This window comes from Cricetulus griseus, chromosome 9 (assembly GCF_003668045.3).
Source record: "Cricetulus griseus strain 17A/GY chromosome 9, alternate assembly CriGri-PICRH-1.0, whole genome shotgun sequence".
NCBI lineage: Eukaryota > Metazoa > Chordata > Mammalia > Rodentia > Cricetidae > Cricetulus > Cricetulus griseus.
In genome coordinates this window covers 22,850,286-22,922,374 of record NC_048602.1, presented here as the reverse complement: position 1 = coordinate 22,922,374, position 72,089 = coordinate 22,850,286, and the positions used below count along the sequence as shown (strand labels likewise).

The 72,089-nt window shown below is 41.3% G+C and overlaps 2 protein-coding genes and 1 pseudogene across 2 annotated transcripts; all 3 read right to left on the bottom strand.

The window, feature by feature from the left end:
• Nucleotides 1-25,114: 25,114 nt before the first annotated feature.
• Nucleotides 25,115-25,842, bottom strand: LOC100766447 (annotated as a pseudogene).
• Nucleotides 25,843-28,139: 2,297 nt separating this feature from the next.
• LOC100767604 (killer cell immunoglobulin-like receptor 3DL1) lies at nt 28,140-35,853 on the bottom strand. The gene is made up of 7 exons (XM_035449172.1): nt 35,850-35,853; nt 35,151-35,435; nt 33,708-34,007; nt 31,514-31,813; nt 29,210-29,326; nt 28,386-28,432; nt 28,140-28,283 (listed from the first exon to the last, which is right to left on the bottom strand). The coding sequence occupies exons 1-7, from the start codon at nt 35,851-35,853 to the stop codon at nt 28,140-28,142; spliced, it is 1,197 nt and encodes a 398-aa protein (XP_035305063.1).
• Nucleotides 35,854-61,169: 25,316 nt separating this feature from the next.
• Nucleotides 61,170-66,468, bottom strand: LOC100767889 (leukocyte immunoglobulin-like receptor subfamily B member 4). Its single transcript, XM_035449203.1, has 9 exons — nt 66,435-66,468; nt 66,263-66,298; nt 65,780-66,064; nt 65,335-65,637; nt 64,261-64,296; nt 63,356-63,475; nt 62,677-62,729; nt 61,416-61,479; nt 61,170-61,249 (listed from the first exon to the last, which is right to left on the bottom strand). The coding sequence occupies exons 1-9, from the start codon at nt 66,466-66,468 to the stop codon at nt 61,170-61,172; spliced, it is 1,011 nt and encodes a 336-aa protein (XP_035305094.1).
• Nucleotides 66,469-72,089: the final 5,621 nt, after the last annotated feature.

The following is a 72,089-nucleotide window of genomic DNA, read 5'->3' as shown; positions in this document are numbered from 1 at the left end:
GCAAGACAAAACGGCAGCCCACAGACTGGGAAAAGATATTCACCAACCCCACATCTGACAGAGGGCTGATCTCCAAAACATACAAAGAACTCAAGAAGCTAGTCTCCAAAACACCAAACAATCCAATTAAAAAGTGGGGAACAGAACTAAATAGACAATTCTCAATAGAGGAATCTAAAATGGCTAAAAAACACATCAGAAAGTGTTCAACATCCTTAGCCATCAGGGAAATGGAAATCAAAACTACTCTGAGATACCATCTTACTCCTGTCAGAATGGCTAAAATCAAAAACACCAATGATAGTTCATGCTGGAGAGGATGTGGAGAAAGGGGAACACTTCTCCACTGCTGGTGGGAGTGCCAACTTGTACAGCCACTTTGGAAATCAGTATGGCGACTCCTCAAGAAAATGGGAATCAGTCTACCACAAGACGCCGCAATTCCACTCTTAGGCATATACCCAAAAGAAGCACATTCATACAGCAAGGACATCTGTTCAACCATGTTCATAGCAGCACTATTTGTAATAGCCAGAAACTGGAAGCCGCCTAGATGCCCCTCAACTGAAGAATGAATAGAGAAAATGTGGTACATTTACACAATGGACTACCACTCATCGGAAAAAAAAACAATGGAATCTTGAAATTCTCAGGCAAATGGAACTAGAAGAAACCATTCTGAGTGAGGTAACCCAATCACAATAAGACAAACGTTGTATGTACTCACTCATATGCAGATTTTAGACATAGAATAAAGGATTACCTGCCTACAATCCACACTGCCAGAGCAGCTAGTAAACAAGGAGAACTTTAAGAGAGACATATGCTCCCCTGGAGAAGGGGAAAGGGTCAAGATCCCCTGAGCAAATTGGTAGCACAGGAAGAGGGGAAGGGAACTAGGAGAATGAGAAGGGGAGAAGAGGAGGGATGCAGAGGACATGAGGGAGCAGAAAGGTTGAGTCAGGGGAAGAATAGAAGAAAACAAGAATGAAGATACCATAATAGAGGGAGACATTTTAGGTTTACAGAGAAATCAGGCACCAGGGAAATATCTGGAGATCTACAAAGATGACACCAGCTAACAATCTAAGCAACAGAGGAGAGGCTACCTTAAATGCCCTCCCCTGATAATGAGATTGATGACTGACTTCTATGCCACCTGATAGCCCTCATCCAGCAGCTGGTGGAAGTAGAAGCAGACACCCACAACTAATCATTGAACTGAATTGGAATCCAGATGCAGATGAGTGAAGAGCAAAGGGGTCCAGGCCAGACTGGTGAAGCCTACATAAACAGCTGACCTGAACATCAGGGAACTCTTGCTCACCAGACTGATAGCTGGGATATCAGAATGGGAATGATCCAGACCCCAAGAACACCGGTTTCAATGAGGAGACCTCAGAAATCTATGGGACCTCCTGTAGTAGTTCAGTACTTATCCCTAGCATAGGTGTGGACTTTGGGAGCCCATTCCATATAGAGGAATACTCCCTGAGCCAAGACACATGGGGGTGGGCTTAGTCCCTATCCTAAGGATATGATAGACTCTGATGACACTCTATGGAAGGCCTCACCCTTCCTGGGGAGCAGAAAGGATATGTGATAGGTAGAGTTTTAGTTGGGGGTGGTGGTAGGGGAGGAAGGGAGGGAGAGGGAACTGGGATTGACATGTCAAACAATCTTGTTTCTAATTCAAATAAAAAAAATCTCCAAAAAAAGAACTCAATGTTTTAAGGATGGGCTCCCTTGCTTAGCAGATGTACCCTGGACTAAGAAATCTGGAAAAAAACTCATTGTGGATAATCTATCTCCTTCCATTGGCCTGGCCATCTGACCACCCTATCTCTGTTCGTTCTCTGTACAGTAGAATCAGAGCTCACCTACTTAAGGTCAAGTCATGTACCAATACCCACCAAGGAATCCAGGACAGAGCCAGCCTCCCAAGGTAATATTACCACCCCATTATTCTACACCCTTCATTTCCAGTAGGACTCACCAGTCCACACAAGCTTTAGGAGTAAAGACAACATTTTGCTGCTTCATCTGACAGAATGTAAAGCCAAAATAAAACCTACAGGATGTAGCGAGAGGCTTGAAGCATCTACCTGACCACAGAATAGAAATTTCACCAGCAGAGCACATCCACCCTCACACACACAATTATTGGCTTTTTTTTTCCAGGCAGGGCTTCTATGTAGCCCTAGCTATCCTGGAATGAATTGTAGTCTTGGCTTTCAGTGAATTCACAGATCTACCTTAGAGTGCCTCCCAAGTTCTTGAAGTAAATCTTTGTTCCCCCATACAAGACCCCATAAATGACTCCTTATTTACTATGGCCTCAGAGGGGCACAGCTTTCTGGAAATTGTGCAGACTTCAGCTCTTCCGCCATGGCATTTACCGTGACTATGACTGAGTTGCATCCTGGGCCCAACACCTTTTATTCCAAGTAATCAAATTTGATCATTGTACTAAAGTTTTGCATGTTGGTCCTTTTTAAATCTGAGACACAATTCCTCCTTTGGTGTTCTGTGAAATATGTCCAATGAATAATATTCATGTCATGACAGTCATCCTAATATGTCAGTCAAAATGACTAAGCTAGTAATAATCCATGTCAAGTTATAATCACTCATTTTCTTACTTGATTAATTGTGTGTTTTTTAAATAATAAAATTCCACTTATTTTCAGAAATCAAAGAAATAAAGCAAGTATATATTTGCTTTAATTGAAATTTGTTTTAAGACTTAGCATTCACATTGTTTAAAAATTTTATTTTAAATTATGTGTGAATGTATGCCTGTAAGTGCTAGTGTCTAGTAAGGCCAGAAGAGGGCATTGATTGAATTCCCTGGAGCTGGAGTCTCAGGCAGTTGTGAGCCTCCCAGTGTGGGCATTGAAACTGAAATTGGATCCTCTGAAAGTTCAGAACACATTCTTAATCTCTGAAAGACCTCTAGCCCTGTACATTGACCACTCCTAGCCCCAAATCCCATATATATATATATATATATATATATATATATATTCTGTTGTATTGTTTCACTCCATTGTTGAGTCATTGACATAGAAATTTCTGAGGACATTTAATCTATACAATTTGGCAAGTTGTTTTGCATTTTTCAGCCCCTTTTCATTTTACAAGGCTAGTTCCTGATTTTATAGCACTTGCTCTTTATTTCAGTATGACAGATGAATTTAATAACAATTAACCTAGATGAGAAACATCAATATTCCCTTCTTAATTTAATTTTTTTATTTATTTTACACACAATCACAGTTTCCCCTCCCTCCTTTCCTCCTATTCCCCTCACCTCTCCCCACTCCATGACCCACCAACTCCACAGAAATTGTAAGGACGCCCATGGGAGTTAACAAAGCCTAGCACAACAATCTGAGGCAGGACCAATTCCCTCTTCCCTGCATCAAGGCTGAGCAAGGCATCCCACCATGTGGAATGGGCTCCAAAAATCCCACTCAGGTGCCTGGGATAGACACTGGGCCCACTTCCAGGGGACCCACAAACGTAACAAGCTACACAACTGTTTCCTACATGCAGAGGTCCCAGGTTGCTGCCATTCAGGCTCCCCAGCTGTTGGTCTGGCATACATGAGCTCCCATGAGCTTTGGTCAGCTGTCTGTGTGGATTTCCCTATCAGGATCTTGATCCCCTTGGCCATATAATCCCTCCTCCCTCTCTATGACTGGACTCCCTTCCCTCCCCTGCTCAGTTATTGTCATATTATAGTCCCCGCATTTATTCAGATCTATATATTTTATCTCCATTTCCCCAACAAGATGCATATTGCCGCTAGTCCTGTAGTCTATACTTAACCTCTGTATCTATGGGTTGTAGCTTTTTTAAAATAATTTTTTATTTAAAGTAAAAAAATATTATTTGTATACCAATCCCAATTCCCCCTCTATCCAATTCTCCCATGCCCCCCTTTAGCCCCCCCCATCCCACCACTATCCACTCCCCAGGAAGTATGAGGCCTCCTATGGAGGATCAACAAAGTCTGTCACATCATTTGGGGCAGGGTCTAGGCCCTCCCCCATGTATATAGGCTGAGAGAGCATCCCTCCATAGGGAATGGGATCCCAAGGTCCATTCGTACACTAGGGATAAATACTGGTTCTACTGCCAGAGGCCTCATACATTGCCCAGGCCTCCCAACTGACACCCACATTCAGGGATCCTGGTTCTATCCTATGCTGGTTCCCCAGCTGTCATAGTGGGGTCTGTGATCTCCCTCTTGCTCAGGTCAGCTGTTTCTGTGGGTAGAAAGGCAGGGTGTAGGGTTGTAGCTTTGTTATCATTGACTTAACCGCTAACATCAACATATAAGCAAATACATACCATATTGTCTTTCTGTGTCTGGGTTATTTCACTCAGAATGATTTTTTTCTAGTTCCATCCATTTACTTGTGAATTTTGTGACAGCTCCTGTTTTGGACTGATTAATAATTTACTGTGTATATATACAATATTTTCTTTATCCATTCTTCTGTTGAAGAACATCTATGTTGTTTCCAAAATCCAGCTATTATGAATAGAGCATCAGTGAACTTACCTGAGCCAGCATCTCTGTGGTAGGATGAAAAGTACTTGGGTATATGCCAAGTATCTTGTGGTGTATTGATTTGCATCCTCCTGAAGAACCAACATTCCGATTTCCTCAGTGGCTGTACAAGTTAGCACTCCCATCAGAAATAGATGAGTGTTTTCTTGGATTCACTGCCTCGCCAGCATGAGCTGTCACTTGCTTTATTGATCTTAGCCATTCAGATAGTTGTAATATGAAATCTTAAAGTAATTTGCTTTGCATATCACTAATGGCTATGTATTTGAAATAGTTCTATAAGTGATTTGCAGCTACTTCAGATATCTCTTTGGAGAATTCTCTGCTTATCATATCCGTGCCTCATCTTAAAATAGGGTTGTTTTCTTGGTATCTATTTTTTTCTGAGTTCTTTATAGATGTTGGATACTAGACCTTTATTTGATGTGGTGTTGGCAAATTCCCTTTCCCATTCTCTAGGCTGCTGCCTTTTCTGAATAACTGTATCCGAGTCTTGCTGAAGGTTCTGATTCACGAGATCCTACTAACCAATTGTTTCTCTTTGTGGATGTATTATTGATGTTCTGTTCAGAAAAGCATTTCCTATGCCAATGTGTCTAAATGTATTCTCCAGTTTCTATTCTGTCACCTTCAGTGTGTCTGTTCTTATTTTTGAGGTCTTTGACTCATTTGCCGTTGAGTTTTGTGCAAGGTGGTAAGTGTGGGTCCATTTACATACTTCTATATTCACTCATCCAGTTTGACAACGACCAGTTTTGGAGATGCTGCCTTGTTTCCAGAGTGTGTGTTGGACTTCCTAAGCAAATAAGTGATGTATATAGCTGCCTGGAGTTATGTATGGGTCTGCAAGTTGATTCAGTTGATGAATGTGTGTGTCTTTGTACCAATACCATGGTGTGCATATTACTAAAGCTCTGTAGTACAGTTTGAAAGCAGGCATGGTGACACTTCCAGCAGTTCTTTCATTGTTCAATGTTGTTTTAGCTATTCTGTTGTTTTGTATGTGTGTGTTTGTGTGTGTGTGTGTGTGTGTGTGTGTGTGTGTGTGTGTGTATGTGTGAGTGTGTGTGTGTGTGAGTGTGTGTGTGTTCACATTTGTGACTGAAACATTTCCTCTTGTGATCTGTATAGAATTGTGTTAGAATTTGAATGGTGACTGCATTAAGTCTCTGGATGACTTTTGTAGGGTGTCCACTTTTTTCTATTTTACTCCTACTGATCCATGAACATGTGTGATCTTTCCATCCTCTGATATTTCTTCAACAAAGTAGTGGTTTTAAAATCATACAAGTTTTTCAATTGCTTGGTTAGAGGTACTCGAAGACATTTGGTGTTACTTGGATATATTGTGAAACATGTAGTTTCCCCAAGCTCCTTTTCAATCCATTTTACATTTGTATTTGTGAATTTTTTGTCAGTTATCGTCATTTCCCTGTGTAATTTTTGGGTCAGTTATGTAACCCATCCTGTCATCTGCAAACATATAGTTATTGCTTTCTCACTTCATTTTGTATCACTTTTTGTTCTTCTTTGTCTTAATGGTCTAGGCAAGACTTTAAGCACTAAGTTGAACATGTATGTAGAGAGTGGAAAAGTTTGTCTTTTTCCCTGATTTTACTGGAATTGCTTTGCATTTCTCTCCATTTAAGTTGACCTTGTCTATGGGCTGTCTTTAGAATGCCTTTGTCATGTTAAGGTATGACTCTTAGATTCCCCCAAATCTCCAAGACTTTATTATAAAACTATGTTGGATTTTGCCAAGGGACTCTTCTGCATCTCATGAGATGATCCTGTGTCTTTTGTCTTTGTTTATATGTTGGACCAAATTTATCAACTTCCATACGTTTAGGCATCCTTTATGTCTGGATGGGAGTCTATATGATCATAGTGGATGAGCTTTCTGATATGTTCAGGATTAACTTTGCTTTATTTTGTATATATTTGCATCCCGTTTTAATAAAGTAATTTGGTCACCAATTTTATTCTTGTTGGAACATATTGTGGTTTGTGTATCAAGGTAACTGTGACCTAAGAAATTAACCGTTTGATATTCCCTTTGTTTATATTTTGTGAAATAATTTAAGAATATCGGAATTAATCCTTATTTGAGATTCAGGTAGAATGCTGTGCTAAATCCAAATGGTACTGGCCTTTTTTGCTGTTGTTGTTGGGAAATTCAAAATGACTGCTTCTACTCCACTAGGGGTATATATCTGTTTCAATTGTTTATCTAATCTTGATTTAACTTTAGTAAGTAGTATATATTGAGAAAATTACCCATGTCTTTTAGCTTTCCAATTTGGTGTAATACAAGTTTTGAATTATATCTTTTATTCACTGAATTCACTCAGTGTCTGTTATTATATTCCTGTGTTCATTTCTTTTCTTTTTTTCAAGACAGGGTTTCTCTGTTTATTGGCACTTGTTGTATAGACCAGGCTGGCCTAGAACTCACGAAGAACTTCCTACCTCTGCCTCCCAAGTGCTTGGATTGAAGGTGTGCACTATCACTGCCTGTCTTATGTGTTCATTTCTTACTTGTTAATTTTGATAATCTGTCTCTATGCTTTAGTTAATTTAGGTAAGGGTTTGTCGATTTTATTGTTTTTCTCCATGAACAAACTTCTTGTTTCATTGATTCTTTTTAATTATTTTATTTCTATTGTACTAAATTTAGTCATGAGTTTGATGATTTTTCCCCTCTACTCCTTCTTGATGAGATTTCTTCTTTTTGTTCTAGAGCCTTAGGTGTGCTGTTCAGTTTATTGTATTATGTATCTATAATATTTTTATTTAGGCATTACTGCTCTGAACATCTTCAATGTGCCCCATAGGTTTTGATATGTCAATTATGTATATCACTGTGATCTATAGTTGTGTTGTCTTTATCTCTATATCTATCTATCTATCTATCTATCTATCTATCTATCTATCTATCATCTATGTGTGCATCATCTATCTTTATATGTATATAACTATATTAATTGATTATCTTTTATCTATCATTTTCATTCTGCCAAACAACCAATCCATAATTCATTCACCTATGTATATGTGATTTATTAATCTATCTTTCAATCATGTATTCTGTCTTTCTTCTATCCATCATATATTTTCATTTAATTGATTGTCTGTCTCTCTGTCTTTTCTTTTAAATAGCTATAGCTATCATTTGTATGTCTATAGATCCATAAGACCTTTTTAAGAATAAGCGCAGTCTTGAGGGTCTCCCTTTCAGACCCTCAGCCTCTCCTTTACAGAAGCCCAACACTCATCATGAAACCCAGACAATAAGCCATGGGTTTAAGAGAGGCATCGAACTCCACATCTTGAGACCCAGTTTCAGTCACCTCTGCAGCATGCTGGGGGGAGATTAGGCTATCCTTGGTTGCCTCTAAAATCAGCTAGTTTTTTCGTAAAGAGTGGAAATTGCTTTTTTTGGAGCCCTGTCTTCCTTGGTAGCCCACAACCATTTTAGCAATCACCAGGATGTTGGTGTCCTCTGTGGCTATTATGCTGCTGGAGCCTGGCCCAGTTAGCTTCCTGTCTATGGGTGTTCACAACAACAGATATTTGTAGTAGAGTAGACTGACCTACAGGATGTATGAGGTCTTCGTTCCTGACCACACATTTCTATATTTGTTTCTCCAAAGACAAAAATCAAACTTCCTTCTTGAAATACTGAGTTTTTGGTTGCTCTTGAGTAGACTCTTAGAAGAGACCAGTAATTCTTCTACCTTTTATGAGGGTTTTTCCTCAAACAATTTATACTGGAGCTTAAAATCCTGCGTCTCTTTTTATCTTAAATTTCTTTTTATTTGTTCCTGGTAGGTTTTTGTTTGCAGCAAATGGCAGAATTAATGTATAAGGAATAGACTGGCCTCAAATATGAGTTCTGTCTCCTTTAGCCTGATCAAAGCTGGGAATACACAAGTACATTACCAGTCTTCTATTGAACCATTTTTATTTTTATTTTTAAAATATTTTTTTATTTCAGAAACACTCTTATTTACATATCAACCCCCCCAATCCTTACCCTCTCATCCTCCTATGCTCCCCACCAACCCCCCAACCCACCACCCACCCACTACCCAGGGATAGTGAGGTCCTCCACCGGGGACCATCAAAGTCTGTCACACCATTTGGGGGAGGACCCAGGCCCTCCTTGCTGTATCTGGGCTGCAATAGTATCCCTCCATAGGGAATGGGCTCCCAAAGTCCATTTATGCTCTAGCAATAAACATTGGCTACACTGTTAGAGGTCCATAGACTGTCTTGGCCTCCTATCTGGCACCCACATTCAGAGGACTTGGTTCAGTCCAATGCTGGTTCCCCAGCTTTATGACTAGGGTGTCTGCGTTCTCACCAAGTCAGGTCAACTCTTTCTGTGGTTTTCTCCAGCACCATCTTAGCTTCTTTGCTCATCCCTCCTCCCTCTCCACAACTGGATTCCAGGACTATGGCTCAGTGTTTAGCCAAGGGTGCCTGTTTCTGCTTCAAACAGCTACTGGATGAAGGCTCTAGGAATGGTAACCAAGGTAGACACCAATCTCATTATAGGGGAAGGGCATCAATGGCATCCTCTCCACCACTGCTTGGATTCTTAGTTGGGGTCATCCCTGTGGATCCCCTAACATTTCCCCTGTGCTAGACCTCTCTCCAAACCTGTGCTGTCTCCCTCTATCAAGGCATCTCCTTTCTTGCCCTCCTCTATTCCTCCCCTGTCTCAGTCCTCCTGTTCTCTTCCCCTCCCCTTCTCCCCCTTACCCCTTCCCACCACCCTCCTCTCTCCGCCCATGCTGCTAATTTTTTCAGGGGTTCTTGTCCCCCTTCCCTTCTATGTGGGATCATGCATTCTTCTCTTGGGGTCCTCCTGTTTCCTAGTTTCTCTGGTGTTGTGGATTGCAGGCTGGTAGCCCCTGCTCTATGTCTACTATCCATATCTGAGTGAGTGCATAACCGGCTTGCCTTTCTGTGACTGGGTTACCTCACTCAGGATGTTTTCTTCCAGTTGCATCCATTTGTCTGCAAATTTCAAGATTTAATTGTTTTTTTTCTTCTGAGTAATACTCCATTTTGTAAATGTAACAGTGACTTAGTGTATTCCGACCACGGCTAGGTAGTATCATATGTGAACTTCATAAGCAGTTGCAACTGCATCCCCAACAGATGTGCAAGCTCAAGGCAGGCAAAATTCCAGCATGGAGAATGGAGGTGCACATGAAACCCACCCATAGCCAAGGAGCTACAGGCAACTGAGAGTTTCTGGGAGACCGAGAGTTAGTTTTAGCAGTGCTGATACTAGTAAGTTGGCCATGCTCCAATGGAACACCACACATCCACAAATATATGAGCATCAGGAATGAACTTCGTGGATTTAAAAATGAGAACACAAAGTCACAAAGTAAGGTATTGGTCCAGGAGGATTTGGGAGAGGGGATGAATATGCTCAAAGCATATTACGTGTAATTCACAAAGAAATAACACAAACGAAATAAAAAGAAAATAAGAATCTAGATGAAAGATGACTGTGTCGTCTGAATTTTCTCACATGTAATTCCTGGAGTAAATATAAGACATGCCTCACTAAGGTCACACTTATCCTCAAAACCTATGACACACAACCTGTCCTGCTTGTAATATTCACTTGGGCAATGGTGACTCAGATCTTAAGAGAATAACCAACAAATGATTGGTCTAAATTGAGGCCCAAGCCACTAGAGGGCTCCCACGCCTGACAAAGCTTGGAAGGTAGGCTCTGGAAGCTGGACGGCTCAGAGACCTGGCATATAACTAAACATAGCAGACAAAAAATATCAATGAAACAATTCCTAATGATATTTTGCTTTACTCAGACCCTACCCCAATTATCATTAAAGTTTTCTTCCAGCAGCTGATGGGAACTGATACAGCCATACTTTATGTAGAGCTCAGGGAACCAGGCAGATGACGGGGAGGAAGGATTGGCACCAGGTGAACAGTCCACAGAATCAAATAAGCAGGGTTTATAGGGGCTCACAGAGACTCAAGTGACCACCAAGGAAACTGCATATATCTGAGCTAGTCCCTTTGGATAATGCTGTTGTTATTTAGCTTGGGGTTTTGTTACCCTTCTGACAGTGGGAGTAGATGCAAACAAATTCTTGATATAAGAATTTTGGCCTAGTCTTATTGTACCCTTTCTTTTTAAAAGTTTTTTTATCATTTTTAATTACTCATATTTACATATCCATCCTCCCCCATTCCCTTGCCCTCCCATCCTCCCATGTTCCCCACCCAACCAACTCCTACCCACCCCCCACTCTCTCCAGGGATAGTGGGGCTTTCTACCAAGGACCTTCAAAATCTATCATTGTTTGAGGGAGGGTCTAGGCCCTCCTTGCTGTATCTGGGCTGCAATAGTATCCCTCCATAGGGAATGGGCTCCCAAAGGCCATTTGTGCTCTAGGGATAAAGACTGGCTCTACTGTTAGAGGTCCCATAGACTGTCTGGAATTCCTAGCTGGCTCCCACATTCAGAGGGTTTGGTTTGGTCCAATGCTGTTTCCCCAGCTTTATGACTAGGGTCTCCATTCTATCAGTAGGTCAGGTTCTCTGTTTCTGCAGGTCTCTCCATCCCTGTCTTGGCTATGTTGCCCTGTATGTGGTCAATTTTAGAGGAGGTTCCATGTGGCGCTGAGAAGAAGGTATATTCTTTTGTGTTTGGATGGAATGTCCTATAGGTGTCTGTTAAGCCCAGTTGGGTAATAACATCTGTAAGTTCTTTTGTGTCTTTGTTAAGTTTCTGTCTGGCGGTCCTGTCTAGTGGTGAGAGCAGGGTGTGGAAGTCTCCTACCATAAGTGTGTGTGGTTTTATGTGTGGTTTGAGCTTTAGCAATGTTTCTTTTACAACTGTGGCTGCCTTCGTATTTGGGGCATAGATGCTCAGGATTGAGACTTCATCTTGAGGGACTTTTCCTGTGATGAGTATGAAATGCCCTTCTTCATCTCTTTTGATTGATTTTAGTTTGAAGTCTAATTTGTTAGATATTAGGATTGCTACACCAGCTTGTTTCTTTGGTCCATTTGATTGGAAAATCTTTTCCCAACCCTTTATTCTGAGGTACCGTCTGTCTTTGAAGTTGAGATATGCTTCTTGTATGCAACAGAAGGATGGATTCTGTCTTCGTATCCATTCTGTTAGCCTGTATCTTTTTATGGGCAGGTTAATACCATTGACATTGAGGGCTATTCATGTCCATTGATTGCTGGTTCTTGTTTGTTTTGGATTTGTTGGTGGTGGTGTCATTGTGTGTGGATTTCACCCTCCTGTTTCTTTTTGTGTTTGGTAAAGTTGGATTATCTATTGCCTATGTTTTTGTGAGTGCAGTTGTCTTCATTTGGTTGGAATTTTCCTTCTAGGACTTTCTGTAGTGTGGACAGGGGTGAGGTGTGTCCAGACTCCTATTGTACTTTTTCAAGTGTTTAGTGGACATCACTTGGAAGCCTGCCGTTCTCTGATAGGAAATAGAGCAGCAGTGGATTTTGAACAGGTGGCAATGCTAGTGTCTTGGGGGAGAATAGAAAGGGGAGGTTCCTGTCAGTACATATTGTATGAGAAAGAACTAAGTTAAAAGCAAAAATATACAAGATTTGCCACAAATGCAATTAATGGAGATGAAGATCCGTCCACAGTGCCCTGGGCTCCGTTACTATTCTTACTAGAAACTGCCTTCCGCTTTAGCCAGGTGCTCCTCTGATCTCAGCATATAAAGTTCGGGATGTGTAGCCCTTCATATCCCATGGGCTGTGGTGCAGAGAGGACGGGCAGGTACTGATGCAACCCCGTTATCATTTTGCAGCTTTTTAAACTTGGAAGATGGAAACACCACGAATCCTCAGTTTTAATCTCTTATAGCTTACTTGTAAATAATTGTTAGTTCATGTGACATTTGTGCATGAGTCTTTCATCCCATCAGCCTTATGCTATTGGCAGAACAGAGCAGGACACATGGTGGAGCTCATGTGATCAGTGTCTTAATCTGAGATTGATACCGGTGCTCACTTAATCTGCTTTGCAACTTCTACCTCTGCAACACCTTTTAACCAAGCAGTAAAACCTCCCAAAGGGACAAACTGAAATCAAGGCCATTGCCTTACAGATACACTTTCTCTATAACCTTCCCTTCTGCTATTCTTCCCTTTTCATCCCTCACCACCCCCTTTCCAGGAGGAACGGAGCTACTATGAGCACTTCACTTTTCCTTCGAAGGGAGGCAAGATTCCCAGCCTGTTTACTTGCAGGGCACATAGGCAAAGAAATTAGAGATGAACGATTCCTGCAGGTCCCATGCTTCCCTTACAAATCTTCTGATGTTACAGATTTTGTTTTTGTTTTTGTTTTTAAACAAGGCACAGTGACCTTTATTTTTTTCATTTTTTTTATCTGAATTAGAAACAAGATTGTTTCACATGTCAATTCTGCTTCTCTCTCTGTCCCCTCCTCCCCTGCCACCACCTACAACTAAAACCCTACCTATCCCATACCCTTTCTGCTCCCCCTGGATGGTGAGGCTTTCCATAGGGGGGTCATCAGAGTCTTTCATATCCTTTGGGATAGGGCCTAGGCCAACCCCCTTGTGTCTTGGCTCAGGGAGTATCCCTCTATGTGGAATGGGCTCCCAAAGTCCATTCCTATGCTAGGGATAAGTACTGATTTACAACAGGAGCCCCATGGATTTCCAAGGTCTCCTCACTGACACCCACATTCATGGGGTCTGGATCAGTTCCATGCTGGTTTCCCAGCTATCAGTCTGAGGAGCAAGAGCTCCCCCTTGTTCAGGTCAGCTGTTTCTGTGGCTTACACCACAGAAACCCACAGCTAAACACTGAACTGAGCTGGAATCCAGTTGCAGAGAAGGAGATGTTGCAGGTTTTGAGTAGCAGAGAGAAAATGATGCTAAAACTACAGAATTGTGATGCAACTGACACAACATGTTAACCCTCGAGTTTCTGGTATCTAAATTTCCATTATAAAGAAGAGGAATAATTTACTCAGTGGCTTTGGAGTGTGGCTATTCCCAAGAAGAGCAATATCTTTTTTTGAATTAATGTTTTAAGTTAAAAACAATCTTATTTTACATACTAATCCTGGTTCCCTCCCCTTCCTGTTTTCCCATCCCCTCCACAATCTCCCCACCCCACCCCACCCCCATTCCTTAGGGAGGGTGAGGCCTCCCATGGGGGATAATCAAGTCTGCCACATCATTTAGGGTAGGACCTAGGCCCTCCCTTGTGTATCTAGGGTGATAGAGTATCCATCCATAGGGGATGGGCTCCAAAAGCCCATTCATGCACTAGGGATAAATATTGCTTCCACAGCCAGCGGCCCCATAAACTGTTCAAAGCCCCCAATTGACACCCACTTTCAGGGGGTCTGGTTTGGTATTATGTAAGTTCCCTAGCTGTCAGTATGGAGTCTGTGAGCTCCCACTTGCTCAGGTCAGGTGTTTCTGTGGGTTTCCCAGCATAGTCTTGACCCCTTTGGTCATCACTCACCTCTCTCTACAACTGGATTCTAAGAGATTGGCTCAGTTCTTAGCTGTGAATCTCTGCTTCTGCTTCCATCGGCTACTGGACAAAGGCTCTATGATGGCACTTAAGGCAGTCATCAATCTCAATATAGGGAAAGGGCATTTAAGATAGCCTTTCCAATATTGTTTAGATTGTTAGTTGGGATCATCCTTGTGCATTCTTGGAAATTTCCTTAGTGCCAGGTTTCTTGTTAAGCCCGTAACTGCTCCCTCTATTAAGGTATCTCTTTTTTTCCTTTTCTGTTCTTCCCCCAACTCAACCTTCCGGATCCCTCATATTCGTCTCCCACTTACTCCTCTCCCCTCCTCTTTCTCCCTCCTCCCCCCTTCTCCCTCCATGCTCCAAATTTACTCAAGAGATCTTGTCTCTTTCCCCCTTTGGGGAGGTTCCGTGTATATCCTCCTTTTTCCTGGCATCTCTGGGGTTGTGGATTATAGTCTGGTTAGCTTTTTCTCTATGTTTAATAGGCACTTATGAGTGAGTGCTTTCCGTGTTTGTCTTTCTGTGTCTAGGTTACCTCACCCAGGATAATTTCTTCTAGTTCCATCCATTTGTAATGACAACATCGTGATGAATTCACTATTGAATGAGGCAGTAAAGGAGCAAGAGGTGGCCAGTGATGCTGTCTGTCTTCTTGAAGTCCTTTGAGTTTGGTCATTGACCAGTGCCTGCTTCATCCCTTAGTTCTGAACCTTTATTTGTGTAGGATGCCACTATGTGGTTTGCTTGGAGGAGGAGTGTCTGTCCGTGGATTATAAGCTGTGATGTGACAATAGCAATATTGTAGAGAGACGTGTATGAGTGAGAGATCAGAGGGGAAAGCTCCACCTCTGCTGTGCCCAAACTGATCCCAACAGTATTCCCAAACAGTCTGTCTTGACCTTTTTCTATAGCCACTTGTGTGGCCGGCTCAGCGCAATAAACATTGTTGGGGGAGGCTCCTTTTCTTCATTTTATGATCCAACTCCCATTCTCAAACCCCATCTCTTTTAAAATTGTTTTAAAAGAAACTATATTTATATCACTTTCCCTCTCCATTTCGTGTCTCCATACTCCCCAGGGTTTACTTCCTTCATCTTTCTGATATCGTCTTAAGTGATAGCTTCTTTTTCATTGATTATTTATGTTATGTGTGTGCATATTTATATACATATACGTGTATATACACACATGCATGTGCACTACTGAATCCATTGTTATTTTTGTGTATATAAATACATATATCTCACAAAAGGAATACAGAAATCCTTCTCTGTAGTTCTCTGTGATTCATTCTCTCTGTCATTAGTAGGTCAGACATGGTTTTAGGATTTCAATAGTCACTAGTGTGGTTGTTTCACAGGAATTGGCTCCCACAAACTCATCAGGAGTGGTACTATGAAGATGGAGGTCTCTATCCCACTTGGTCCTGCAGCCGTTTTCCCCCAAACAAACACACAAAGACATATTAAGTATAAAAATTTTGGCTGATGGCTAGGGCTTCTTATTGACTAGTTCTTTCTTAATTATTAACCAATTTCTATTAATCTAAGTATTCTCATGTGCTCTTGGATTACCCACTAATGCCCCGGCATGCTACTCCTTCTGCCTCAACATGATGTCTCTTTTCTGCCTTCCTCTCCCCAGCCTTCCCCTGGTCTCATAACCCGGCCTATGCTTTCTGCCTGGCTATTGGCCAATCAGTGTTTTATTCATCAACCAATAAGATAAACACACACACACACACACACACACACACACACACACATCCCCCATCAGCACTATTATGAGGTGTAGCTTTGTAGGAGTAGGTATGGCCTTACTGTAGGAAGTGTGACTCTGTGTGAGTAGGCTTTGATGTCTCATATATGTTCAAGCCACTTCCCTCCCTTGTAACAACTTTTCTGGTTCTTTCCCTCCCCTCATTTCTTCTTCCAAGTCATATGTCTTTCCCCTCTTTCCCCAACTCTTTCTGTTACTTTCCTTCCCCTCTCATGGTCAGTTTCCAAATTCATGACCTATAACTTCCTGATCTAATAGGGTTTTAAAAATCTATTATCTGCTTTTATTCTAAGTTCCTTTGTCTCTTTTTACACATCTCATTAATTGATCTCTCTTTTTTCCCCCCAAGACGGGGTTTCTCTGTGGCTTTGGGGGCTGTCCTGGAACTTGCTCTTGTAGACCAGGCTGGTCTCGAACTCACAGAGATCCACCTGCCTCTGCCTCCTGAGTCCTGGGATTAAGGCGTGCGCCACCACTGCCCAGCTAATTGATCTCTCTTTTAATAGGACAGAATGTTCCATTAATGTATTTGTTTTCCTTGAGCCAGTGTCTATGATGATCTATCTTTCATGTCCCTCTCAGCCTGTGTACAGCTCAGGTATGACCTGTCATCTGCCTCCATATCTTTCTTTGAAATATCAATATCTGATATTATCTCTGCATCTGTACTTTCCATTTAGGCTTAGGACTATTTGCAGTTCCACCCACCCAACACATTTCTTGCTAGTTATTTACTCAGCCCTTTCTATGTCTGATTCTCTATCTCTCAGCTCTGTTGGGTCCCAGCCCCCATGGGCTCTCTGTGAGTTTCTTGTCAGTTAATAACCACAGGTGCATCCTGTGTTCTAGACCTGGCTTTCAGCCCCAGCCTTGCCCCACTACACCTGGGAAAACACAAGCTCTTCTTCCATGAGCTCTTCCATCTGGAGTTTTCCCACTGTGCTGTAAGTGTATATAAGGCTGCTCTCTCTCTCTCTGGAAAATGGCAGACGAATAAATATGGAAAGATGCACATAGCACAAGTGGCCAGACATGTCTGCTTTTAACTAAATCTCCAGGCTTTCCCTTGGACGCCACAAATGGAGGTTCCATCGAGATTGAGAAAGACAGGGAGCCCTGAGAGATAGCCCTCAGAAGGCTGGCCCAAAATTAAGGTTTATGAGGGTGGATTGGTGCCTCAACTCCTCAGAGAGTTGGATTGAAATAGAGAAGCACTGTCTCAAAAAGAAACTGCATTAATGGAATTGTTATGAAAAGTAAAAGTAATAGAAAAACAGAAAATGAAAAGCAAAGTTTTAAAAAGAAACTAAAAAGTAAAAAATACACAGTTTTGAAAAAGAAAATGAAATGTAAAGTTTCAAAGAGAAAATGAAAAGCAAAAAATACACAGAGTCCGGATAATCTATGCTATTGCATACATTTGCTTTAAATTGTTCATTTGTAAGGAGAGAGTAAAAGCTGCTAACAGATACTTGATTATAAACGCTGCTGAATTAATCCAACTTATGTATTTTAAAAATGCTTTGACTTTTAAAATTAAATATAAGGGCAGGTTACTTAGGAAAAGAATTTCTGCTTTGGTTTGCACAGAAAATGAAAAGCTGTACATTCCTTTCAGACTAACATGGTTTGATGAAGCAAGACCCCCTGAAGTAAGGGCCACGTGATCCAACATTGAAGACACCTGGGACAATTCAGCCACACCAAAAAGTCAGGATTTCTGGGTTTTCTTAGGATCCCCACGGTATTTCAGCGTCCCCAATCAGCAGGAAGTAGTTTGGAAAGAACAATGCCTATATTCCCAAATATTGTTTATGAGTGTATATTTTCATTTAAATGTGGTTGGTTATAAATGGCAATGACTGGGAATATTTGCCAGATGTTAAAGAGAAGTGAGTTAACTTTGAGAGTAAAATGTACATAGTTAGAGATAAGAGACAGAGAATTATTAGCCTGATGATTGTATATTTACTTGGGTATATTTTAATAGCCAGGAGAGCTGAAGTAAAGCAAAAAGCAAGTACAGAAAATTTTACAGTTTAAAAGTTTTGGGAGGATCCTTTCCTTTTGCAGAAGCCACCACCACAGGTGTATCAGAGCTGCCCTGGGGCTTGGGGAAATGTAGGTGTGACCACGCATACATTCAGGACAATAGGAAATACCTGCCCCTGAACTGGTTAGTAATGTAATAGAGACCAGAGACCTACTGAGGAGTGGCTGGATGAAAAATAATACACAGGGCAGAGTGATTGGCATGAGTGTGGAGAGAGTTACTGAGTATCTGGATGGAGAGTCTTCACCTCCTTCATTTTAAACTGGGAATACAGAGAGGCAAAAAGCCAGTGGGAAACTTCTGCATTAGCTAAGAGGTTTGAAAGATTTAGTGGAATCACTCTCACAGGAGATAGGAAATTTGCAGGTTTCCTCAGATCAGAGAAATGTTCCTTTGTCTGTGAAAGCAACCGGCATGGGTCAGCCTAAGGAACAGACACTCTTGGATTTATGGCAGGCAGCCTCAGTAGGTCAGATGTCTCCAATGCAAGCTAATATTAGACAAGCAGTGGGTAGAAAGAGATGCCCAGGGATTTCAGACATTTCCTATAGAGGGGCATAGAGATACTCAGAGAAACATCAGCAAGATGCAGATGCCGGTGCCGTTTATCCTAAGGAACTAAGGACGGCTTATGTTCATGATAGATCAACAGTGGTTTTTCACCCAGACGCTGATCGGGAATATTGCTGTAGAAGCCTTACCCCATGGAATTTGGACGCAGATAGCTAAGGCCTACCAGTCATGGGGGAGACGATTTTTTATAGAGAGCAGGCAGGGACCTAGGGAATTATTTCAGAATTTGTCTCTAGTCCAATGCAGACGTTATCCAAAATTTAGAGACACAGGTGTTGAACCTTTGATTGTGAAACAGCTAGCTTATGAGAATGTTAATACAACATGCCAGGCTGCGCCAAGGCCTCACAAGAAGAAGGCTGACATAGATGAGTTTGTTAAGATTTGTTTGGATATCAAACTGACTTACACTCAGGGATTAGTCATGGCAGCTGCCTTGCAGGAACTTCAGTTAAAAATACGTTATGACTACAGACAAAGCAAGGAATAAAGAGGAAGAAAGGCACAGAGCCTTCTAGAGGTTGCTTTGGATGTAGTCCGGGAGGGCACCGGGTCAGACAGAGTCCCAACAGAAGAGGAAATAGGGAATCAGGCTTATGCCCGAGATTCAGGACAGAAAGGCTAGCCACGGATGATATACAGCTGCCCAGAGGGCAAAATGCAAGGAAGGACAAGGCCAAAACCTAAGAAACTTGCAGCCTGGCGAGCTCCTACCATGGCTGACACCCAGCAAAGTGTATAGAAAATACTATTACTACAGCTAATCAAAAACTGTTTTTAAGACCTTGTGGAAAAAGAAAGGCAACATAGAAAAATTTGCATTTGTTCTAATTTTGGATGTTCCTAATTCAAGGATTGGTTATAGCTGCCGTGTTACAAGAGATTTCAATGAAAGGAGTTTCATTTCAACAAACTGATCATAGCCTAGACCAAAGAAGTGATGAGAGATGTGTGCGTGCTCTGTGTGTATTGTGTGGCCTCACTGCTATGTATGGAATGTGATTATGAATGCCTGAATGTTGACAAAAGGAATTGCTTAGTTGCCTTGGATAAGACTAAAGGGATACTTAAATTGCTTCGGATAGAGTTAAAAGGCTACCAAAATTGCTTTAAACATAGTTAAAAAGAGCATCCAATCAATCAGTTTCCAGCTCATAGACTGTTACAATGTATTCTAATGCATCCTTTTATATTCCCCAAAATTGCAAAAAGCAGTTCTATAAAAAATGCTATGTTAGTTTTTACTGATGGTTCTTCTAATAAAAGAACAGCTTATGTTATTGATGGAAAAAAATATGTAGTCACTATGTCTTTAAGGCTCTTTAGGTGATAGAGACAGTTCTGTGCATAGGAACCCGTAATGAGCAGCTTAAAATATTATTTGAACAAATGCAAAATGTTATTCACCTAAGAAAATTGCCATGTTTCATGGATCACATTGGAAGCCCATTCAGGCCTTTCCTTGCCTACTGACTAAAGGGACCAAGTCAACGGGCTGATTGGCAAAGTGGTCCATTTGTCTCAGATAGAGAATACTCTGTGGTCTCATAACTTTCATCACCAAAACAACAAAAGTTTAAGAAAACAATTTAACTTAACTAGAGAAACTTCTCGCCAAATCGTCAAACAATGCAAAGTGTGCCCACAGTATCTACCTGTGCATAATTTAGGAGTGAACCCTTGAAACCTACTTCCTAATCAGTTATAGCCGATGGATGTTACTCATATTACAGAATCTGGCAAGTTAAAGTATGTGCACCAGGCACTTGATAGGTATTCAGGTTTCTAAACATATTGTTGAAAATGTCTTGTTTACATGGGAGTTACAAAAATGCTAAAAACAGACAATGGGTCTGGATAGTCTAGTAAGGCATTTCAGCTATTTTGTACTCAGTAGAAAATTGATCACAGGGCAGATGTTCCTTGTAATCCTAGGGGAGCCTGCTCATAGCTCCTTGAAAATGTAACTTCATAAGTTAAAAAAAGGGGGGATTGTTACGATAAATCTTTCCGCCAAAAGCCGCCTGAGCCCCATCGCCACGTGTGAGCTTTATGCTAGCCGCCCGCCCGAGTTAGGCCCAAATTAATACACAGAGTCTTGTATTAGGTTCAAAGCTGCTTGGCCAATGACTAGGATTCTCATCTGCTAGCTCAGTCTTAAATATCATGAATCTATATATTTTATAAGACTTATCTTATCGGACACCTTAATGGCGTCCCTCCTTGCCGGTGGATCACATCTTGCTGCTGGAGCAGGAGCGGAGGGGAAAAGAGGGCCCTTCCTGTTTCTCCTTCACTTAAATATGAGTCTCCTTGCTATGTCACTTCCTGCCTGGATCACCACTTCTCTACTACATTTCCCAGAATCCTCTTTGACTCCTAGTCCTGCCTAACTTGCCGTTACATTGGCCAAACAGTATTTTATTTAACAATCAATAAGATAAACATACATAGTACATTCCCCATCAGGGGATAATGTCCCCCGTCTCCACATAATACATTAGACAGTGGAGAAGACTCCAACCTGCTCTAATTTGGGGTCGAGGGCACGTTTGTGTCTTCTTGATGGCTGCTAGAACTTTTGGTCAGATGCATGGAGCAGAGAAAAACTGGACCTGAGACCGTGGAAGCCTGCCCAAGCCAGTTCGAGTGAGACCCGATGAACCAGTGTTCCTGACTCTTAATGTCATCGAATCTACAGCTTTGAGAAAAAGGAAGCTGTGGGTTCCAGAGTTCCAGTTTCTCAACAGGCGGGTCATCTTACAAGTTGATGGACAAAAAAAAAAAGAGAGACTTTGGCATACTGTTTGGGTGATTGCCGCTATTGCTGTTGCTGCTACAGCAGCCACTGTATCTGGGATTGCCATGTCACAGTCTGTAATTATAGCAAGCACAGTGGATACACTGCCAGGGGAAGTAACAGAGGCTCTTAGCACTCAGAGCTCCATAAATAGCTCAGTCCAGGTAGGAAGTTTAAATCTTAATAAGTTATACCCATCAATTGGCAATCAAATTATTAGGATAAATGAGACCCAGGTTTCTCCGTCCTCTGGAGAGGTCCTCCTTAGGGTATTGCAGATGGCAGGCCTATTAGTCAAAGTATGGGCTGGGTCCTTATCTCTTGGCCTTGTTATCATATTCTTCATTTGGCTAAGGCGCCTCAGCGCTCAATAAGCCTAGGTTCAATTTGTCACTTGATGACCCCAGAGAATCCTTCAGCTCAACTGTAGGTTGAGCCTGCAGAAAAATTAGGCAGCCAATGACGGGTGAGACCAAGGGGATACCAGCCAATCTAAGACAGACCTCGGGACTCCTGCCTACCCATTCAATTTCAGCACTTAAACTCAGTTCAGACACATGACATATTTGGCTTTTCTGTCAGGCTTCTTATAGAAAAAGAAGGCAAATAAAGTTCTAAAATGTCGAGGTCTCTGAATGTTTGTGGAAGTTCTTCATTCTGTCTGATTCATACCAAGCTCACTGAGTTGCATCCTTTTGTTTAAAAAAACTTACTTTACATTCCAATCTCAGTTCCCTCTTGCTCATGTCCTCCCATGCCTCCCACTAAGCCCCAACCCACCCTCATCCACTCCCCAGGGAGGGTGAGACCTTTTACCGGGAATCATCAAATCTGTCACATCATTTTGGGCAGGGTCTAGGCCCTGTCCCATGTATCTAGGCTGAGAGAGTATCCCTTCATAGGGAATGGGCTCCCAAAGTCCATTCATGCACTAGGGATAAATACTGGATCCACTGCCAGAGGCCCCATAGACTGCCCAGGCCCCCCCAACTGACAACTACCTTCAGGGGGCCTGGTTCAGGTCTATTATGGTTACCCTTCTGTGAGCTCCCATTTACTCAGGTCAGCTGTTTCTGTGGGTTTCCTCAGCATGGTCTTGACCCCTTTGCTCATCACTCTTCCCTTTCTACAACTGGATTCCAGTTCAGCTCAGTGCTTAGCTGTGAATCTCTTCTTCTTTCACAAGCTCCTGGGTGAAGGCTCTAGGATGGCATTTAAGGTAATCATCAATCTCATTATACAGGAAGGGTATTTAAGGTAGCTTCTCCACTATTAATTAGATTCTTAGTTGGGGTTCATCCTTGTGGATCATTGGACATTTCCCTAGTGCCAGATTTCTCTTTAAACCTATAATGGCTTCCTGTAATGAGGTTCCTCTTTTTTTGCTTTCGTCTATCCTTTCCTAGACTCAATCTTCCTGATCCCTCATATTCTCCTCCCAGTCCCCTTCTCCCCTCCTCTTTATTCTGCCTCCCTCTCTTACCCCTGTGCTCACAATTTGCTCAGCACATCTTGTAGCCTTCTGATTCTTGGGAGGGTCCATGTATGTCTTTCTTAGGGTCCTTCTTGTTTCTTAGCTTCTCTGGGGTTGTGGATTATAGACAGGCAATCCTTTTATCTACGTCTAATATCCACTTCTGAATGAGCACATACCACGTCTATCTTTCTGTGACTGGGTTACCTCACTCAGGATGGTTTCTCCTAATTCTATCCATTTGCCTACAAATTTCAAGATTTCATTGTTTTTTTCTGCTGCTGAGTACTCCATTGTGTAAATGTACCACATTTTCTTTATCCATTCTTTGGTTGTGAGGCATCTAGGTTGCTTCTAGGCTCTGGCTATTGCAAACAATGCTGCCATGAACATAGTTGAACAGATGTCCTTGTTGTATGAATGTGCATCCTTTGGGTATGTGCCTAAGAGTGGAATTGCCGGATCTTGTGGTAGACTGATTCCCATTTTCCTGAGGAACCACCATACTGATTTCCACAGTGGCTGTACAAGTTGGCACTCCCACCAGCAGTGGAGGGGTGTTCCACTTTCTCCACATCCTCTCCAGCATAAACTGTCATTCGTGTTTTTGATTTTAGCCATTCTGACAGGAGTAAGATGGTATCTCAGAGTTGTTTTGATTTGCATTTCCCTGATGGCTAAGGATGTTGAACCCTTTCTTATGTGTCTTTCAGCCATTTTAGATTCCTTTAGTAAGAATTCTCAATTTAGTTATACACCCCAGTTTTTAATGGAATCATTTGATGTTTTGGTGGCTAGCTTCTTGAGATATTTGTATTTTGAAAATCAACCCTCTGTCAGATATGGGGATGGTGAAGAGCCTTTCCCATTCTGTGGGCTGCTGTTTTGTCTTGTTGGCTGTGTTGTTGTGGCTGTGTTTGGGTCCCACTCGCACAACTGGGACCCTTGCATGGTTACAGAAAAAGGCTGGTTCAGGAGCCATATCCTCCACCACGAGGTGTCCTCAGTAAAATCTCTCACATATTTTCTGGGGAGTTTACTCTATACTACGTTTCCATTTCACCTCCCCCAAATGCTCCAAATTCTACTTGTTTTTCATGTACTCTCTGCCTTCATCACATTCCCACCCTTTCCCTTCTGTTCAAATTCTCACCTTCCCCCACCCTCCAGTATACTCTATTCTATTTGCCCTTTCTAGGGAGATCCATGCATTCCCTCTAAAACCCTCCTTGTTTCTTAGCCTCTCTGGCTGTCTGGATTGTAGCATGATTATCATTTACTTAACAGCTAATATCCACTTGGGAGTACACACCTTGTTTGTCTGTCTGTGTCTGTATACCCTCTCTCAGGATGATATTTTTTCTAGTTCTGTCTCTTTAACTGCCAATTTCATGATGCCATGTTTTACTACTTAATAATTCTCTATTGAATAAATATACAACATTCTCTTAATCCATTCTTCAGTTTAGGGACATGTAGGTAGTTTATCATTTTTGGCTCTTTTGAATAAAGCCACTATGAACATAGTCAAGCAATTATCCTTTTGGTAGGATGGAATGTCCTTTGAGTATATGCCCAAAAGTGGGATATATATATATATATATATATATATATATATATATATATATATATATATCTGTATATCTATATTTCTATTGCTATATCTGTGTCTTGAGATAGATTGACTCTAAATTTTCTGAGGAACCACCATATTAATTTCCTGGCTGTACACATTTTCATGCCCATAAACAATGGAAGAGTGTTCTCCTTGCTCCACATTCTTGCCAGCCTTGAGCTGTCACTTATGTTACTGATCTTAGCTATTCTTTTTTTTTTCTGTTTTTAAAATCGTTTTACTCTGTTCACAAGTCACATTTAAATGGGCAGAACTTCTTCCATTACAGACAGACTTGGCGTGCAAAGAAAAACAAATGTAGAGCTGCGACCACAATGACACAACAGTGGCTGCATAGCCCCACGGTTTGCAGGTGGGTAGGAACAAAGGCTGTTGTTGAAAGCTGGGTTGGCTGAAACCACGAATGCTTGTAAGTGCCAGTGAAGCTACTGTCGATAGAATCCCAAGACCCTTTCACAGAGGAAATGATGTAAGTTACTGGGCAAGTTTTACACATCTCATTCAACTGTGATGAGCGGTTGCTGAAACACAATGCAGGAGAAACAGTCTGATAAATCTTACAGCCAGGGAATTCGTATGCCAAAATAAACAGCCACACATACCGAACCTACACACTGGGTTAACACGGAGCTGGTGCTGGGTCTGAGGGAGCAAAGGGGCCGCTACTCGAACAGCAGGTCCCGGCCCTTCTCCTCAGCCAGCAGGCTGGCAGGCTCCATCACTTCTCCAGCTGCTCCCCGGTACTCCAACTCCTTCTCGAATTTTTCCTTGATAATCTTTTCCTTCTCCCGTATTTTCTTTAACCTACAGAATTCTTCTCTCTCTCTCTCATCCAGCTCTGTGACAATATAGGCAAGGGTGCGTTCAATCCGGGGAATGATACCATGTCCAATGGCATTTACACGCCTGTTCGTTGTCTTAATGGCTTCATCCAGAGTAACAAAGGAAGTCTGCAGTGATGATAGTTCCACTGCTTTGGCATAATTTCTCTTCAGTCTGGCCAGCTGTTTCTCACCTCTGGCTAAACCAGTCAATTCATAGATGTCCTTCATGGTAATGTTCAAACACTGGTAGGGTAACACCTGCTACATTATCTATCTTTGCTCGGATCTTCACTCGTGCTTTATTTACATTTTGGATAACTGTGGTGCTGAAGTCGCCTGCTGTGAACTTGGCCTCAGCCAATGAGAAGGCGGCTTCTCTCATCATTTTACCCACCAGCATTTTAGCCTCTATTATCTTCTTCAGGATCTGTCGAAAGCGAAGAGTTAAGGCATCAGATTTTTTTCTTGAGGAGGTTTTAACCAGTCTGTGCTCCTTTCAACCCAGCTTTCATGATGGTCTGTACCATTCGCGACGGGAAGATTTCAGTCCTGTCTTTGCCCGACATCCTGACGGTGACTGTCCGGCTCGGGCCCCCAGCCGGGCAATTGTGACTGCAACACCGCCAGAACTCGATCTTAGCTATTCTTACAAGAATAAGTTTGAATCTCAATGTAGCTTTCATTTTCATTTCCCTGATTCCTAAGGATGTCGAACATTTAAGTGTTCCTCAGCCAACTGAGATTCTCTCTTGAGAATCCTCTGTTTAGATCTGCAACCCAATTTTAATTGGAAATCCACTTCTTTTAAATTTTCCAATTTGTGAAGTACAGGTTTTTAAAGTATGTCCTTGTGATTCTCTGGGTTGACTCAACGTCTGTTGTCATACCCCTGTATACATTCCAATTTTGCTAATTTAGATGTTCTTTCTCTGCATCTTAGTTAATTTGTGTAAGTGTCAATCTTGCTAATTTTCTCAAAGAACCAACTCTTTGTTTCATGGATTCTTCATATTTATTTATTTTTTATTGTATTAATTTCAGCCCTGAGTTTGATTATTTCGTGCCACTGGTCCTTTTAGGTGTGTGGTTGCTTGTTTTTATTTTTTTCTAGAGCTTTCCTGTGTGCTGCTAAGTTCCTTGTATATTACCTTGAAAATATACTTAGGTACTTAGTGCTATGATCTTGCCTCTTAGACCAGCTTTCAGTATGTCACACAAATTTGGGTTGTCTATTATATACATCACTGCCATATTTTATCTATCTGCCATATAATGTTTGTCATCAATCAATATTTATAACATTTTTCTATCTACTCTTATGTCTTGTATTTGCTTCCGTTCCTGCCTCTAGTTTCCCTCCTTGACTTCCCTTGTTGGACTGTGACCTCAGACATATAAGGCATATAATCCTAAGAACCCATGATCTTCAATTATCTTTTGGTCATGGGGTTTTATCACAGCATTGGAAACGGTATCTAAGATTGTTAGTCTGGACATAGGTAATGTGACTTTTTCTCAGAAGATCTGAGCAAACATCTGTTGATCCCAGAAAGGTTGTTAATGACAGATGTAGTAAGTGATCTATTATCATCTACTTTTACTGACCTGGTGAGTTCATTATAATTACTTCAGGACCATGGATGGGGGGATAACTATGGAGACATGGATGACTCAAGGCTGCACCACAAAAAACCACATTTTCAAGGGTGAGGACTCATGAAAGCTTCATCCCTGGAGATGCCTACATATCTTCCAGGCACTCTTGGGTAATAGGAGGCTCTCCCCTCCTCAGCAATTGTTATTGTTCATATAAACTTAGGGAACATGCTTTTGAATCTGCGACTCTTGTATATTTTATGGTCTTCCTAAGACTTCCTGAGGTTTTTTTTTTTTTTTTTTTTTTCTGGGTCTTAATGAGTCTTCTTCCAAAAGGCAATGTTTCAATTCAGAGGAACTAAGTTTCAATAGCACAGCAATGGAAAGATGTGAGAAGGCCTGGGTGTCTTACTTCAACATCTTAAAAAATGTTTTAATTGAGGGGATGTCTACATTGAAATATTAAAGACATATGTACATGCTCCTGATGAGAGAAGTCTTTAACAAAGAACATCGGGAGTACACAGAACAGCATATGTTGAGGACCACTGTTAAGAATAGGCATCTTGGCCGGGTGTTGGTGGCGCACGCCTTTAATCCCAGCACTCGGGAGGCAGAGGCAGGCGGATCTCTGTGAGTTCGAGGCTAGCCTGGTCTCCAGAGCGAGTGCCAGGATAGGCTCCAAGGCCACACAGAGAAACCCTGTGTCGAAAAACCAAAAAAAAAAAAAAAAAAAAAAAAAGAACAAGCATCTTGAAGGATAGCAGCAGTAGTGGAAGAAAGTCAACGAAGGGTAATTTGGTAAGAATATTATCCAAATACTTATATTATACATATAAGAAAACATCATGAGACCCATTAGTTTATATAATATTATAATATATTCATCATATATCATGAAAAATAGTGAGCGTCATGTTGATATGGAACTGTGAAATACTCAACATGGTCACAGCCTCAACTAGGTCTAGTTATTTGGTAAAGGTTGGGCAGAGTGAAATGAAATTGAGACCCATGGACTAACAGAAATAGTTTGATTTCTGTCCAGTGGGCAGCGAGGACCATATGATTTGCATGTATAAGAAAGGCACTTTCACACTCATGCTGGAATAATGAAACATGTTCACAAAGTTAGAGTCCTCTGTCTTCATCGTCCACCTGTTGTTTCACTGCACCTATCAAGCTCTTCTGGAGAAAGGGCTGTGGTCTCCTGAGAAGACTTCCTCAGATCACCGAGAACTCATGGAAAATCTTTCATCACGGTGTATCATCTCCTGATTTCCAGGTACGCACTGGGGTATGTGGGAAATTCCTTGGGAAACTGTGAAACTTGGGTGGTCAATTTTTGTTTGAAGGTAATCTGATCAAATTCGGTGTATGCCACTTCCTGCATTTCTTGCCTTTCAGGGTCCTAGAAAGAGGTAAATGTTAAATGATGTTGTATACACATATTCTTTTAGATTATTAGGGAGTATAAGGCTGTATAGCAGAGGGCAGACTTAGGAAGGCTTACTTCTCTGTTCAGTGTTGTTCTCACTTCAGACTCTTGGTCCATGTTGGCTACAGTTTTTAGAGAACAGAAATAATTAAACAGACAATAAAGACTTCTGCGTTCTCATTTCAAATACCTAGTGAGAGGTATATTAAAACCCAAGATTACTAGATTTTCACAAAGCCGAGTCAGATGTTCTGCTTCTCTATCAAAGTTCCATCCCACCCATGTTTACTGGGATAATTCTCTTGAGCATTATCTCTCTCTTCCTCTATCCCTCTTTCCTTCATCTCTTCTGTAAAAACATCTCCTAGAAGGACCCTCAAAGAGACAAACTTTGTCCCCTGGAGAAGGGGAAAGGGTCACAATCCTCTGAGCAAATGGAGAGCATGGGAAGAGGGGGGAGGGAGCTACGAGAATGAGAAGGGAAGAAGAGGAAGGATGCAGAGGTCATGAGGGAGCAGAAAGGTTGAGTCAGGTGTGGATTAGAAGAAAGGACATGTGATAGGTAGGGTTTTAGTTGGGGGGGTGGTAGGGGAGGAGGGGAGGGAGAAGGGAACTGGGATTGTCATGTAATTCAATCTTGTTTGTAACTCAAATAAAACAAAATTAAAAAAAATCATCTCCTAGATATTCATGCGCGTTACTGATGTGAAGATGCTGAATGCTCAGTCAGGAATTTCTCAGTTGTCTGTGAGTTGAGGGGGAAGAACAAAGGCTCTGTTGCTCTCTAGAGAGCCCTTCCTCAGTTTCTCTGTCTTGGCCCAAGCATAGTTTTGTAAATGAAGAGCACACACCCGAATTTCTCTGGTCTTGGATTCTCACAGTACACAGATGATACTCACTGGCTTGTTCCTGAGATTTATTCTTTTTTGCGGAGCAATAAGAATACAGGATGATGAGGAACACAAGGATCATGGTCACTGACAGACCAGCCAAAATATGCAGGTTCTTGTGGTTACCTGGAGGAAGATGGAAATCCAATACAAGGTCCATCTTGGGTCCCTATTTTGGTAGATGGCCTAATTTTCATTTATTAGTTCATGATTCATATAGCTTTTTTTTCAGGACAGGAATCTTCATGGAGAATATACTACTATTATTTTGCTAAATGGATGGCATTAAACTGACTCCTAATGACTTATCATTATAACCATATATTAGTGCATTTCTCACCTCTTAGGAGATGAGCTTATACTTATGATAGATGGTAATTAATACAGATAGCAACAACTGGCTAAGGTGCTCAGAATAAGAGATTATTTAATTCTTGTCCATACATTAGACCTTTACATCACATCTTCTCCATATGCTCAGGGATCATCATGAAAGAGTTGGAAGAAGAAATTTCAAAAAGAGGCTGTGGATATCTACAGGAAAAGTGTCTCTGGACACGGTAGGGTATTTGTGTATATGAAATTCACCATAATTTGTGAGCATATGCCCATGACCAGTGTAAGCTCAAGCAGGACAAAATACAAGCATGGAAAGTAGAGGTGAACGTGAAGTCCTATACTTAGCCAAGGTGCTATATGCAATTGAAAACTAATTGGAGGAATGTTGGTTTTAGGAATGTTGTTACATAGTTGACTATGCTTCAGCAGAAGGCACACGAGGTGCAAATTATGTGAACGGTATCTCAATCTGAGACTGATACAAATTAATCTGTTTGGCAACTTCTATAACACCCTTGAACTAATCATCTAGTTCTCTTGTAGGGAAAACGTGAAGTCAATTTTATTCTGTCAGAAGTAGTATTTTTTTAAAAATAAAATCTTCTTTTCTGCTCACTTGCTTCCCCTTTCAGTCCCCAGCATCTGCTCCCCAAGAGAAACAAAGCTAGAATGAGCACTTCTTTGATCCTGGGAAGGTAATAAAATTTAATTTCCTTTTCACTTGCAGGAGGTCTCAGGTACAGGAATTGGAGATGAATAGTCCTTTCACTTTCTGTGAAGCAGCATCTAATGTTGCAGAGAGGGGAGATTTTAAGATATTAAGACTACTGAGCCAAGATGGAGCTGAGACAAAAAATGAACAGAAGAGTTTGGTTTCTAAGTTTCCATCGTAGAGAAGATGTATCAATTACTCACTAGTTTTGGAATCTGGTTCTGTGCATGAGTGCAATTTCTTGTTGCATTTACTAGAGAGGGGGACAGGAAAAGGAGAAAGTTCATCAAGAAGGTGTCTACCTTCCCCTTATGGAAAGTTCTTTGGGTCTGGGCAGCGACCAGCACCCACTCCACCTCTTAGCGCTTAGCCTTTAGAGCTATAGGATGCCATTATGTGGTTTGCTTCTAGGTGTTCACTCTTTCCTTGGATTTTAAGTCGTTAGTCTTCAATATGACTATTGTAGGAGATCTATGTGAGGGAGAGGTCAGGAGGGCTGCTACATCTCTGCTCAGTCCAAACTAATTTGAACCTCATTCTTAATGAGTTTGTCCTGAGCTGTTTTTATATCTTCCTGGGTACATCAGTATCCAATATGGGTATGAAGTTACATAAGAAGTGTTTGGGAGTCTCCTTGTCTATCATTTTGTAATCTCATACCAGGTCTCAAATTCCATGTATTTTGCAAAGGAGTTTTAATTGAAATATATTTTCCCTTCTTGTCTCTAGTACCTTCCATTTACCCTTCCTCCAAGCTACCCCACACCACTTTTACATTGACAGTCTTCCTTTTCTCTGATAATTATTGCTACACACACACACACACACACACACACACACACACACACACACACACACACTTGGGAAGAGACAACAGAACACACAACAGGCCTTCTCTGTAGCTCTTCATGATACTCTGTCATCAGTGTTGTTGGGAGCCAAAGATCTCAGGGCTTGGTATGAGACCCTAGACCATGCTTGTCCAGCCAATAGTTAACCTTTACATAGCAGCTCCTTAGAACCTCAGCTCAAGAAAAGAAACAACTTGACCCAGTCCTCCACCCATAGGCTCAGTGACCTAGGCAACCCTTCCTGGACATCTTACTCATGAACCCTGCCAAACATCCTCTTTGTGGCTTCCTAATATCCTGCCTATACTAGCACCTGGTGCACCACTCCCTATCATCAGTGTGATGGCCCTCAGATAAGCATTTAAGATTTTGTTTGTCACTAGACATGAGACATATATGAGTCTTTCTTACCTGTGACAGGAATGTACAGTGGATCACTGGGGTATGACCACACATGGGAGGAGTTCCTGAAAGAGCCATAGCACCTATAGGTCACTTCCTGGATCTCAGGATTGACAAGGAAGTTGGCTTGGAATGTCCCATTGTGAATCTGCATGGCAGGCAGCCCATGACCCTGAGGTACCCCTTCCATGGACAGATGGAACATGTCAAACTGATGGTCAGAGATGCACGCCAAGGTCATGTTCTTTCCTGACATCACAACAGGGCCCTGTTGTGTCAAACCTGACAGAGAAGGTTTCTTGTATAATCCTGAAAGAAAAGAGACAGAGAGTCAGTTTATTATCAGTGTTCATTCAATCTTTAGTATTCTCTCTTCCTGCTTCTGTTTTTTTTTTGTGAAATCTCTCTGCCCTTTTCATTCCCCCTCTCTTTATTTTCCCATTTCTCCCCTTGTCTGTTTCTTTCTCCCATTCTATGTTATCATGTTTAGTCTGTGACCTCATTCTGCACTCAAATACTTTACTTTTATTGCTTTTTTTTGACATTTTCTGCCTGTATTTGCATTTGTTCAGTCCATCTGCCTTTTACAGTATTTTTTAACATACATTCATTTTATCTAGCAATTGACTTTATTATGAGATATTCGTGTGCATATATAATGTATTTTTATACTTATTTTGAAAATATTTCTTAGTTTCTGAAATAAAAATATATTTATATCATTTTATAGTTTTTATTTTTTATTTTTTGGTTTTTTGAGACAGGGTTTCTCTGTGGCTTTGGAGGCTGTCCTGGAACTCGCTCTTGTAGGCCAGGCTGGTCTTGAACTCACAAAGATCCACCTGCCTCTGCCTCCCGAGTGCTGGGATTAAAGTTGTGTGCCACCACCGTCTGGCCAGTTTTTAACTGTTTTTTAAAATTGCTGTTGTATACATACTTATGTATGTATAATATTGATCATATTAGTGCTATTTTTCTCTATTCCCCCTCTACGTCCACTGATCCCATTCATCTTCCTAATGGGGCTTCTTTTTACTTTCAACTTTTTCCAAATGTTTTGCAAGTCAATGGGTTCCATTAGCATTACTCATGGTTCTGTTTTAATTAGCATACAAAATAACAGACTTCAGCATGACATTCTCATATACCTCCTTTTGTTCATTTTCTTCCCGCTTCTCTGTCATGTATGGGTTTTTCTGGTCCTTTCCCTTCCTTCTTTCCTCTCCCATGTCATATTAATTTCATTTCTTCCCATCCCTCTGTATTATTTTTTTCTTCCTCTCATGGTCACGTTCCAATTTCGTGACCCATAACTTTGCCTTCCTACATATTTTAAAAATCTAGAATCTGCTATCATTCCATCTTTGGGTTGTCTGTCTTGTCTCTGTTTTACATATTTGTGTCAATTAATCTCGGTTTTCAAAGCACAGATTATTCTGTGAATGTGATTGTTTCTCTTGAGCAGTACCCATGGTTACCTTTCCTCTCTTGTTCCTCTTCCCGTGTGTACTGCTCAAGTGTGGTTCATCATCTGCCTCCCAAGTGCTTACTACAGAATTTGGTTTTGGCTGCTACCTCTTTAAGAAGTATACCAAGAGAGTCAGGCATATCGCATATCTGACAAGCTTTGTCTTGAAATATTTAACATCTGTCATTATTTCTCCATCTCTACTTTCAAATTTTCCATTCAGCCTTCTGTCTTTTCACAGCTTTTCTCCTTCCTCACATGTCATGTTTACTAATTTTTAGCCCTTCCTGGCTGCCACCTGTGTGAAGGCTTAAGGGCTCATCAATAACCAGTCCAACTGAGCACATGGACTCAGGTCAGACACATGATGTGTCTGGCTCTATTAGTAGAATTAAGATGGATGTGGAAGCCAAAAACTAATTCTAAAATGAGGGTTTGGGTGTTAGGAGAAAGACTTCATTCTGCCTGATTCATATCAAGTTCACTGAATTGTCATTTTCTGCTTCTCTCTACCCATGAATCCTTTGCAACTCCCTGTATCTGTATTTTGCAGTATGACCTATGGTCTGTTCTTGTTTCTATGTTTTCATTGTTTATGTCAGTAAAATACTCACAAAGGATGCCTTTGTTTAAGTTTCCCACACTAATCTTCCTCATGATCTCCTAGGACTTTCAGTTTACAGAATAAGTGCTTTGTATCACAAAATGAATGAAGAGCAGATAGCATCCTCTTACCTGTGATTTTTATGTCAACGGGGTCACTGGAATGGGACCACTCATATGGGTTATGGTTGTAGGAACCATAACATGTGTAAGTCCCAGCATGATCAGGTGTCACAGGACCTATTGAGAAGTTGGCATGGGAACCCCCAAGATGGGATTCTGCAGAATGCTTAAGCTTAATTATTTCCTCTCTTTTTGAACTCAAAATGAAGGTGTCAAACAAAATCTCTGATCGACACTCCAGTGTCACCTTCTCTCCCGAATTCAGCAGGGGTGTTTGTAGAGCCAAGAGGAAAGGCTTCCTGTAGATTCCTGAGAATAAAAAAAATGTATGAACCGGATCCCACTCTGTGTTCTTGAAAACCTATGATTCTCCCTCAAGTAGCCTGTTATTCCTGTTAGTGCCCCAGTGCATTTTTTTTGTGTCTATTTCAACTTTGTACACAGACTCTGAAATCTTTCTGTGTTGATTTAGCACATATTTGGTTCTAGAATTAGCACAATATTTTGCCACTGGCTTGTGCTGAGAACATGTCTTTTGAAACCTTTTTCCATAGACTCTATAGGTGTGGGGAGTCCAGGAAACAAGGCCAGTTTCACACTAGGCTACTTTATTTGCCCTTTTAATGCTACTTTCAATAAATTATAATCCTTGGCAGAGTAATGGAATTGGTATTGAGGGGTATTGAGGGTATTTCACTTGGAAACTCTTTTGGCCCTCTCTATGATTCAAACTTCTTGTAACACACTCCTGATCCAGAATCATGAGCGTTGTTTCCTCCCAGGCAGGCTGACTTTACTGTTCTCAGTGCATCCCATCCCTGGTTCTTAATTTGCCCTTGACTTGGGTTTTGGTATTAGTTTCCAATCACTACCACAGCAAATTACTAAGAATACAATTTTTAAAGAGAACACAAGTGTTCTGAAGATCAGAACCCTGAAAAGCTCAAACAGCCTAAATTCCATATCTTCAGGGAATGGTCACTATTGAAAGTACCAGGGAAATATCCATTTATTTCTGTCTTCCAGCTACTAGAGGACTCAGGCATTCATTGACACTTAGAGTCTTCCTACACTGTCAGAGTTATCAACAGGGTGTTTCTTTCATAATGCTTTGCTCTGCCCACTATTCAATTTGTCCTTATTTTGCAATATCAGCCCTTGTAGTTCTTAGGTTCCAGGACAATTCAGGATATTCTTCTACCCTGATGTCAGCTTGTTAAGATCTGTATTCTATCTTCAAGCCCATTTTTCCCCTTGACTCATTTAACACTCAGGAAGACTTAGTGACTAGAAAGTGCACGTCCTAGTGTATTATATTATGCCCAGAACATTATCTATTTCTCTGTTTTGAATATTCCTTTATTAATACAAGCCTCTCAATAACACTACTTAAGATAATAACAGGGCTGGGAGATTTGGGGGAATGAAGTCACTTCAAACATCATCTCTGACCTGAAATTATGATCTCCAGAGGGTCACTGTATTCTGAAATTTCATTAAGGGATTGATCATTAAAACCATAGCATCTGTAGATCCCTGCATATGCTGATGTCACGGGACCCAAGACAAGGCTCCTCTGGAATATTCTTTCATTGACCAGAGAGTTAGGATCTCCACACTCTTTGTGCACCTTGAACATGTTCAACGCTCTATGAGAGTCACATTGAAGTTCCACATGCAGTCCCAGTTGTACAACATGGCTTGGCCAGGCAGAGAGTGAAGGCTTGTTATGACTTCCTGCAGAGAGATGCAGAGAATAAAAAATAATGATGCTCCTTTCACCCTAAGATGTGATCCTTCTATTTTTACTTTTGGAATCCTTTGTGTAACCATTTCCTCTGAATCAAAACATTTCTCTCTAGAAGTCCAAAGCACTATCCATTGCACCACAGAGCCAGGTGAAACATCCCTTGCTTCTGTAAGTAATCCCTCAATAACACTGCTACTAGTAACCTCAGTAAACCCATGTATTAACCAAGTTTTGCTTTGGTGCAGTCACTGTTTGGTCTATTTTGGGTTTCCTTTATGAGTTGAGCACATTTGCTATGTGTTGTATCTCCCAGGGAAGGACTCAAACACAATAGGGTCATTTTGAAATAATTTTTTGAAAGCCTGTGGTTGTTTGAATGGGTATGTTCATCATAGACTCACGCATGGTATATAAGGAATGGCACTAACAGGAGATATGGGCTTCTTCGTGCATGTGTAACGCTAGAAATTATGTCACTGTAGAATCAGGCTTTGAGGTCTCCTATGCTCAAGCTATGTCCAGTGTGAAGCACAGTCTCGTTTTGCTGCCAGTGGATCAAGATGCGGAACTGTCAGTTCCTTCTGCAGCACCATTTCTTCCCGCACATTGCCAGACTTCCTACTGTGATGATAACAGACTTAAACTCTGTACTGTAAGTCAGGCCCAATGAAATGTTTTCCTTTATAAGAATTGTCATGGTCATGCTATTACTTCACAGCCAAAGAAACCCTACTAAGACAAAGACTATAGGTATGATCAAATTACCACACGCACATATATCTTTCATGCTAAGAAATGCTAGTGGGAGAATTTTGAGTACTGAATAACAAAGTAAATTTGGTGTATCCATTCTAATGTTTTACATAATACACTTCTGTGGTGATGAGATAGAAAATAACCCCAAAGAGAATGGCACTGTTAGCAGGAGTAGACTTGTTGTAGTAGGTGTGTTTTTGTTAGAGGATGTGTGTCACTGTGGAGGCAGGCTTTGAGGTCTCACATATGCTCCAGGTACCTTCCAGTGTCTCAGACAACGTCCTGTTGTCTGCAAGATGTGGTACTTACAAATACCTCTCCAGCACCACATCCGTCCTCATGCTGCCAAGTCCCACCATAATGATAATGGATGGAACCTCTGAAGTGTTAGCAAGTTCAGCTAAATTTAGCAATTGAATGTTTTCCTTTATAAGAGTTGCTGTGATCATGTTATCTCTTCACTGCAATAGAAACCAGCCAACTTCTAATGAAAATTAATCTCCTTTGATGCATATACATTTAATACCAATCAATGGAAAATACACCCAGATAACATTTCAGTTTTTAATATATTTGATCCAATCACAAGGGCAACCACAGTTTTAAGAGAAACATCACTAAAGTTAAACTCCACATGGACTCCCACACATTAATAGTGGGAAACTTGAAAACCCCTTTTAACAATCGACAGGTCATCCTGACAAAAACTAAACAGAGAAATACTGGGGCTGCCATAGATGGTGAGCCAAATGTTCCTAACAGATATGTACAAACATTTTACCCAAACAGAAGAGAATATGTATCCTTTTCAGCACCTAATGGCTCTTTTTCCAGGATTGACTACATAACCAGCAACAAAGCAAGTCTCAATAGGTAGAAGAAAATTGAAATAATCTGTATATTATATCAGACCATCACATATTGGAGCAGGAATTCCAGAACGGAAACAATAGAAAGTCTACAAACTCTTGAAAACTGAAGAAATTTCTATTGAATGAAAACTGGGTCAACATATAAATTATAACCAAATTAAAGACTTTCTAGAGTTCAATGAAAATTAATGTACATCATACCCTAACTTATGGGACACAATGAGAACATTGCCAAGAGAAATGTTCATAGCACTAAGTGCCTACATAAATGAATTGGATTGATCTCATATTAACAACTTAACAGCACACCTGAAAACTCCAGAAGAAAAAGAAGCATACTCACACAGGAGGAGGAGATGCTAGCAAATAATAAATTGAGGGCTGAAATCAATAGTATAGAAACAAAGAAAACAAAACAGTGAATCAACGAAAACTTGAGTTGGATCTTTGAGAAAATCAACATGATAGACAAACTTTTATCCAAACTACTAAAAGGCAGAGAGAATATCCAAATTAACAAAATCAGAAATTAGAGACCAGAAAATGGAAAGATTTCCCATGCTCTTTGATAGGTAGGATCAACACAATAAAAATGGTAATTTTGCCTAAAGCAATCTACAGATCCAATGCAATTCCCATCAAAATACTGGTACAATTTTCACTGACCTTGAAAGAACAATGATCAACAATATATGGATAAACAAAAGACCCAGGATAGCCAAAAAGCCCTGTACAATAAAAGAACATCTGGAGGCATCACCATCCCTGACTTTAAGCTCCATTCTAGAGCCATAGTTCTGAAAACAGCTGGGTATTGGCACAGAATAGATAGGTAGACCAATGGAATTGAATTGAAAACCCTGATATTAAACTACACACCTATGAACACCTGATTTTTGACATAGAAGGTAAAATTATACAATGGAAAAGAGAAAGCACCATCAACTAATGGTGTTGGCATAACTGGATGCTGACATGTAGAAGATTGCAGAAAGATCCATATCTATCATCATGCATAAAACTTAAGTGCAAGCCGGGTGTTGTTGGCACATGCCTTTAATCCCAGCACTCGGGAGGCAGAGGTACTCGGATCTCTGTGAGTTTGAGGCCAGCCTAGTCTCCAGAGCGAGTGCCAGGATAGGCGCCAAAGCTAAACAGAGAAACCCTGTCTCGAAAAACCAAAAAAAAAAATCCTGCAAATGGGTCTAAAACCTCAATATAAATGTAGCCACACTGAACCTCTTAGAAGAGAAAGTGGTAGGTACCCTCAAACAGATTGGTATAGGAGAAAACTTATTGAACATAACACCTGTAGCACTGACACTGAGATTGACAATTAATGTGGATCGAAATGCAATCATTTCTCTATACTTTCTAGAACTAGTTTGAAAACAGATGGTTAATTAGGAAGTACTCATGTGCTGGAGCCTGTATAGCCAGGCAGGAGAGGGAGAAAGAGAGCCGAATGCATGGGTCCCTGATATTTAAAGCCTTGCTACGTCACTCTGACCATGCCCAAGTGTGAGTGGTCATCATTTCCCCTTACAGACATTTAATGAATGAGACCACCTGAAACTGATAAGCTTCTGTAAGGCTAAGGAAACACTCAGCAAGACAAAACGGGCAGCCCACAGAATGGGAAAAGATCTTCACCAACCCCATATCTGACAGAGGGCTGATCTCCACAATATACAAAGAACTCAAGAAGCTAGTCAGTAAAACACCAAACAATCCAATTACAAAGTGGGATAAAAAACTGGAGAATTCTCAGTAGAGGAATCTAAAATGGCTGAAAGACACATAAGAATGTGCTCAACATTCTTAGCCATCAGGGAAATGCAAATCAAAACAACTCTGAGATACCATCTTACACCTGTCAGAATGGCTAAAATCAAAATCATCAGTGACAGTTTGTGCTGGAGATGATGTGGAGAAAGCAGAACGCTCTTCCATTGCTGGTGGGGTGCAAACTTTTGTGGCCACTTTGGAAATCAGTATGGCAGTTTCTCAGGAAAATGGGAATCAATCTACCTAAGGATCCAGCAATTCCACTCTTAGGCATATACCCAAAGGATGCACATTCATACACAAGGACATCTGTACAACTGTCTTCATAGCAGCATTATTTTTAATAGCCAGAACCTGGAAGCAACCTAGTTGACCCTCAACCAAAGACTGGATCAAGAAAATGTGGTAAATTTACACATTGGAATACTATTCAGTGGAAAAAAACAACGAAATCCTGAAATTTTCAGGCAAATGGATGGAATTTGAAGAAACTATATTTTGTGAGGCAATCAAGACACAGAAAGTCAAATGTAGTATGTAATCACTCGTAAGTGGATATTAGACATAGAGAAATTTGTAACCAGCTTACAATCCAAAACCCCAGAGAAGCTGGGGAACAAGGAGGACCCTAAGAGAGACAGACATACATGGTGCCCTGGAGAAGGGGAAAAGGACAAGATTTCATGAGTATATAGGGAGCACTCAAGGAGCGGGGAGGGACGTAGAAGAGAGAAGAGGGAAGAACATGGAAAGAGAACATGAGGGATCAGGATGATCATGTCGGGGGAAGGATAGAGAAGGTGAGCAAGAAAAGAGATACTTTATGACAGGGAGCCATTTTAGGTTTAAAGATGAATCTGACAAAATGTAAATATCCTGGGTTCCACAAAGATGATGCCAACTAGGAATGGAAACAACAGTGCTGAGTCTAACTTTAATGCCCTTCCCCTATATTGAGTTTGATGACTTCCTCAAATGTCATCCAAGAGCCTTCATCCAGTAGCTGATGGAAGCAGAAGCAGAGATTCACAGCCAAGCAATGAGACAAAGTCCTGGAATCCAGGTTCACAGAGGGAGGAGTGACGTGCAAAAGGGTCAAGTCCCTACTGGGGAAACCCACAGAAACAGCTGACCTGAGCTGACATGGGCATCCACAGTCCCCAGTGTGACTTCGGGTGTTCCAGCATAGGACAGAAACAGGCTCCCTGAACGTGGTTGTCATTTGGGAGGCCTGGGCAGTCTATGCGGCCTCTGGAAGTGAAACTTGTATTTATCCCTAGTGCATGATGATGGCGGAAGCACTTCTGTGTATGTTTATCTTATTGATTGTTAAATAAAATACTGTTTGCTGTTTGAGGCAGCAAGTTAGATGGGACTAGGAGTCAAAGAGGATTCTGGGAAATGTAGTAGAGAAGTGGTGATCCAGGCAGGAAGTGACATAGCAAGGAGACTCATATTTAAAGAAGGAGAAACAGAAAGCGTCTGTCTTTTCCCCTCCGCTCCTGCTCCAGCAGCACAATGTGATTCACCAACACGGAGGGACACCAATAAAGCGTCCGATAAGGTAAGTCTTATAAAATATATAGATTTATGATAATTGAGACTGAGCTAACAGATGAGAATCCTAGTCATTGGCCAAGCAGCTTTGCACCTAATACAAGTTTCTGTGTATTCATTTGGGCCTAACTCAGGCGGGCGGCTGGCATAAAGCTCACACGTGGCGGTGGGGCTCAGGCGACATTTGGCAAAAAGATTTATCGCAACAGCATGATGTTTCATGGAGGACCTAAGTCCTGCCCCACATGATTTGTCAGACATTGACGATCCCTTATGGGAGGCCTCACCCACCCTGGGCAGTGGATGGTGGGTGGGATGGGTTTGGGGGTCTTAGGTAGACAGGGGGAAAGGGAATGTGGATTGTTGTATAAAATAAGATTGTTTCTAATTTGTATAAAATTATTTTTAAGAAAAGAAAGAAAAATAGCTCTGATGTAAGCATATACTTAAAACATTAAAACAACAACAACAAAAAAGAAACTCTGGGTAGAAATGCTATGAATTTTTTTAAATGAATCACCAAACAACATAAAATTTTGGAAACCACCTCCCATAGACAAGCAATAGACCTACGGAATTGGAAAAATATATGGTCTCGCTTGTCAATGCAGGTCAATTCTCTTGCTGACAAGCCTGGCACTCTGGAATCCATTGCCTGGATCCACATATATAGAGCAGAAAACTGACTCCAGCAGGTTGTTGTATAACCTCCACACTTGTGTCATACTATTTACACACACACACACACACACACACACACACACACACACACACACACACACACACGGTACACACTTAAGAAATAAATGTAAAAATTTTAAAAGTTAAGGTATTTCAACAGTATACTTGATAAAATAAGAGAATGGGTGAGCTTAGGTCATTATACAATCTTACAGGTAAATAAAAAAACTGAATGAAAACACAAAGAAAAGAATGATAAGATATTTTGATACCATCAAAATAGTTAATTATAAGTAATAAAATTTCAAGAAAGTGTAAAGGAATATTGGAATCACTTGGGATGATGGGGGTGGCATCTAGAATGAGTTCAATGAGAGGGATGAATATTATTAAATGTACTGTATGAGAATCTCAAGGAAATTGCAAAATATTTACCAAGAGACATACAAGCAGAGATAGCAAAATTAAGCAGAAAATGCCTGATTTAGAGATAAAACTACCCAACACTTTGAAACATGGAGACAATGACAATCTTCGGGTCAAAGATGGTCAAATTAGAAATTTAAACTAAATAATCAAGATCACAAAACATGTAGTTATCACAAGAGACACTGGTATAAGAAAGAGAAAAGAAGCAAAGATCACATGAGAAATTTCTTGTAGAGCTAACGGCAGACTTCTGAGCAAAGGCGTACAGGACACAAGGCACCAGGATGATCAGATAAGTGGAAAAAGTAAAATCCTGTTTGTAAATGTCAACAACTCTGCTTTTCAGAAATGAATCATACGAAGATTTTCTCAGAAAGATGGTAGCAGACAATGTCCATTATAATATTAAGCACGGAAAATGCTGTGGAGTTTCTGAAGTTGAAAGAATAGGCTGCTAATGAGTTATATGAAAACATATTCACATGGAAAAAGTAGAATTATCTGGCTAAAAGTAACCCATAATAAGTTGTTACAGTGTACTCACAGTACACAAATAGTATCTGTAGCACAGGTGTGTGAAAACAAATACAATCTCCTAAAAGATTTGTCAAGTGACACAGAGATGAAAAAAGTCATAAATTGTAACACTGAAATTTCAGTATGTGTGGAGGTGTTCAGGTGAGTGTGTATCAAAAGGGAAGATACATTTTAATTAAAAAATTAAGAATGGACTTTGTGAGCCCATTCCAGGTGGAGGGATGCTCTCTCAGCATAGACACCAGGGGGAGGGCCTAGACCCTGCCCAGGATGATATGACAGAATTTGGGGATGCCCCATGGAGGGCCTCACCCTCGTTGGGGAGCAGAGGGTGGATGGGGTTGGGGGGTGGGGGCACTAGGAGAGGGAGAGGGAGAAGGGATTGACACATGAAGTAGGCTTGTTTCTAATTTGAAATAATAAAAAATAATAAAAAATGGAAAATCCACCATGTGTTGTGGCCCATACTTAATCACAGCATGGGAGACACAGAGGATATTCATGTCTCCACGGAGAAATCTGTGTTGAACAACCTAAAAACAAATGTTTATCAAATCAAAGTTGATACCTGTCCCAGCCAAGTGCAGTGTCTTGGACAATCTGATACAGTTGTGTTAGGCTGGTTTTCAGGGTCCTAACTTTGCAATTCAGAAAACTCACTGAGATGTCACTCACAGAAGCCAACAGCTGAAATTCAGTGATGCCTTATCTCCCATTACAATGAAACTTATGTACTGGGATGGGTAGTAACTCAAGATTTTAAGGATGGACTCACCTGCTTGTGCCAAAGACCCCAGGAATAGGAAGAAGCCTGGAAAGAAAAAAAAATGGATGATTTATCTCCTTCCAATCACCAGGCCAACTGACACCCAGGTCTCTGTTGGGCCTCTGTACTGTAGAATCAGAGCATGTGTAGTTACGATGAACTCACCCACTAATATCCATCAGGAAAGTAGTGTATCTGCTGTGGACAGATCCAGCCTCTCACAACAGTTTCCCACCCTGTTATTCCACACCCTTCATTCCCAGCAGGACTCACCAGTGCACATTAGGTTCAGGAGCAGAGAGAGCATGGTGTTGCTTTGACTGGCAAGATACAGAACAAGAACAAAACTTGTAGGATGTTGTGAGAGTCTCAAAGTGTCTGCCTGACCACAGCACGGAAAGCTTACCGACAGACAACATCCGCCCTCACCCCCAAGATTGTTAATTTTTTGAGAGAGGGTTTCTCTGTAGTTCTGCCTATACTGGAATGCACTTTGTAGACCAGGTTGGCTTTGAATTCAAAGACCACTAACATCTGCTTGTCAAGTGCTTGCATTAAAGGTGTGTTTTCCAATACCAGGCTTAAGAGAACTCCCCCTTTTTACCATGGCCTCGGAGGACCATTGTTTCTTGGAAATTGTTCACCCCAGGTCTTCAGCAACAGCATTACCCAAGTCTACAACTATGTTGTGTCCTGGATCCATTTCCTTTATTCAACATGATCAAATTTGATTATTGTAATAAAACTTGGGATTTGTTTTGTTGCCTCTTAAATCTGAGACTCCGTGCTTCCTCTGGTATTCCATGAACATGTCCAGTGAGTATTAATCATGTTATAAGATCCACCCTAATGTGTCAGTCAAAACTGCTATGCTGCTATTAATTCAGTGTCAGGCTATACTTATTTGATTTCTTAACTATGTACTTTATAATTATGCAATACTACTTCTTTTAATTAATAAAACATACAAAGCAAGGATGTTTCACTTTAATTGTGTTCAATTATGTGTGAGCATGTGCATGTTATTTCTGGTTCATGGAAGGACAGAAGAGGGCATTGATCAGATGCCCTGGAACTCGGGTCTCAGGCAGTTGTGAGCCTCCTCAGGGGGGCACTGAGAATTGAATTTGAGTCCTCTGCAAGGACAGAACTCACTGTTAAGCTCTGAGTGATCTCTCCAGGCCTTTACACTTACCATTCCTTGCCAAGAATCCCAGGTATATATTAATTATGGTGTGTTGCTTCACTTCATTTTGGGTGGTTGACGGAAATATGATAATGTTTAATAGGGACAGTTGGACAAGTTGTTTGTGCATACTTTCAGAAATTTTTACTTTACAAGGATCTTTCCTGAGTCTACAGCATTTGATCTTTATTTCACTATGATTCTCAAAAATGAACCTAGATAAGAAATGCCAATATTCTTATTTTCAAATAAAGTGCATACTTAATTAATCTTTTGAAGCCTCGAGTAATATCAACACGGATGGTTGTTGGTGGCACACACCTTTAATCCCAGCACTTGGGAGGCAGAGGCAGGTGGGTCTCTGTGAGTTTGGGACCACAGCAAGTGCCAGGATAGGCTCCAAAGCTACACAGAGAAACCCTGTCTCAAAAAAAAAAATACAAAAAGGGAGAAATAGCTACATGATGGCAAAATTGCCTTACTCGCTCTTTTATTTTGAAAATTTACTTTTCATTTTACATACCAATCCCAGGTCCTCCTCTTTCCCCTTCTCCTGACTCCATCTGACTTGTTAACGCCCCCCCCATCCACTCCTCAGAGTGGGTAAGGCCTTTCTTGGGGAGTCAACACAATCTGGCATACTAAGTTTAGACAAGACCGAGACACGCCTCCCCTGTATCAAGGCTGAGAAAGGCATCCCATAAAGGGAATGGACTTTACAAAGTCAGCTTGTATGCCAAGGATGGGCCCTTTACTCTAATATTCTTATGATGTATTTCTAGCAGATTCTGTCAGAGCCGAAGTAGCTGCAAGACATGGAAAAGAATTGGGAACATTTAAAATGGAACTGACTGTTGGCCACACAATGCCCGTGTTGCCTTTACAGAATTTTCATTCACCATGAAACCCAGACAGTATCTTATGGGTTGAATAGGGGCAGCCAGTCCCCACCACTCCAGACACCGTTACAGGCACATTAGCAGAACAGGGAGATTAGATTATCCTTGCGGCCACTAAAATAACCTATCTTCCTGATAAGGGACAGTTTAGTTTCTGTGGGAGCCATTTCTTCCTTGATAACCCACTTTCATTGAGGATTCACTGAGACACAGGAAGGTAATATCCTTGGCGCCAGATGCTGATTTAGCCGCAGCCGGGTCAGCTTCCTGTGTGTGCATTGAAAGCAACAGGTACTTGTGAGACATTGGGAGCTATAGAATGTGTGAAGTCTCAGTTCCTGCCACATACTTCTATATTTGTTTCTTCAAACGCAAAATAAACAGCTCTTTTTTTTTTGAAATACTTAGTTGGTCTTATGTGGACACTTAGATGAAACCAAAAGCAACCCTCTGTTTAAATTTCAAATGTAAAAGGAGGGCTTTCCTAAAAATGTTTAGTGGTGCTAAAATTCTTGTATGTTTTTTCACTTTCACTATCTTATTTGTTTCCTGCCAGCCTTTATTACACTGCTCAGGGTATGCCAGAATTCACACATGAAGAACAGAAGGGTCTTAAACGAGTTGCTTCTCCTCCATCCTGCCCTGTGCTAGTAATACATGTGAGCACTACCACACTTGTCTAAACTTTTTAATCTTTATTTTTTTAGTGGATAAATGCTTTGTTTTATAGTTTCAGCACTGTGGATGAAATACAGGGACAGCCACTGAGAGACAGTTGTTCAGTTTGGATCCACAATTAAAAATCAGATATCAAAGAATGCATGTCTAAGGTCAGCTTGTTCTCTTCACTCTTAAATATTTACGAGCATCCTTTTAGGGAATCATGCCACTCTCTAAATATTGGGAAACCCTCTTGACATCATTATACCAAACAGGAATTTTCCCCTGAAATGCCCATAGGCCAACTCTCTGTGATTTAGAGAAACTGTCTGACTCTGTCTTGAAGTGATTCTAGTTTCTGGCAATTTGACATGTAAAAACCAAGATAACATTACCATTTACAACTACCCAGTATATTTAGAAACAAGTGTCACCACTGAATCAGTGTCACCTTTCTTGAGATAAACCTGAAGGACTTTTCTCATCAGCACCCCATGGAAACAGTTGAATGTTTGTGTTTGTTGATTTACTAGATAATCACAGATGCTCTGTATTCATCAGCGTAACAGCCATGTCATGTTCAGAGACCAGCATCTCACCGAACTCTTTACCATCAGCTAGCTCTTATGGTCTTTTCACTGGTCCTCTTTTGTGATGTTCTCTGAGGCTTGAAAGGAATTAATATAGAGGTTCCAAGTTGGCTTTTCCCCCACATAGTATTTCAGATCACTTGGCTGAAGTGTCTGAGAAACAACTGAATTTGTCTTGGGAGAGTTAGGTCACAACTCCTGGTTATCTGTATACTTCTAGTTGTTTCTTCTGGTGTCCTATTACTTGGATTTGTTACTCAGCGTTCTTTACTCTCTACGCCCCATATGCTCCCTTTATCTCTGTATCACACCTGTCTCTGTAAGTTTCATGGATCATCATAAAAGATAGACATTAGTTCTTTCTCTTTGACACACACACAAGCACACAAACACACATACACACAGTGTGACACATAGGCTTAAATATGCCAGAAAGCTCTATTTCAGGTAAGCTAAAATTAATAAATAGTTAAAAATATAGGATCATAATTTTTAATCTTGCTTCCACATATAGGAAAAATGCAGTTTTTACTTTCTGAATCTGGATGTTTATGATAAACATGACCTCTAGTGGCATCAATTTTCCTGTGGAGGTTCTTAAATAGAACATTTCAGTATGATGGTGTCTTGGGAGAATAACGGTTCTTGTGGCCACTAACAACTAGGAAACCATGAATGTTATCCATCATGTTTTTTCTTTTGAGTCATACAGATGTGTAATCTGTTTTTCCTCCTAGAAGTCTGAGAATTCAATGAGACTAATAGTCTTGTAATCTTTGCTACTTGAAGGGTCAGTTCATATCAACCTACAAGGGGGACCATAGTTAGCTAATAGTCTATATGATCCCTGTGTTATCTGAAAGGCCAGGCCATATACAGCTCCTACAATAACGACCACAGATACTTAATAGTCTTGCTTGCATTTACATTATCTGTGTAGCCAGTCTCTCCATCAGGCTCCAAGAACCAGAACCAGAGTTCACTACTAGCCCAAATTACTAAACTATTTGTCTGACTAAGAACATACAAGATCCTTCCATAGGCACTTAAACCAATGGTGGTAGCCTGTTTTCTTAGAAGAAATGATATGTACTTTGTGTTGGGTTTTGATGCCATTATATTTCCTTTTGAATTATGGATTTTATTATATCAGGATAATTTTTCTTCTTAAAGTGTACTGTGCTTCAATATACTTAAAATAAACTGCTTGTTGTCAGACTCCAGAAGTTTGTATCAGCCGGATGAACTAAGTCGTGATGGTCTGTATTTCTTTATTGCCTCTCGAGTTTTATTTCTCTGCCACATTTAGCAATTGCAAGGAATCCCACAGCTGGCAACCAGTGGGAAGCGCTAAGTCCTCATGGAAGGTTAGAACACCTTTCTTTAAATATAAATTAGGGATTTATGAATTACTGATCTCTGGTTCAAGGTTTTTTGACTGTACGTGAGAGAACAGATTAATCACAGTTTCTAATCAATTATATGAGACAAATGTTTGCTAAGATACAAAGTAAAAGCAACAAAATACTGAGTACAACAGCTTTGCAACTTTATTCCCATAAAAATTAGTGTATATGGAGTTATAAAGTACAAAGAAAATCTCTGCCAATTCTTTTGGAAGATGAAGTACAGTAATATTTTTCTTGTACCCTCTCAGGAATAATAAATGCAAAGGAAAAAAAAGAGAGAAGAAGGGAGGACGAGGAAGGTGGAGTGGGAGTAAATTTCCCATTGGATTCATCTTGTCAGGCCTCAGCAGGTGTCTCCACATTCCCTATTTGCATTAGGAGTCTCTTTTCTTTCTGCTTCTGTATTTGCAAATATGAACAAGAAACTTAGCTAGACAGCAACAAATAATGAGAACAAGTCGGTTTTCCAGAAATAAAAAATAACTGAATATAATGATACCCCCAATTTCTTTACTCTCAAACAATTAGGTATTCATCACATGGTCATTGTGAGATTTCTGATTAATTTGTAAAAACATTCTGTCCAGTGTTTAGAGGAACTATCCCACGGACCACTGTTGATACAGATTTTTTTTTAAAATTTATTTATTAGTTCTAGTTAGGGAACAAGCTTGTTTCATATGTAAGTCCCTTCTCCCTCTCCCTCCCATCACCCCATCCCTCCTCCCCCACCCGCCCCCCCCACCCCATCCACCCCCACTCCCCAGGCAGGGTAGGGCCCTCAAAGGGGGCTCTGCAAAGTCCACCAAATCTTCCTGTGCTGGTCCTGGGCCCTTCCCCATGTGTCCAGGGCCAGAGTGTATCCCTTCACATGGGATGGGCTCTCAAAGTCCCTTCTTGCACCAGGGAAAAATACTAATCCACCACCAGAGGCTCCCTGGAGTGCAGAGGCCTCCTTATTGACATCCATGTTCAGGGGTCTGGATCAGTCTTGTACTGGCCTCCCAGACAGCATCTGGGGTCGATGTGCTCCCCCTTGTTCAGGCCAACTGTTCCTGTGGGTTTCTCCAACCTGGCACAGATCCCTTCGCTCTTCATTCCTCCCTCTCTTCAACTAAATTCCAGATTTCAGCTCAGTGTATATCTGTGGATGTCTGTCTCTGCTTCCATCAGCCACTGGATGAGGGCTCTAGTTCCTGGGTCGGTCAGCCACAATTTGGCATTTAAATTAAAATTCACACTATAAAAATTCCAAGATAACACTACCATTTGCAACTGCCCAGTATATTTAGAAACAAGTGTCACCAGTTTGTCAGCTACTCCTTTCTTGAGATAAACCTGAAGGACTTTTCTCATCAGCACCCCATGGATACAGCTGAATGTTTGTGTTTGTTGATCTACTAGGTAATCACAGATGCTCTGTATTCATTAGTGTAACAGCCATGTCATGTTCAGAGACCAGCCTCTCACTGAACTACTTACCATCATCTAGCTTTTAGGTTCTTTTCCCTGGCTTTATTTTGTGATGTTCCCCGAGGCTGGGAAGCAGTTAACCCAGAGGTTGGCAGACAGCTGTTTGTCTCTATAAAGTGTTTTTGATCACTTGGGGTGAAGCTTATGAGAAGTGACTGAATTTGTTCTGGGAGACATTAGGTCACAGCCCCGTCCTGCTGCTTGTTTCCTTTCTACTTCTAGTTGTTTTTCCTGGTTTTCCTGTTACTTGGATTTGTTACCCATCATTCTTGATTCTCTACTCTCTTTGTCCTCCCTTCCTTTCTATGTGGAACCTGCTTCTGTAAGTTTCATGGATCATCATAAAAGTTATGGTATTAGCTCTCTGTCTCTCTCGCTCTCTCTTACACACACACACACACACACACACACACACACACACACACACAGTATGACACATTTGTACAAATATGCCATAAATCTCTACGATTATAGTTAAGCTAAAAATTAATTAAAAAATGTAAGACTATAGAATCATAATTATAATCTCGCTTCCACATATTGATACATGCACTATTTGCTTTCTGAATCTGGGTGATTTTGATAAACCTGATGATCTCTCGTTGCATCCATTTTCCTGTGAGTCGTCTGTTTGGTTTTTCATTATGATGGTGCACTGGGAGAATAAAGTTTCTTGTGGCTCTTCACTGAAGGCAGCGCATGGCCCCGAGGCACCTCTTCCCTGGACAGACGGAACATGTCAAACGGCTGGTCCAAGATGCAGGACAAGGTTTCGTTCTCTCCTGAAGTCACCACAGGGCCCATCAGGGCTGACAGAGGAGGTTTCCCATAAAAACCTGGAAAAGTGACAGAGGCAGTTAGAAGGGTTTCTTAGCATTCTCCCCTCACTGTTCTCTCTCTCCCTGGTTACTTGCCTGTGATCTCTCTCTCCTCCTGCCATTTCCATCCTCTCTCTCTCTCTCTCTCTCTCTCTCTCTCTCTCTCTCTTTCTCTCTCTCTCTCTCCCATTTTCCTTGTCCATTATGTTACTGAGTCTCAGGTCCCACTCCTGTACCCAGACATTTTATCCCCATGGTTTTGCATTTTTGCGTTCGTTCATTCCATCTTCCTATTTTAGAATACGTCTTTCATGAACATATATCAATTTTATACACCACTTGTCTCCACTGTAAAGTGTTCATATGTTTACATAATTCATGTTTATATTTGCCTTAACATACTTTTTAAATCTTTTGAAATTGAAATATAATTACGTGACTTAAGGTCTCTTTTTCTTTAATTGTTGTTAACATATATGCACATTTACATATATATATGTAATATTGAGTATATTTACTTTATTACTTCCTTTTTGTTCCCCGACATCCACAGATGAAATTACGTTTATTAGTCTCCTGCTTCCCTTTACTTTTCAATTTTTTAAATCAACGTTTCTAGTTAAGAGTTGTTACTTTATTAGCGAACAATGTGACGGACTTCAGTAAGGCACCTTCATGCTGTTCATTTTGTTCATCCCTCCGTACTTTCTTGTACCACCTTCTGCCGGTCCGGCCCCTCCAATTTCACTTCCTTTGCCAGCCTTATGTCTTCTACATCTTTCCCCATCCCTCTCTATTAAGCTCTTTCCGCCACTCATGGCCAGTTTCCAATTTCATGGCCCATATCTTTCCCACACTATGGATATCAAAACCCTAGAAAACGATTGCATTCTACATGTTTTCATTTTCGGTCTTGTTGCTCTCTTAAAAATTTATTTATTTATTTTACAACCCAACAAGTTTCCCCTGTCTCCTCCCCTTCCAGTCTCTCTCTCTATGCCCTCTGTTCCCACCCACAGTCCACTCCTCTTCCCCTTCTGTTTAGGCAAGGGATGGTCTCCCATATTTGTTTTAAGTAGCACAGAAAACAACGGAATACATCGTGACATCCTCATACAGTTCATTCTGCTTCTCTTCCCTTCTCGCTTCTCCCTTGTCGTTAGTCATTTCCCTCGCCCTCACTTCCTCTTTTTTCTCATATGCTTTCCCCTCTTTCACCATCCCTCTGTTCAGCTCCTCCCCTTTCCAGAGGTCAGTTTCCTAATGCATGACGTAACTCCCTCATCTCGGGCATATTTAAAATCCAGAACCTGACTTTATTCTAAGTTACTCGTTTTCTGAGGTCTTTTCTTGACATACCTTCGCTAGTCTCTCTTTTTAAAGGACTGAATGCTCCATGAATGTGGTTGCCTCCCTTGAGAACGAACTACTGTGACCGTCCCTCTCTTGTTCCTCTTAGTGTGTGCTGCTCAAGTGTGGTCTATCAGCTGCCGCCCTCGGTCTGTTTTGACATACACAACATCTGCTAATATTTCTCCATCTCTACTTTCTAATCTTCTATTTTGACTCCTGAATTTTGCAGTTTTTTTCTTCCACTCATGTCATGCATGCCGTTTACTCTGAGTCAGTCTCTCTCTCTCTCTCTCTCTCTCTCTCTCTCTCTCTCTCTCTGTCTCTCTCTGTCTCTCTCTCTTTCTTCCCCCCCCTTTTTTTTTAGCTATTTGAGTTTCCTCTTTTGAGAATTCTATTTATATCTGTACCCCATTTTAAAATAGGGATATTTGCTATCTTGATATATAGGTTTTTGGGTTCTTTACATATATTGGATTTATGTCTTTTATCAGATGTGGAGTAGGGAAAATATTTTCCCATCCTTTAGGCTGCCACTTTGTTTGAATGATGGAGGGCCGGGGGTCTCTGGAGGTTCCCTGGGTCAAAGTCAGAGAGGGTGGAGTGCGCTGTCTGCCCATCCCACAGCCTCCCCGAAACTTGGAGTCAGGTCAAAGTGAGAATTCGTTTATTGCTGAACAGTGAAGCCTTTTTAAAGTAAACAACTGCAGGGTGGGAAAAGTATTACCCAAGAATTTTAAAGGTATCCCAGTGATGTATATGGGGTCCTATCCCCTCTCGGGCAAGGTCTGTGAGTGTAACGACCTCATCCAGTGGGACTTGGGCAGCCAATTGCTTTTGTTGGTAAACACCTGAAGCCTCACCTCCTTAGCCTCCTCTCAGCGCCATCTTGTATTGGCATTGGTCAGTTATCAGCTTTGGGCTACTCCAGTCGTCTTCTTGGGCCCTTTTCCTCCTGCCGGGACATGACCTGTGCTCCCCCACAGTGGAATCTTTTAAAAAATGTGTTCTTCTGTCCTGACCTGCAGGACATCAACCTGGGGCAAGAGAGTCAGGGATAGGGAATGGGGACAAGAGACGCAGAAAGAACGACCACAAGGCAGGATTCTGATCAAGTGGCAAACTTTACTTTTCTCTGGCTAGCTTATATAGTCAGGATATGGGGAGGGGAAGAATGGGTTGTTTGAATACCAGTTGTTGGTATAGGCAGGATATATTAGGAAGCCACAAAGAGGGTGATTGGCAGGGTAAAGAGTTCATGAGTAAGAGGTCCAGGGAGGGTTGCCTAGGTGACTGAGCCTGTGTGTGGAGGACTGGGTCAGGTTGTTTCTTTTCTTGAGCTGATGTTCTAAGGAGCTGCTATGTAAAGGTAACTATGTGGCCTGCCAAGCATGGCCTAGGATCTCATGCCAAACCCTGAGATTTGGCTCCCAACATTCTTCTCTCAAATATTACATCGTGATCACTGTTTCTCCTGCCTTTTATCCCCCTAGTCCCCCCCTGCCCTTCCCTCTCCCACAGATATACTCATCCTCCATTTCCCTTCAGAAGAGGGCAGACCTAGTAAGGATAACAACCAAACATTGCATATGAAGTCGCAATAAGACTAGGCACATCCCCTCTTTCCAGGGCTGGACAAAGCAACCCAACAGGTGTAAAAGGACCCCCAAAACATTCAGAAGAGTCAGAGACAGCCTCTGCTTCCACTGTTAGGAGTCCCACAAGAACACCATCTATACAACATATATACAGAGGACTTGGGTAAGACTCCCATAGGCCCCCTAATTGTCAGTTCAGTCTCTGTGAGGCCCTATGAGCCCTGTTTACTTAAATCTGTGAGCCATTTTCTCGTGGTGTCTTTGAGTTCTCTGGCTCCTACAACTTTTCTGCCCTGTTTTCCCTGGAATTCCAAGAGCTCCACCTAATGTGAATCTGTGAACCCTCTCTGATAACAATTGTGGTAGATTTTAGTCTGCAAGTATAGCAGAGTGTCAATAGTAATCATTCCATTTACTTTTTAATTTTTTTATTTTAATTAGAAGATTATTTTACATGTAATTCCAGGTCCCTTTCCCTCCCCTCCTCCCCTGTCCTCCCAACTAACACCCTTCCTATCCCATACCCTTTCTGCTCCCCAGGGAGGGTGAGGCCTTCCATAGAGGATATTCAGAGTCTGTTGTATCCTTTGGTTTAGGGCCTAGGCCCATCCCTTGTGTCTAGGCTCAGGGAGTATCCCTCCATGTGGGATGGGCTACCAGAGTCAATTCCTATGTTAGAGACAAGTACTGATCCACTACGAGGGGCCATGATGGGGCAGGAAGGTTGAGTTGGGGGAAGAATAGAAGAGAGAAAGATAAGAGATAATATAATAGAGGGAGCCATTGTAGGTTTAAAGAGAAATCAGGCTCTAGAGAAATGTCTGGAGAGTTGCAAAGATGATGCCAATTAACAATCCAAGCAACAGAGGAGAGGCTACCTTAAATGTCCTCCCCTGATAATGAGATTGATGACTGACTTTATGCCATTGTAGAGCCTTCACCCAGCAGCTGGTGAAAGTAGAAGCAGACACCCACAACTATTCACTGAACTGAACTGAAATCCAGTTGCAAAGAAGGACAAGTGATGAGCAAAGGGGTCCAGACCAGGCTGGTGAAACCCACAGAAACACCTGACCTGAACAATGGGGAGTTCTTGGTCCCCAGACTGATAACTGGGAAACCAGCATTGTCTGATCCAGACCCCTTGAGTGTGGGTGTCAGTGAGGAGACTGTTCACTTTTTTGATGGTCACTTTTGGCTTTATCCTAGGTCTCTGGACTATCCAGCCCCTTGTTCCTGGCCCTCTAGGCAGCTCACTGGTGGCATGGTTCTCTATTTGGACCAGTTATTGTTTCTGTACCACCTTTATCCTAGCATATCTTTCAGGCAGGAAAAATTGTATGTCAAGGATTTTGTGTCTGGGTTGGTATCTCAGTCCTTCCTCTGGAAGCTTTGCCTGGTTACAGCAGATGGCTGATGAGGGTTCTGTATTTGCCATTACTTGGAACCTTAGTTAGGGTCCCCATTGTAGATTTCTGGGAGTTTCCATTACACTGAATATTATCTATAAAGCATTTTTATTTAGGTACTTAGTGGTATGATCCTGCCTCCTTGAACTGCCTTTATTGTGCCCCAAACATTTGGGTTGTCTACTAAGTATATCACTGCCATCTATGAGTATGTTGTAATCTACCTATCATTTATTATCTGTATATCTACTGATCTGTCATCTGTCTGTCTATTATCTCTCTCTTTACCTTACTGTAGAGATACTATCAGTTGATCATCATTGTTCTACCATCTTCATTCTGTCGATCTGTCTGTCAGTCAAACATCTATGTATTTGTTATTCTTTACTCTAAGTTTCAAATATCTGTTTGTAACTTTCTCACACATCTTTCTTATATACATTATTTATTTTAGTCTCTTTGTCTTAATCATTTCTTTTATTTAAGTTGACAAATAAGAGAATATTCACAATGTAATTTTCATTTTTATATATTTTTCTTTTTAGTTTATTCAAATAAAAAGCAATCTTATTTTTAAATACCATTCACAGTTCCCTCTTCTCACCCTCCCTTTACCTCCACCATCTCCCTATCCCACCCACTATGTACTCCTCAGAGAGGGTGATGCCTTCCCTGGGGAATCATCAAAGTCTATCACATCATATGGAGGAGGGCCTCAGCTGTATCTAGGCTGAGCAAGGTATTCTTCCATAGGGAATGGGCTCCAAAATAACCAGTTCATGCACTAGGGATAAATACTAGTTCCATTGCCAGAGGCCCCACAGACTGCCCAAGTCCCCCCACCTGTTACCCACATTCAGGGAGCCTGGTTCAGTCTTATGCAGTTTCCCCAATTGTCAGACTGGTATCCATGAGCTCCCACTTGCTCAGGTCAGCTGTTTCTGGGAGTTTCCCCAACACAGTCTTGACCCTGTTGTTCATCACTTCTCCTTCTCTATAACAGGAGTTCAGTTCAGTGCTTAGCTGTGAATATCTGCTTCTGCTTCTGCTTCTGCTTCCATAAGCTACTGGATAAAAGCTCTATGATGGCATTTTAAGTCTTCACCAGTCTCATTATATGGGAAGGGTGTAGGGAGCCGTCCCTGCATTCTCCATTACAATGATGGTGCCTGCAGGCACTGAATGTAAATTATTTCGCAGGCGCTGGGTAATTTCCATTTCTTTGATCTCTGCCTATCCCGTGGCTCATATGGCCTGAGGAGCTGAAGCCATTCATAGGGTGACACGTCCCAGGCGGCCGCTGCCAGCCTTTATTAGGGGATGGGATTCTTGGCTCGGGGTCTCCGCTCTGGTAAGCTTATGCTCTCCTCTCCCAAGATGCATTAAAGCTTTCCTGCAGAAGGATCCGAGTGTCCTGTGTGATTCTTGCCGGCGAGAACATAGCGCGGGACAGAAGGGCATAAGCAATAGTGGAGAAGGTACATTAAGTGACCTTTCAAAATGTAATTTTCATCCATATAATTTTATACTTCTAGAGTTTGTGGGTGTGAATTAATAGTATTACTTTTCCACTTTCTTGGTGGCATCAAATCCCATCTGCCATTTCATTCACATGAATATTACCGTAAATTTATCTGATGTAATTTCTTTTTAGATTACGTTTTTTTGTGCATGTACACAGATGTACCTGCATCTATACACACTTCTGTACACGCACGGGGGTGGGATGTCTTCATTCAAATCATGAGAGTAGAATTCTATTTGTATCAGGCTCCTTCTAATTCTTTTTTTGAATTAGAAACAAGATTGTTTTACATGTTCCCCAGTTCCCTCTCCCTGCCCTCCTCTTCTACCACGCCCCCCAACTAAAACCCTACCTATCACATATCCTTTTTGCTCCCCAGGGAGGGTGAGACCTTCCATAGGGGGTAATCAGAGTCTATCATATACTTTGGTATAGGGCCTAGGTCCACTCCTGTGTGTCTTGGCTCAGGAAGTATACTTCTGTGTGGAATGGACTCCCAAAATTCACACCTATGCTAGGGATAAGTACTGAACTACTACAGGAGGGCCCGTAGATTTTCGAGGTTTCCTCACTGACACCCACATTCCTGGGGTCTGGATCAGTCCCATGCTGGTTTCCCAGCTATCAGTCTGGGGAGCAAGAGTTCCCCAATGGTCAGGTCAGTTGTTTCTGTGGGTTTCACCAGACTGGTCTGGACCCCTTTGCTCTTCACTCATCCTTCTCTACATCTGGGTTCCAGTTCAGTTCAGTGTTTAGTTATGGGTGTCTGCTTCTACTTCCACCAGCTGCTGGATTCGGGCTATTGGGTGGCATATAAGTCAGTCATCAATCTCATTATCAGGAGAGGGCATTTAAGGTAGCCTCTCCTCTGTTGCTTAGATTGTTAGCTGATGTCATCTTTGTAGATCTCCAGACATTTCCCGAGTGCCTGACTTCTCTTTAAACCTAAAATGTCTCCTTCTATTATGGTATCTCCATTCTTGTTATCTTCTATTCTTCCCCTGACTCAACCTTTCTGCTCCCTCAAGTCCTCTGCATTCCTCCTCGTCTTCCCTTCTCATTTTCCTAGCTCCCTCCCACCTCCTACAGTGCTCCCAATTTGCTCAGGAGATTTTGTCCCTTTCAATTTTTAATGACCAAATATAGTTCATTATTAACTACTTACTGAAAATTTCAAGCAACATATCTTAGCATAGAAAGATATAGCATGTATATGAGGTAGTTGAGGAGCATTTACAGTCTTTCACACCCACCATTTGAAAATGAGCCTATAGTGAGACTTTTCTTGGTAAGGTACAACACATACAAATCTGCTCACCCTAGAAAGGAAATCCACGACAGACCAGGGGATGATTGTATTAAAATCCAACTTTGTGAAACAATGAGTTAATATAATCAAAGTTATTAGCAGTTGTATGGGTAAGGAGTTTATTGTACAAGCAAGGGATGACTCAAAAGCATTTACTGAAAGCACTGCTCAACATGGGTGCTTATTCTCAAACCAGAAATCCTGGAGCTAACTGAATAATTTTCAGGTACCTCAACAGGTCTGAGAAATCTCTTGGAGCCCAGGGAACCCAGTTGCTTACTGTTCCTACAGTTCTGGGAAAGGGTGATAGCATCTTGTCATTTTCAGCTTTCTAGGACATGTGAAGTTTGTTTTCCCTCTTGGGTATCCCTTGCCTCTCTACCTCCCACTTTGGGTCAAGAATGGCTCAATTCACAGAAAATTGTTATGAAAAAAGGACCTGAAGAAGTGAAAGGGGGAGGATCCGTGCACATGGATGAAGGGGGAATCATTATATTTTTCACTCTGTTCCTCTTTCTTCTAGAAGTTGTGGCCACCCTTCACTCCCTGCCTAGCCAAGATATTAGACTATAATTGACTGCCACTAAAATCACCTAGTCTTCATGTTAAGAGCTGGTCTAGCTCTGGTGGGAGTCCTGTCTTCTTTACTAACCCGCTTTCATTTCAGGACTCACCAACACACAGGAAGGTGGTGTCCTGTGTGGACACAAGGCTGTTATAGCCTCAGCCCCTTTAGCTTCCTGTCCCTGTGCTTTCACAACGGATACTTGTGAGAGAGTAAGCCCCACAGGGTGTGTGAGGTATGGGTTCCTGACCACAGGATTTCTTCATCTGCTACTACATAAGAAAAAGGAACAATTTTTTTCTTGAAATACTTAGCATTCAGTTGCTCTTGGGTAGAGTGTTAGAAAAGATCAAGAATCCATATATTTATATTTCAGATGATAAAGAAGGTTTATCCTCAAACCAATGTGTAGTGGGTCTCAGATTTTAGTCTCTTTTTTTAATGAATGAACCTTAAACCCTGTACTCTCTAGCCTAGCTAGAAGCATTGAACTAATAGTACTAGTTATCAATGAATTTTTGAAGGCAATGTGTTGCTTCAATTATTTCAGATTCTATTATTTATCTATTTCAAATAAGAAAAATTATATATTGGCAATTGACAAGAAACAAAACACTTATACAGTTAGGGTTTATTTTATTTTTTAATTTAAATTAGAAACAATCTTGTTTTACATATCAATCTCAGTTCCTTCTTCCTCCCTTCCTTCCATACCCCCAACTCATCCCCCATACCATCCCCTTTCTGCTCCCTGGGGAGTTTAGGCTTTCCATGGGGGAATCCTCAAAAGAGGTTGGGATAGGGAGGTCAATACGGGGCAGGAGAGGTAACTGAGATTGACATGTAAAAGAAGCTTGTTTCTAATTTAAATAAAAATATTTTCTTTGGTCCATGAATCTATTTCTCCTAGCTTATCTTCAACTCCCGAGATTCTCTCTTCCATCTCTTGTATTCTGTTGGTTATGCTTACATCTGTATTTCCTGATTGTTTACTCAGCTTTTCTATTTCTAGCATTTCTTCAGTTTGTGTTTGCTTCATTGTTTCTATTTTGGTTTTCAGGTCTTGGATTATTTCCTTCATGTGTTTGATTGTTTTTTCTTGGCTTTCTTTAAGAGATTTGTTGATTTCTTGAATTTTTTGGTTTGTTTCTACTTCCATTTCTTTAAGCGATTTTTTCATATCTATTTTGTGGGCCTCTATCATTTTCATGAAGTTGTTTTTGTGGTAATTCTCTCCTGCTTCATCTGTGTTGGGATGTTCGGGTCTCGCTGGTGTAGAGTCCCTAGAATCATATGGGTTTTTCTGTTGTTGAATGTGTTTTTCTATTATCTTCTTCTCACCCCTTTTTCTGGTGGGTGCAGGTAGAGTTTCTTCCTCTTCTGGTCAGTATGGGTCCAAGGTTCCTTTACAGTAGGTACAAGAAGTTCCAATACTCTGATGGCTAACTAACTGTACTTGAAGATTCTAGACTTACTTGACGATGTATCTATGTTGAGGATCTCACAATTTCAAATAAACGAAAGGCTCACTCTTTTTGTTAATATATATTATCAATATTCAATGACCTTACATAAAATAATAGGTCTCATGACATTTTCTTATATGTATATGTATTTTGATTTTATTCACAGCCAATTACCTTATTTTGCCTTTTGTCCACTCTTGCTCATATTTCTCCAGAAGCTCACTCTTAACATTGGGCCTCAACATATGCTGCTCTGTGTACTCCAGATTCAGTTTAAGTCTTATCTCACCAGAGGCTTGTATACATTTCTGTAGTATTTCACTGTAGACTTCACCTCAGTTAAAAAATTTTCTACAATATGATTGAAGTAAGGTACCTAAAAGGACATAATATTAATCTGCTTTCTAAATACTCATTCTACATCCTTAGAAGAGTGCAATTCTCATTCCTTATCAAACTTTCTTTTTGCCACATATGGTGTGGAATAAAGAGACACACAACTGGCCAAATTTCGGAGAATAAGTGACTGGGGAGTCTCCTAAATCTCTATCGAAAGTCCCTCCTCAGAGGGTGACTGTAAGAGCTACAGGACTGCCAATGTTTCTGTGATGTAAAATAGTGTCATTTGTATGTAACGGGAACATTTCATCTCTTAACTCACAGTAGCTGTGAGTCACTGGCATAAGACCTACACAAGGTCAAACCAATCAGGACTCCAGCATGGAGGGAATAAAGCTCACGGGGCCTCACAGCTAGCCAAGGATCTGTTGGCAGTTGATAGCTGCTAGGGGCATAAAAGTCACACCCCCTCAGCCCATTGCTCAGGGATCATTGCAGAAGATGAGTCAGAAAGTTGTAAGAGTCAGACTGGTTCAGCTGGGACAATATATGAGGGCACTGGCAGTGGGTCCAGGATCTAACTCTAATGCATGAGCTGACTTAGTGGAGCCCATTCTATATGGACAGATACCTTGCTCAGCCTAGACACAGGGGTGGTTGGGGTGGGGTAAGGTGCCTTTGTCCTGCTTCACTGAGATGATGGGACAGACTTAGTAGACTTCCTAGGGGAGGCCTTACCCTGTCTGAGGAGCAGATGAGAGGCAGTGTGGGGGAGAATAGGAGGAGAGGAGGTAGGGGGAAGTGAGATTAGAATGTTAAACATAAACTAATTAAAATACACATAATAAAGTGTCAAAGACTGGATGGCTACAAGAACATAGTGTTTTCCAGACATTGCAGGGCAGCTGCAGTTTTGAACTCACAGTGGTTATGACAACATGCATAAGTCCTGCAAAGCTCAAACAGACCAAATCCCTGCACTGAGAGGGAGGTGGATATGAAGTCCATCCCTAACGGAGAACCTGTTGGCTAGATAACTCTGGGGAGAGGAAAAGTCCATTTTCTTTACGGTTGCGACTCCTGGTAAGTTGGCCACACTTCAGTTGAAGACCACGTGTTTAGGAGTATAGGAGAAGCACCACAAACTTTCTCCCTACCCCCTCTCTCTGTCTTTCCATTTCTCTCTGTCTTTTTATCTGCTAGGAATGAACCTGAGGGTTTCAAAATGATAGATAAGGCCTTCTATTCATGATTAACTAGGATGACTGGCCATCTTTCAGGGTCACTGGCTTCTCTTATATCACCATTTCCCCATCCATGCCTCCACTTGGGATAGCTTGTTTTTAACACTCTTTCTCTTCATCATAATAGACGAGACTATTGATTTTTGAAGACATTTTCTTTGCTTACACATTTATTCATGATTCTGAAAGTTCTTGTTTCAAAATCAATGTGTCATGGACACAATGTCATTCAAGTCACATTTTCTCACTTGATTTTTTTCTCATTTCATTGTTATTGAGGAGGATTTGGCTTTATGTACAAAATGTAAGGACATTAGTTATCTCTGACCAAGGAATCAAGAGGGTCCCCAAAGTTCTGAGAGTCTCCCGAGGTATGCATGATGGCTGGCACTCATTAGAGTGCATTAGGGACAAATATTATCTCAGATGTCTCCTAACTTTTGTCCATAGGATGTCAGGTCGGGGCCTTCTTCTTGTGATGGCTGTTTACTGGTCTCAGCTGTTGTCCTGTTTCAGTGTCTTGCTGGATAACTGGGCATAAGTCACCTCCTGGGGTTCCTTGGATGTAGTTTCCTGCAGTGTGACAGAGTTTGAGGAAGGTTTGTGCTTGGCATTAGCAACTTAAGGGGCTTGGATGAACAGGACCCACCTGAGAGTGTATCTCTTTGTTATCTTCTGATTGGTTGTTCTTCATGTCCAGTACTTTCCCTGATAGTGGGGAGGGAGAGGAAAGCCCCGTCTTCTGAATCCTGGAGGGTTTCACCTGGGCATACACGATTCTCTGGGGGTCTTCATCAGGTGGATTCTGCAGCAAGGAGATGAAGAGATGGACAAAGCGTCTCCTGGTTCCATCCTGGAACTCTGTCAGACAGAGATCTTGAGAAATTTTAGTCACATATCATGAATAATGGGGTCTCCAGGGGGTGTTCTGAGTCTTTGGGGAGTCTGTAAGTGTCCTTCCAATAGTTCTGGCCTTTTATCCTCACACTGTTTCCTGTTTGCTCAGATCCAGCTATGTGTGCATCTTCCTCTGTGAAGACCTTCTCATCTGCTGTATGCTCTGCCTGTTTGTGCTGGTTTTTGGATGTCTGGGTAGACCTCTTCAGCATTCTCCTCAGAATACACCTAGTCAGAGTCTTCCCTTGTGATCCACACTTGTCCTGTGTGCCTCACACACCATATCGATCTTCTCTGCTCCCTTTTCCCCTTTTCACCACACCATGAACATTCTACACTTACACATCTAATTTCTCAGCCTCGAGGTGAGCTTAGAGTAGATGAGGAGCTCTGCCCCCTTGATGAGTTTGCAGCCATTATGGAAATCCAGAACAAAAGATTCTCCTTGCAGTGGCTTACATTGCTATAAGCCACACGTTTTGTAAATGTACCTACTGTTGAGTTGCTACATAACATTTCCATTATTTCTTTGTGTATCAGTTCTATGCATGCTTTCCCCAACACTTTGGGATTCCAGACTCTTTCTCTAAAGCTTTCCCTCCTGGCTTGTGGCTGCCTGCAATCACCTAGGTGATTTTCATCCTGGCTCTACTCAAGCATGGCTTTTCCCCATTTGTCTTCTCCATGTTTGTCTTTATCCTCCAGGGAGTGGCTGGGATTTTCATGCTTCCTGTGCTGGTTTTTTTTGTCTTAAGTGCTAATAAAATTGTTCTCAAGCTCAAAAAAGAAGAAGCTCTCTGTGGATGACAGGGTGAGTGAGTATATGGGGAACTTGGGGGATGAGGGCTCAATGACTCATGTGTTCTTCTGAGACTTTGGGTACATCTGTCAACAGACAGTTGACACAAATCAAAAAAAAAAAAAAGAGACAGAAGACAAAGGTCACGAAGTCCTAGTTAGACCAAGAAGGAGAGATCATAGTTCATAGAGGCACTTTTTTTTCTGAATGGATGGATCAGCTGTGGCTGTTGCTGGCAGGAAGAAGGAGTGCCGGATCAAATTGGGCCATAAGTTCTTATCACTATGAATGGGGCAGCAGTCTTACCCAACTGTCCAGCTCTAGACTCTCCTCAGGGTGTGTGTCCTTCACAGAAGTATCTGTTGTGTTAGAACAAAGGAGTCATCCCTTGGCCAGAGATTCTGGGATCTCTCAGTCTTCCAGACCCATGCCCTTGTCCCACAAGGAGTCAGAGAAGCAGGGAGTGTGGTCAAGCCTCTAGGTCCCTCGGAGTGCTAACCACAGCCCCTCCCATCAGCCCTGTATTCTGAGATCTAGAGTATCTCCATACCCAGGAATCTCTTTGTCTCACACATGTTTTCTTCCTTGATGGCAGCATCTGGGTTGGATCTGTGGAGACATAGATTATCAGACAGCAGTGAAATATGAGACAGGTGGGAGTCTGGGTCTCTGGGCAGGAGTTACCTCTTCTGAGGGAGTCTGTCGCTGGGTGATGGCTCTGGATCCCCTGCAAGAAGATGCAACTTGGTCTCCCCTTGGGCTGCATGAAATGAAAAAGTATCAGCTAGGAGAAAGAGAAGGCCCCACCAATAGAAACTTTCAGATGAATAAATAAAGGGAATGGTAAAACATATGCTATAAGGATACAAATAATGTGGGAGAAGAAAAGCTCTTTCCAAATATTTGAAATTTGCACAGATCTGGAGACTACATGTTTTCTCTACCCACCATATCCATACGCCCAAGTCAATCTCATCCGACTTACCTGTATTCTTCTCCTTGCTTTTACACAGATAACAGAAGAGGAGGAGAAGAAGCACGAGGAAGAAAATGAGGAGAAGTGTCACCAAGACTCCAATCAGAACTTTCTGGTACCTTCCCAGTCCTTAGGTGCAATTGACATCACATATGAGGGAAAAATATTATTTACCCAAACACCTATTTTATTCCCACCCAGTCATAGCCTCTATCTTCACAATCATACATCATGGAATTATTTCCATTATCCAGATAGAATGGATGAATAAATTAAAGCCCAGAGAGACCCACTAGGCACAGGTAATTAAGAAGGAATATAAAGAGATGGGGTGGGATCCCAATATCTGACTTTGAGCCTTGCCTTCACTACAAAAGAAGTGCTCTACAAAAAAGAGTCTGAATGTCCAGCCAAGCTGTGAGTCTCTTCCAGTGTTGGGTACTGTGTCACCATTCTCATGACAGAGGGGACATGGTCATTCCAGAACTGGCATCTGGTGGATGAGACTCCTACTCATCCAGGAGGTCACAGTCAAGGAAAGCACAGAAAGTAAATTGAAGATCTGGGCCAACACTTTCCTTTACACTTGTGGAAATCAAGGGAAAGACTCAGAGAAGGTGATTTTCCTCAAGTCTGAATCTTAAAAGAACACCTTGATTTCCCTTCATTATTCAATAAATTAATCCAGGGAACTAGAGAATAGGAAGAAACCACATTTGGGATTTCAGGATCCCAGGGGATCAGAAGTTGGTGTTAAGGAGAGTATGGCATCTAGGTAGAGAGATATAGTGAAGCCTTGGCTATGTAAGGAACAGATTATTTAAGTGGGAAGCAAGTACAGTTCTTTCAGTTTATCACCATCAGAGGATTCTCACACATTACTGTACCCACATCTCATGAGAACTCTTACTTACCACTCTCAGTGTGTATTCCGGACTGGTTCTTGGATTCTGCCAGAGATGGATGAAGAGGTGAGTATTTGAACTTCCAGCATTTGACTACGGCCTGTCTGTTTCTACCCCAAACTGGACTTTTAAGTACTTCTACCTAGCTATCACGTTGTTGCAGACAAGATTTTATGCATCTGGATACTTGTGCATCTATCAAGATCACATCTAAGGTCTGCCCAGCCTCAACAAACCATATAATTAAATGTAAGTAGAGAACTGGGTCACTGGGGAACACAAAACTTCCTGATGAAATCTGTGTTATCTTTGTGCCACAAGCCTTTGGTGACCACCTGTTGCCATGTGACTGGGCCCTTTATTTCAAGAAATGAAGACAAAAGGAAGTAAAGGACAGTGGATGCCACTGAAGACTGCCCCGATCACATTTTATTAAGCTGATACAAGCTAGAGTCATCAGGGAAGAGGCAACTTTAATTGAGAATATGCCTCCATCATATTCTCCTGTAGGCAAGTCTGCTGGGGAATTTTCCTGATTGATTGATAGTTATGTGGAAGGGCTCAGGCCACTGTGGGTGGTTCTAACCCTTCTAACCCTGGACAGTTGGACCTTGATGGTGTAAGAAAAAAAGGCAAAACAAGACACTGGGGAGTCAGTGTGTAAGCAGTGTTCTTGTATGGCCTCTGCTTCAGTTCCTTCCTTGAGTGCTTACCTCTAATTCTCTTCATGATGAACTGTAAACTATTAGATGAAATAAAACTTGTCCTACACAAGTTTCTTTAGATAAGGTTTTATTTCATCATAAAAATAGAAACTTAACCAGTACAGAGACAATGTCTGATCACTTCATCAAATATGTGTCCAATTTTAACCCCCCTGCCTATGCTAAATTGCAGTGAGTGATGGGGGTCACTTGCAACAGGGGATGGTGATGGTTTCTCCTCTGTGGAGGGGGATAGTCTTTGGAAAGGAGAGTTTCCTTACTTCGGGTTTCCTTACACATATTCTAGGCAAGGGCCCTTCTTAAAGAAGATAAATGAGTGACCATATACACTAAGAAGGGATAAGACAGGGGTACTTACCTGAGACCAGGACATCGACAGGGTCACTTGATGATGACCACACCTGAGGATTATTCCTAAAATAGCCATAGCATCTGAATGTTCCATTGTGGTTGGTAGTCACAGAGTCCAGAACAAAATAAGCTTGGAATGGTTTCTTGACCTGCTGCTCTAAATCCAGTGTCCATGAGAGATTGCTATTTCCATCCTGGATCAGAATGAATATGCCAAATCTCAGTGGTGAGCTACAGTTCATGGTTATGGACTCTCCTGAGGACACAGCAGGGCGGGGCCAGATTGACAGGCTTGGTTTTTCAAAAGCTCCTAGGATACAAGGGTCAGTAAAATAAATTTTTCTAAACTACACACATTGTCCACCAGATTTGGACTCAGGAATAGAAACCCTGGAGAGTATACCTCATTTTGAAGGGAGAGCCTGGAGTAGGACTCCTGAGTGTCCACTCACCTATCACCACCAGCTGCAAGGTGTCACTGTGCTCTGATCTTCCACCAGGGCTCATATAAGAACAGTTATATATCCCAGCATGTAGGGCTGACATGTGTTGGATGTAGAACTTGGCCTTGTTTTTGGTTTCCAGAGGGTTCTGTCTGTCCCAAGGATCTATGATTCCCTCCTTATGCAGAAGGTACTCTTGGGCCTTCCAGGATCCCTGACACCAAATAGTCACAGGCGTATGTAGAAAAATCAAGGAGCTTGGCTCAGCCCAGATGATGGGCCTTGGGAGAGAACCTGTAAGGAAATCAAAGGGTGAGTCCCAGTAAAATCTTCCCAGAGATCACAGCTATGAGAATAGAGCACTCACAAGAATCACAGCATTAGCCCCTATTTTTTTCTATTATAATTGTGAAAATTAATCTACTGGAGAGAAAAAGGGAAATCTGGTTTTCAGAATAAAGTATCAATCCTGGGATCAGTAGAGACACTAACCTGCCAGTACTTCAGTCTTGTGTTCCATACTCAGACCTGGAAGAAAATTCCCTCTGAGAATTTTTTCCCATTTGAGAGCCAGGCTGGATTCCCTGGGGTCTCCATATGGAATCAGACCTGGTTGTGGAGTAAGGTCCTTACAAATTTGAGTGTCTCACCCTTCATATCTTACCAAGGAAGAGCAGCACAATGAACACTGGGATCATGGTGAGTCTCGCTATTGTTCTTACTTGTGCTCCTGGGTTGGTCTGACTATGTTCTGGAGAACCCCTGACAGTCTGTTCTCAGTCTCTGGGCTGGTCCTTCCGGTAATGGGTTTGCCACATCAGTACAATCACTTCCTTTTTTCTCTTCGGTGCAGGGACCTGGTTAAATAATGCCATGTCTTTAAAGACTCTTTAGATAAAATGTTTCTTCCTCTATTCCTCAGATTTCCTCAGGTCCCCCATGTTTTCCAAGCCAGAGAATGAACATTCACATGTCACAGTATTCTATTTCACAAGGAGACAAAATTTCAGATGCCAGACATCTAAAACTGATGTTGGTCAAAGCACAGTGTTCCGAGACAATACACTTTTATGATCATACAATTCCAGGTCATAATTTCAAGGTGGCTCCCCAGGCACAAGTCTAATATTCCCCCAGGCAGGTCTCAGAATAGACTCTGCTCTCTTTCTACCCTAAGCTCCAATTGTCTTCACATCCTTTGTCACAATGTCCTGGTACACAGTCGCCAAGGGCAAGCATTTTCCAATTCTGTTCCCTTTTCTAATTTGTTTCTGTGAGGTTGACTTTCTGGACTACTTGTTTGCATCATCAGGACATTAATATCGTTTAAGACCTCATGGCTTACATTCTCTTTAAAGGTACTTATCTAAGTCCTACCTGGCACCAAACTTAGTAAGTTCATATCCTGGGAGTGAGAATGCAGACATCTTGGCTTCTTATAGAGCACAGATGGACTTTGGGAGCCCCTTCCCAGGGAGAGCCAGAGCAAGAGTCTGTGAATTCTGTTACTATAGAAAACCCCAAATAACACAAGTGGGACATAGAATTGTCCTGACTGTCAAACAAGAGAAGTTTCTTTATTCTGTTAGAATGAATAGTTTTATTTTCTCTTTGGGTTACAAGTAAGTCTTGCAAATGTCAAGTGTAGCAATTGATAAATTTATATTAATGTATATTCCACTCAAAGGATAAAGAACACTGAAAGTAATGTATCAAATAAAAACAAATGTGCAAAAGACCACGTGGTCAGCCTTAGAAACGTATACACAGAGAGAACAATGAATAGACACTGAAGATTGTATCTATAGAACATGCTTGGTTTTATGTATAAGAAACAACAATCATTAGTGAAGGGTCACAGTGGTCATGTACTTTTTTCATTTTTTTTATTTTGAATTAGAAGCAACATTGTTTTGCATGTCAATCCCAGTTCCCTCCTGCCCCTCCTCCCTCTCTATCCCCCCAACTAAAACCCTACCTATCACATGCCCTTTCTGCTCCCCAGGAAGGGTGAGGCCTTCAGAGTCTGTCATATCCTTTGGGATAGGGCCTAGGCCCACCGCTATGTGTCTTGGCTTAGGGATTATCCCTCTATGTGGAATGGGTTCATAACATCCACCCCATGCTAGGGATAAGTACTGACCTACTACAGGACGCCCCATGGATTTCTGAGGTCTCCTTACTGACACTCACATTCCTGGGGTCTGGATCAGTCCCATGCAGGTTTCCCAGCTATCAGTCTGGGGACCAAGAATGCCCCCTTGTTCAGGTCAGCTGTTTCTGTGGGTTTCACCAGCCTGGTCTGAACCGCTTTGCTCATCATCCCTTCTTCTCTGCAACTGGATTTCAGTTATGTTCACTGATTAGCTATGGGTGTCTGCTTCTACTCCCACTACCAGCTGGATGAAAGCTATTGGATGACATATAAATCAGTCATCAATCCCATTATCAGGGGAGGGCATTTAAGGTAGCCTCTCCTTTGTTGCTTAGATTGTTAGTTGGTCTCATTTTTGTAGATCTCCAGACATATCCCCAGTGTCTGACTTCTCTGTAAACCTAAAATGTCTCCCTATATTATGGTATCTCTTATCTTGTTTTCCTGTATTCTTTGCCTGACTCAAACTTCCGGTTCCCTCATGCCCTCCTCACCCCTCCTCTTCTCCCCTTCTCATTCTCCTAGCTCCCTCTCCCTTTCCCCCATGCTCCCAATTTGCTCTGGAGATCTTGTCCCTTTCCCCTTTTCCAGGGGAACATGTATGTCTCTCTTAGAGTTCTCCTTGTTTCCTAGCTTCTCTGGCAGTGTGGATTGTGGGTTGGTAATCCTTTACTCTATATCTAAAATCAATATATGAGTGAGTATATACCATGTTTGTCTTTTTGCAATTGGGTTACCTCGCTCGGAATGGTTTCTTCTAGTTCCATTTATTTTCCTGTGATTTTCAAGTTTCCATTTTTTTTTCTGCTGACTAGTACGCCCTTGTGTAAATGTACCACATTTTCTCTATCCATTCTTCGGTTGAGGGGCTTCTAGGATACTTCCAGGTTCTGGCTATTACAAATAATGCTGCTATGAACATCATTGAACAGATGTCCTTGTTGTATGAATGTGTTTCTTTTGGTTATATGACTAAGAGTGGAATTGCTGGATCTTGGGGTAGACTGATTGCCATTTTCCTGAGGAGACACCATACAGATTTCCAAAGTTGCTGTATGAGTTGGCACTCCCACCAGCAGTGGAGGAGTGTTCCTCTTTCTCCGAATCCTCTCCAGCATAAACTGTCATTGGTATTTTTGATTTTAGCCATTCTGACAGGAGTAAGATGTTATCTCAGAGTTGTTTTGATTTGCATTTACCTGATGGCTAAGGTTGTTGAGCACTTTCTTATGTGTCTTTCACCCACTCTAGATTTCTCTATTGAGAAATGTCTATTGTGTTCTGTACCCCACTGATCTCCAAAATTTACAAAGAACTCAAGAAGCTAGTTTCCAAAACACCAATTAATCCAATTAAAATTTGTGATACAGAACTAAATAGGGAATTCTCAATAAAGGATTCTAAAATGGCTGATAGATACTTAAGAAAATACACAACATCCTTAGCCATCATGGAAGTAAACCCCTCTGAGATACCATCTTACTCCTATCAGAATGGCTAAAATAAAAAACTCCAAGAACATTTTATGCTGGAGAGGATGTAGACAAACGGAAACACTTCTCCACTGCTGGTGGGAGTGCAAACTTGTACAGCCAGTTTGGAAATCAGTATGGAGATTCCTCAGAAAAATGGGAATCTCACAAGATCCAGCAATTCCACATTTAGTCATGCACCCAAAAGGCACACATTCATACAACAAGGACATTTGTTCAACCATGTTCATTGCAGCATTATTTGTAATAGCCAGAACCTTGAAGCAACCTAGATGCCCCTCAACTGAAGACTAGTTGGAGAAAATGTGGTACATTTATACAATGGAGTACTACTGAGCTGAAAAACAAAACAATGGAATCTGAAAATTTGCAAGCAATTGGATTTAACCAGAAGAAACCATCCTGACTGAGGTAAGCCAATCACAAAAAGACAAACATGGTATGTAGTAACTCATATATATGGATTTTAGACATAGAGCAAATGATTTCTACCCTATAATCCACACCACCAGAGAAGCTAGGAAACACGGAGGACACTAAGAGAGATATAGGTGAATGGGAAAAGTACAAGATATCCTCAGATATCAAGACATCCTAATTGAGAGCAATTTGTGCAGGGAATGGTATTAAGAGAAAGAGAAAGAGAGAAGAGGGGGTGAGATTTGATTATGATAGAGCAGGAAGACTGAGTCAGGGAAAGAATAGAGGAGAGCGAGGTAAGAGATACCACAATAGAGGGAACATTTGTAGGTTTAAAGAGAAATCAGGCACTTGGGAAATGTCCAGAGATCTACAAGGATGACCACAATTAACAATCTAAGCAATAGTGGAGAGGCTACCTTCAATGGCCTTCTCCAATAATGAGATTGATGACTACCTCATATGCCATCCTAGAGCCTTCATCCAGTAGCTGATGGAAGCAGAAAGAGACATCCACAGCTAAAGACTGGGCTGATTTCCTGGAATCCATTTGCAGAGAGGGAGGAGTGATGAGCAAAGGGGTCAAGACCAGGGTGGAGAAACCCATAGAAATAGCTGACCTGAACAAGAGGGAGTCTATGGAACCCAGATTGATAGCTGGAAAATCAGCATAGGACTGTTCCAGAAGCTTGAATGTGGAGGTCAGTGTGGAGGTGTGGTTAATCTATGGAGTCTCTGGTAGTGGATCAGTATTTATCCTTAGTACACGAATGGACTTTGGGAGCCCATTCCATGTAGATGGATACTCTCTCAGTCTAGACACACGGGGGAGGGTTTATTCTGTACTCCAGATGATAAGACAGGCTTTGATTATTCACACATTGGTATCTGCTCACCCTTCCTGGGGAGCAGAAAGGGGAAGTGATAGGATGTCTGTGGGGGGCAGAGGAGAAGGGGAGGAAGAAGGAACTGGGATGTAAAACAAGCTTGTTTCTAATTTAAATGGAAAAAGAAAAATCAAGGCTCAGAAAAAATAAAAAAAACAAATGTGCAAAATATCAGCGGGCATGCAGAATATTGGAAATACAATTAGGAGCAAATGGTTAGGGAAAATGAATCTAGGCATCTTGACAAATAGACAGTTGAATCCATTCTTGTCCCAATAGCCAAACTAGATAAATTTCTTTATTCTATTAGACTGAACTTTTTTTTTAAATTTTAACTTTGGAAGGTGAGTAAGCCTTGAAAATATGATAGCTTAGGATCTAATATATTTTACTTTAATTGATATTTCACTGAAAGAAAAATTGCAATGAATGGTTTGCATCAAAGAAAAAACCAAACACAACTTGGTATTCCCTGGAAAATTATAAACACAAACAAAAATGAGTAGACTCAGAGGATCTTCTTTATTAGTTTGTGGATTTATTTGTGTATATAGCAACAATGAATGGTGAAGAGAAGTCCTGAATTTGAGAGTTAACATTTGGAATTGAGGTACTGCAAGTACATCAAGGAGGAGATGGAGAAATGGCATTCTTATACTTTATTTTATAAACATGAAAGGAAAGCCACTTTAGTAAAAAGTGCCATTACAAAGCAAACAAAACGAAAAAGCATTGTTTTAGTCTTTTAAATATGAGGTGTGACAAGGGAAAATATCTGGGAAAATATACAAAGTTATCCTTTAAGATTTTTTCTTTGTTTTTTTTTCAAGACAGCCTTTCTCTGTGTGGCTTTGGGGCCTGTCCTGGAACTGTGTCATTGTTCTGTCTGACATGCTGATAATGGACTAAACCTCTAAAACTATAAGCAGGGCCACAATTAAATTTTTTCTTTATAAAAATTTAAAAAAGAAATAAATATAATCAATATAAAATGCACCCCTCCAGATTTCTATTGGCAATTAGTGGTCAATGTGAGACAGTCTGTCGTTTTCTTCAGTGCTGTAGGGACAGAGGAGTTGTCTTTGATCCACCAGATAATCTCCTTTCTGTGTTCAGGCAGGTCACGCTTCCTAAACTCAGTGGACCCCACAAAAATATAAGACCTTGTCAAAGGGAGGGTCTTCAGAAAATAGTTTTTATTGGTGAAGTAGTAGAATACAAAAAAATGGAGTATTGTCAAAAATGACTAAATTCATCATGTCAATGTATGAAATGGTGAAACAATGAAAACTCAAAAATCCTAAATAATACATATTTATGAAATTCAGAGTGATGTCTCACCAGCAAGAGCACACATACATGGG

Coding starts and splice junctions, on each gene's coding strand:
- LOC100767604 (XM_035449172.1), bottom strand. Junction 34,008..35,150: donor TCTGGAGATCATAATTTCAG/GTCAGAGATGAT, acceptor TTTTATTCTCAG/GAATCTACAGGAAGCCTTTC. Junction 28,433..29,209: donor TAAATCTCAGGAACAAGCCA/GTGAGTATCATC, acceptor TAAAAACTGTAG/CCAACATGGACCAAGAGTCT.
- LOC100767889 (XM_035449203.1), bottom strand. CDS start 66,468: ATGATCCCAGTGTTCATTGTGCTGCTCTTCCTTG. Junction 63,476..64,260: donor CGGAATACACACTGAGAGTG/GTAAGTAAGAGT, acceptor ATTGCACCTAAG/GACTGGGAAGGTACCAGAAA. Junction 61,480..62,676: donor GTCTAGAGCTGGACAGTTGG/GTAAGACTGCTG, acceptor TCCTTGCTGCAG/AATCCACCTGATGAAGACCC.